This window comes from Callospermophilus lateralis, chromosome 18 (genome assembly GCF_048772815.1).
Source record: "Callospermophilus lateralis isolate mCalLat2 chromosome 18, mCalLat2.hap1, whole genome shotgun sequence".
Taxonomy (NCBI): domain Eukaryota; kingdom Metazoa; phylum Chordata; class Mammalia; order Rodentia; family Sciuridae; genus Callospermophilus; species Callospermophilus lateralis.
The window spans coordinates 13,318,248-13,390,336 of NC_135322.1; the positions used below are offsets into that span (position 1 = coordinate 13,318,248).

A 72,089-nucleotide genomic window follows, 5' to 3' on the forward strand; every position below is an offset into this window, starting at 1 on the left:
CCTCAGGGCCGACAAACTTCAAACCTTTAGTCAACCATTTTTTCCAGTTTACCTGAGAAATTTCTAGAGATAGGCAGCTTGAAACAAAAACAAAATAAATCAAAAGAAGAACACATTGTTTTTTGAAATGGTCACCCATTCTCTCACCTTCCCTCAGGGGCGAGCAATTTCACTTACCCCCAAGCTTCAGGCGTTCCGCGTACAAGCCACCAGATGCCACAGTCTGGCTGGGCACAAATCACGAGCCACTCACAGCTTTGTAGATTCAAACAGCAATTCTTTATTCCCGATCTCACACCAGCCTTCTACAAACACGCTCTGGGGAAATCCACGTTCTCTGCCCAAATCCACACCTCCACTGGGCTTCTGTCTCCCAAAAATAGTCTGAATCCCGTGAGAACTCAAGAGGAATTCAGGCAGCAGGATACGCCCTATTCCCAGCAGGAATAACCTTCCTAAACCGGGAACGCCCTAAACCCGGATCCGCCCTGGTCCTAGAGCAAGGACACCTTTCATGCAATGTCACTGCAAAATGTCCTATTTCCACGAGTCCTTCCACTAAGCAACATAGGGTACGCTGGCAAGGAAATTGTCATACCTACTTGGCTAATGGCTCCCAGCAAGTGTTCTGTAGTTTTCATTGTAGAAGTCTTTCACCTCTTTTGTTAGATTGATTCCCAAGGGTTGTTTTTTTTTTTTTTTTTGAGACTGTTGTGAATGGCATAGTTTTCCTAATTTCTCTTACAGCTGATTCATCATTGGTGTACAGGAACACTATTTATTTATGGGTGTGAATTTTATATCCTGTTGCTTTTCTGAATTCTTCTATGAGGTCTAGAAGTTTTCTGTTGGTCATGCTCCTTTTGTTAATCTAACTCTGTATTATAATTTGAGATCATGGAATGTGATGCCTCCAGTGTCACTCTTCTTGCTCTTGTTTTTTTTTTTTTTTTGATATTCTCTATGCTCTATTCTTCTATATGCATTTTTTTTACTTCTGTGATTAATGACATTAATATGTTGATGGAAATGGCATTATATCTGTAGAACATTTTTGTTGATATGGCCATTTTAGTGATATTAATCCTGCCAATCTAAGAACATGGGAGGTCGTTCCATCTTCCAATGTGTTCTTTAATTTCTTTCTTCAGTGTTCTATGGTTTTCATTTTAAGGGCTTTCACATTCATAGATTTATTTCTGCACATTTTGGGGGGTTATTGTGAATAGGAGCATTTTCCTGATTTCTTGCTTATCAGATTCATTATTGGAGCATAGAAAAACTATTGATTATGTTGATTTTGTATCCTATTAATTTTCTGAATTTGTTCATCAATTCTAGAAGTTTTCTGGTGGAGTTTTTAAATTTTAAATTTATTTATTTATTCTAACTTGTTATATTTGATTAAAAAATGCATTTCAATTTGTATTACACATATAGAGCACAATTTTTATGTCTCTGGTTATTAAAAAAAAAAGTAAAGTCACACCATTCATGTCTTCATACATGTACTTAGGGTAATGATGTCCATCTCATTACACCATCTTTCCTACCTCCATGCCCACACCTTTCCCCTTCATCCCCTTTGCCCTATATAAATTTTCTCCATTCCTCTCATGATTTCTCACCCCACATTATGGATCAGTATCCATATATCAGAGAAAACATTCAGCCTTTGGCTTTGTGGGATTGGTTTTCTTCACTTAGCATGATACTCTCCAACTCCAACCATTTACTTGCAAATGCCATAATTTCACTTTTCTTTAAAGCTGAGTAATATTCCACTGAGCATATATACCACATTTTTTAATCCATTCATCCATTGAGGGACACCTAGGTTGGTTCCATAGTCTAGCTATTGTGAATTGAGATGCTAGGAACATTGATGTGACTGCATCACTATAGTATGCTTATTTTAAGTTCTTTGGGTATAGACTGAGGAGTAGGATGACTGGGTCAAATAGTGATTCCATTTCCAATTTTCTGAGGAGTCTCCATACTGCTTTCCATAGTGGTTGCACCAATTTGCAGTCCCACCAGCAATGTATGAGTATATTTTCCCCCCACATCCTTGTCAACATTTATTTTTGCCTATATTCTTGCTCCATTCTGACAGGAGCAAGATGAAATCTTAGAGTAGTTTTGATTTGCATTTCTCTAATTGCTAGAGATGTTGAACACTCTTTCATATATTTGTTGATCAATGGTATTTCTTTTTCTGTGAAGTGTCTGCTAAGGAGCCCATTTATTGATTGTTTTTTAAGGGTTTTTTTTTGGTGTTTTTTGACTTCTTTATATATCCTAGAGAGTAATGCTTAATTGGAGGTGCATGTGGTGAAGATTTTCTCCCAATCTGTAGGCTCTCTCCTCACATTATTAATTATTTCCTCTGCTGAGAAAAAAAGCTTTTCAATTTGAATCCACCCCATTTATTGATTCTTGATTTACTTGTTGCACTTTAGAAGTCTTGTTAAGGAAGTCAGATCCTAGGCTGACATGATGAAGATTTGGGCCTATTTTTTCCTTCTATTAGCTGCAGAGTCTCGGTCCTAGTTCCTAAGTCTTTGATCTACTTTGAGTTGATTTTTGTGCAGGGTGAGAGATAGAGGTTTAATTTCATTTTTCTACATAGGGATTTCCAGTTTTTCCAGCACCATTTGTTGAATAGGCTATCTTTTCTCCAGTGAATACTTTTGGAATCCTCATCTAGTATAAGATAACCGTATTTATGTGGGTTTATCTCTGTGTCCTCTATTCTGTACCATTGGTCTACAAGTCTATTTTGGTGCCAATACCATGCCATTTTTGTTACTATATAGCTCTGTATTATAGTTTAAGTTCTGGTATTGTGATGCCTCCTGCTTCACTTTTCTTGCTAAAGAGTGCTTTAGTTATTCTGGGTCTCTTATTTTTCCAATAAATTTCATTATTGCTTTTTCTATTTATATGAAGAATTTCATTGGAATTTTAATAGGAATTGCATTAAATCTGTATAACACTTTTGGTAGCATGGCCATTTTGACAATATTAATTCTGCCTATCCAGGAGCATGGGAGATCTTTCCATCTTATGAGGTTTTCTTCAATTTCCTTCTTTAGTGTTCTGTGGTTTTCATTGTATATATTTTGTTATATTGATTTCCAGGTATTTTGTTTTATTTTTGAGGCTATTGTGAATGCAATAATTTTCCTAATTTCTCTTTCAGTGGATTCATCACTGATGTATAGAAATGTGTTGGATTTATGGGTGTTGATTTTATATCCTGCTACTTTGCTGAATTCATTTATTAGTCTTAGAATTTTTCTGGTGGAATTTTTTGGATCTTCTAGATATAGAACCATGTCATCAGCAAATACTGATAGTTTGAGTTCTTCTTTACCTATTTGTATCCCTTTAATTTCTTTCTTTTGTCTAATTGCTCTGGCTAGAGTTTCAAAGATGATGTTGAATAGAAGTGGTGAAAGAGGACATCCCGTCTTGTTCCAGTTTTTAGTTGGAATGTTTTCAATTTTTCTCCATTTAGAATGATGCTGGCCTGGGGTTTAGCATATATAGCATTTACAATGTTGAGATATGTTCCTACTATCCCTATTTTTCTTTGAACATGAATGTGTGCTGTACTTTGTCAGATGTTTTTTCTGCATCTATTGATATGACCATAAGGTTCTTGTCTAAGTCTATTGATGTGATGAATTACATTTATTGATTTCCATGTTGAAACATCCCTGTATCCATGGGATGAACCCCACTTGATCATGGTGCACTATCTTTTAAATATGTTTTTGTATGCAATTTGCTAGAATTTTACTGAGAAGTTTTGCATTAATGTTCATCATGGATATTGGTCTGAACTTTTCTTTCTTTGCTGTGTCTTTCCCTGGTTTTGGTATCAGGGTGATATTGGCCTTGTAGAATAAGTTTGGAAGGGTCCCTTTACTTTCTATTTCATGGAATAGTTTGAGGAGTGTTGGTGTTATTTCTTCTTTGAATGTCTTGTAGAACTTGGCTGAGAATCCATCTGGTCCTGAGCTCTTCTTGTTTGGTAGGCTTTTGATGGTATTTTCTATTTCATTACTTGAAATTGATCTGTTTAAATAGTTTATGACCTCCTAATTCAGTTTAGGTAAGTCATGTGCCTCTATAAATTTGTTTATGCCTTCAATATTTTCTATTTTATTGAAGTATAAATTTTTAAAATAGTTTCTAATTCTCTTCTGTATTTCAGACATGTCCGTTATGATATTTCCTTCTTCATCTTGTATTTTAGTAATTTGAGTTTTCTCTATTTTTCTCTTCATTAGCATGACCAGGGTTTATCTATATTATTTATTTTTTTAGTGAACCAACCTTTTGTTTTGTCAATTTTTTTCAATTGTTTCTTTTGTTTTGATTTTATTGATTTCAGCTCTGATTTTAATTATTTCCTGCCTTCTCTGATTTTGGTGTTGATTTGCTCTTCTTTTTCTAGGACTTTGAGATGTAATGTTAGATCATTTATTTGTTGAGTTTTTATTCTTTTAATGAATGTGCTCAATGCAATAAACTTTCCTCTTAGTACTGCCTTCATAGTGATTTTTGATATGTTGTATCAGTGTTCTCATTTACGGCTAAGATTTTTTAAATTTCATCCTTGATTTCTTCTACTATCCATTCACCATTCAATAGTGTATTACTTAGTCTCCATTTGTTACAGTAGCTTCTATTTTTTATTTTATCATTGATTACTAATTTCAATCCATTGTGGTCTCACAGAATGCAGGGTTTTATCTATTTTTTTTATTTACTAAGAGTTGCTTTGTGGCATAATTTATGGTCTATTATAGAGAAGGAGCCATGTGCTGCTGAGAAGAAAGTATATTTGCTAATTAATGGATGAAATATTCTATGTATGTCTGTTAAGTCTAAATCATTGATTGTATTATTTAGTTCTATAGTTTCCTTATTTAGTTTTTTTTGGAAGATCTATCCAGTAGTGAGAGAGGTGTGTTAAAGTCACCCAGTATCATTGTATTTCAATCTATTTGACTCTTGAAATTGAGAAGGTTTTTTTCTGATATACATAGATGCTCCATTGTTTGGCATAAGTATTTATAATTGTTATGTTCTGTATATATATATATTTCCCTTAAGAAGTATGAAATGTTCTTTATCTCTTCTGATTAACTTTGGTTTGAAGTCTACTTTATCTAAGAATGAAAACCCCTGCTTATTTATTCAAACCATATGAGTGATAAGTTTTTTCCCTCCCTTTTACCTTCAGTCTGTGGATGTCTTTGCCCATGAGGTGAGTCTGTTGTTGGGTCTTGCTTTTTAATCCAATCTGTCAGTCTATGTCTTTTGATTGATGAGTTTAGGCTGTTAACATTCAAGTTATTGAGATATGATTTGTTTTTGATTTATTTCTGTTTTTTTATTTGTCTTAGTTTCTCATTTGGTTAGAATGTCCCTTTAGTGTAGATGCTCTCTTTGCTGGTTTTCACTTTTTTTTAAACTTCATTCTCATGGAATATTTTGTTGAGAATCTCTGTTGTGTAGGCTTTCTAGTTATGAATTCTTTAAATTTGTTTATCATGGAATGTTTTAATTTCATCTTCAAATCTGAAACTTAATTTTGCTGGATATAAAATTCTTGGTTGGCATTCATTTTCTTCCAGAGATCAAAATATATTATTTCAGGACTCTTAACTTTGAGGGTCTGGGTTGAGAAATCAGATAAGATCCAAACTGATTTCCCCCAATACATAATTTGATTTTTTTCTCTCACAGCCTTTAAGATTTTATCTTTATTTTCTGTGTTATTCATTCTAATTATAATGTGTCTTGGTGTGGGTCTGCTGTTATTTTGTACATTTGGGGTACGGTGAGCCTTTTGTATTTGATTTTCCATTCCATCCTTTGGGTTTGGGAAATTTTCTATTATAACATTAAAAAGATTGTGCATTCCTTTGGTTTGGATCTCTGCTCCTTCATGTATTTCAATAACTCTTAAATTTGTTCTTTTCATGTTATCCCATAATTCTTGGATGTTCTCTCCATGGTTTCTTACCATCTTCTCTGCATGTTCAACTTTACTTTCAAGATTATATATTTTGTCTTCAATGTCTAAGATTCTGTCTTTCAAGTGGTCTAGTCTGTTGGTGATGCTTTCTATTGAATTTATAATTTGGTTTACTGATTCCTTCATTTTGAGGATGTCGGCTTGTTTTTTTTAATAATCTCTAACTCTTCATTAAAGTGGTCTTTCACTTCCTGTATTTTTTATTTTATTTCACTCCTTATACTATCCTTTACTTCACATATCAATTTAACTATGTACAATCTGAACTCCTTCTTGGACATTTCTTCTACTGTGTTATCAGTGGCTTCTGTTGTTGAAGCATATTGGCTTGTTCAGGGCAATTTTATTCCCTTGTTTTTTCATGTTGTGTGTTTTCCCATCTAGAAGTATAAATCTAAGGCAGCATAAATTTCTACCCTGTATACTTATAGTGTCCCTGAAAGTTTCCAGTACTTCACCTTTAATGGTGAGACCAATACAACAGCACCCAGTGTACACAATGTATAGTCTTAAACCTAATTACTCCCGCTAAGGCATCTACTGCTTTCTTGCATTAAAGCAAAATGAATTCAATAACTATCTATAGTACAAGCAGAAAATTTGTTAAAATGGTTTAAAATTTCAGATGGTGGACAGAGAACAAAGGTAGTGTAATATGTGATATTCAAGAGGGGGGGAGTGTTGTGAGTGGCCACATAGGAACTGAGTGCCCCTTAGCCTTGAGCAATGAGAGTATGGAGATGAGGCAAGCCAGATATGAACTGTGTGTGTGTGACTATGAGCATTGAGCACACAGGGTGGACTGAACCCACGTTGCCCCTCTGTTTGGGTGGGCAACAGTGTCTTTTTGCTTGATCTGCCTATGATCCCCACACAACACATGAGATGGGTGTGGCCTTCCTAGATGTCAGTCAACCTGCTGACAGCAAGGATTCACGAAGCTAGACTCAACCCTCTGAAACCTTACCTCTTGGCTTATTTGAATGGCTTCTCCCCCAATAAAAGGGTTCAGCACATGCTCCTTGCTCTCTTTCTTGCCTGCCTTGCCCCCCTTGTGGGAACTGCAGCTGAAGAGCAGTCACTGAACCCAAAGAAAAGGTATTTTCTGTATTTGTGTCTTTATTTAGTCCCAAAATTCACTTGGAGTGACCCTGATTGGTTTAGTTGTATGATGTGACAATTGGTGCCCGAACAGGGACCTCCAGAGTAAATTTTAGAAATTTAATGGATTTGGAATTTTTCTCCAGAAGTTCAGCATGCTTAGGATTTCAGAGTATCAAGGGTGGATTTATAAGAAGGAGGAAAATTAAACAAAATAAAGTCAGTGACCTTAAACTTTTTTGCAATTCTGGGGACAAGAAATAGACATCAAAAAATGAGAAATTAGAAAATTGGAAGTACCACAGAAATTAAGATGATTGGTAAAGGATATATTGCTAATTTGGTCCTCCACAGGAAAAGTGTTTTTGTAGATTTTGGGGGTGGGGATGGTTTCTGTGAATTTTTATATTTTGAAATATTAGGTAAAGATTTTTTTGGGGGGGTTATATATTAGGAATCTTCACTTGGAGAGTGAGAAAAACAAAGGGCAAGATTTTTAATGTAAGATTGATATGGGGGATTCTTTTCCTATAAAGAAATAAATTTTGTTTTTCTATTATTTTTTAAATATTTTGAAAGTCTCTAAATATTAAAATAGGGTCTTACTTTGAGCCCCTGTCAACAGTTTATCACTTAAAAAATAATTCCAAAAATAGTTCTCCCTAAAATATTAGACATACAGCCATAATTAAATCAGCTCAATAGCCAATAGTTAATTTCAATTAAAAATCTAACATGATAGACTTTTTCTCAAGTTTAATAATATGAGACAATGCCCTACATACATTAATGTTTTTAAAATCGGTAAAGTCATAAATTATACATAATTATTAGAGCTAATTTTACTACATTAAATAAAATTATTAAAGATGCTCATACAACTGTTTCTTTATACACAAAGATTGTTTTGACATAAAATCCCTCAAAATGTCATTGCTAGCTCAATGTTATATAAAATCCTAAATTAGATCACTCTCTTAAACAATACTGTTGATTTGTTTTTACCCATTAATATTTGAGATACTCCCCCTACTTAGGTCATCACTAAATTTGATAACAATAATGACAGTTTTTTATGCATTTGTAGATAAAAGACTATTCATTTCTCTATTTCACTTTTTATTAATGGCAAAACCAAAATATCTTCTCTAGGCTTATTTAGCATATGTATAGATGTCTATATTTTGTATAGATGTCTATATTTTTCTCATGCCCCTAGTAAAGACTGCCACTCCTAATTTTAAAACTCTGTCTTTAACTTCATTCCAAATTAAGATAATTATTTAAGGTAATTGAGAGCTAATTTCAAAATACAAGTTTTTATATGCAACTTACTGTATTCTTTATTTTTTGAAATTCTGTTAAAGTAAAAAATCAAGTCTTACGTTTAGTAAAGGACAAATTTCTATTTACCATGGTCCCTTTAAATTACTTTCGTCAAATCTCACAACCAGCTAGAGATAACAAATCTTTTTTTATCATTTAAATACTTGTACTATTGTCTATAATTTACACTAATGATATTATGATTTATGCCAGCTTTTCATTCAATGTTAAAACATTAAAACAGGGGGAGGAACAAGACCCTACAGGCACATAATAGATCTTACAAAATATTTTAAATTTTTTTCTTAATTGTAATGTTGCGTCTTACTGCTAATGAACATGATCAATAAATTAAATCAAATTTCAAAAGAGAGAGTTTAAACCAGTCATCATTAAAATGACTGAAAATCCTGGCTCAGGAAGGTAAATTTCCACCTGCAGAGTTCATAGCCATGCAGCTTCACAGGCTTGTCAGCCAAGTAAAAATTATGAACAAACTTATATGGACCCATTTCTTAGGTCCACTTTTAACATACATTGCAATGTGTACTGGAAAGTCCACCCATGTAACTAGATTACTTGTACTGACTGTAATGGTCAGTTATACCTATATGTTGATCCTACGGTAAACAGGCTGTCTGGGAGTATTTTCTGAGCAAAAGACATCATATGAGAAACTTAAATAAGCTGATTATGCTGATCCTTAGTAATTAAGATTATATATCTGGACAATTGTCCAAATAGAAAGATTGTTGAAATATAACTTTCCTATAAAGGCCAGTTAGTTACATAAAATATCCACCAATGTATTATTGCCCTACTCATTCTACAATAGAAATTGGCACCTTTTCTAAGTGGATGGATATGGGGGAAAAGGTACACTCATACACTGCTGATGGGACTGCAAATTGGTGCAGCCAATTTGGAAATCAGTATGGAGATTCCTTGGAAATCTGGAAATGGAACCACCATTTGACCCAGCTATCCCTCTCCTCGGTCTATACCCTAAAGACTTAAAACCAGCATACTACAGGGACACAGCCACATCAATGTTTATAGCAGCCCAATTCACAATAGCTAAACTGTGGAGCCAAGCTCAATGCTCTTCAGTAGAAGAATGGATAAAAAATATGTGGCATATATACACAATGGAATATTTCTCAGCAATAAAAGAGAATAAAATCATGGCATTTGCAGGTAAATGGGTGGTGTTGGAGAAGATAATGCTAAGTGAAGTTAGCCAACCCTCTCCCCGAAAAAGAAAAAACAAATGCCAAATGTTTTTTCTGATATAAAGAGGCTGACTCATAGTGTGGAGTAGAAGGGGAAGTATGAGAGGAATAGATGAATTCTAGATAGGGCAGAAGGGTGGGAGGGAAAGGGATGGGGCAGGGGATTAGCAAGGATGGTGGAATGTGATGGACACCATTATCCAAGGTACATGTATGAAGACACAAATTGATGTCAACATACTTTATATACAACCAGAGATATGAAAAATTGTACTGTATATGTGTAATAAGAATTATAATGCATTCCACTGTCATTTATTTTTTTAAATCAATAAAAATGCTCTAGAAGCCACTGTAATGAATAATGCAAATGAGCTCCCTGCTCTATGGTTTGTGGAAAGGCTTAAATGCCATGCCAAATAAAAATGTCTGTGTTACTATGCCCAAATGCAATGCTTCACAATAAAATTGGGAAAAGATTAAGAATCTTCTGATGAGTGTTGGCAAAGTAATAACAATAAACTGGATCTTCCGAAGTTAATTATGTTATTGAAATGATATTTTCTATTAACTTCTTTTGTGTTTCAATAGTAGATCATGATAATCTCAGACCAAGAGTCTGGTGACTGAAAGATATAATTCCCTAATTGCCTTTTATTTATATTAAGAAAAGGGGAAGCTGCTACATAGGAACCAAGCACCTCTTAGTCTTGAGTGATGAGAATGTGAAGCTGTGGCAAGCCAGCCATGGGCTGTGTGTGTGAACTATGAGCATTGAGCACACAGGGTGGACTGAACCCATGTTGCCCCTCTCTTTGGGTGGGCAACAGTAAGAGTCTTTTAGCTTGCTCTGCCTATGATCCCCACACAGCACATGAGATGAGCGTGGCCTTCCTAGATGTCAGTCAACTTGCTGACAGCAAGGCTAGACTCAACCCCCTGAAACCAGATCCCTTGGCTTATTTGAATGGCTTCTCCCCAATAAAAGGGTTCATGCTCCTCATTCTATTTTTTTTTGCCTGCCTTGCCCCCCTTGTGGGAACTGTAGCTGAAAAGCAGTTACTGAACTCAAAGAAAAGTTACTTTCTGTGTCTGTGTCTTTATTTAGTCCCCAAATTCACTGATTGGTTTAGTCATGTGATACAACAGGGAAGAGAGAAGCTCCCAGTAAAAATTCACAGGAAGAGTGGAAGAGGAGCTGACAGAGATTGGATGTTGGTTGGAGGAAAGCAGGAAAGAAAATAGACAAGAGAGGGGGAAGAATATGAACAAAGAGAAAAAAGTTAAAGACATAAGAGTACAACAAAAATGCAAAACCCTATTCATATATCATTGTCCTCCACACACTGATGCATAAAAAAAATCCTGTTCCAAATATGGTAGAGAGATTTAAAATAAAATAAAATAAATCTTTCTGGAAAGTTGAACTGTCTCTGTCAGTTTTCAGCCCTGTCTCTGACATCTCTTGGGATCACCAAACCCAGATCAGCCATCATAAAACCCAGACTCTATCCCACCCATCTGGGCTTCCACAGGCTCAGCCACGCTGCAATCCCAAGATCTCAATGCTGCTTCTACTTGCAGAGAGACTACCAGGGATACACTCATGTAAAGGAGCAACCTCAAGATGCAGCAGCAAGACAAGCGCCACCAGCACTCTCAGCCGGAAGACCCCAGGCTCCTCCAAACCCACATGCACCCCCACACTGGACCTGCAGGTCCCAGCTGGAGGACCCAGACAGAAGCTCTTGTGGTAAACCTGCTGGCACCCGAACCCGGGCCCTGGCTGGTATCCCAAAATATGTGTAGCCACTTACAACCAAACCTGTAGTCTCCTCTGAAGCAGTCCTGCAGGCCGTGGAAGCAGAGGTACTAGCGGTGGTTGCTGTCAGCCGGCAGCGGATCAGCAGCAGCAGCTGCAGCAGTAACTGCCACTGCAGCTGTGGGGGCAGCATCACCAGGCCATCCCCAGGGGTCAGCAATGTGTCAGCTTCAGTTACATCCAGCAGCACCCAGAAAGAAGACCTCCAGGCGACCACAGGCTAACAGCAGCGGAATCAAAGGCAGTAGCCATGGCGGCTGTGGTGCAGGCGGCAGTTGATTGACGGGAGACTTCCGGTTCGCAGCGACCACTGTACAGAAGCTCCGGAAGTAGTTCCCAGGAAACTGAGGCCGTTTCCAGAGAAGAGACTTCTGGGCACAAATGCCATGACTGCGGCAGCGGACCCCCCCCCTCCTTTTTTTTTTATATGGCCTTTTGATGAATAATACCTGTTTCCTCTTTGGAGGAGGCAAAAAAAAAAAAAAAATAGGGCAGGCATTGACAGTCACAAGCATAACATTACATTTCCAGTAACAGACACCCACCTATGAACAAGGAGTCTGATTTTTTTTTCTTTTTGGATTTCCCACAGCTGGGCTACAACAGCAGAACAACGTTATTCTAAGGATGAAAACATTCACAGAGTTTTGTGTAAGTTTAGCAAACAAAGCAGTAACCATATTTTCCAGAGTGCTTCCCCATGAGCCAGAAGCGGTTGAGCTGAAACTGTTAATGATTTTGTATCTCCCCAAGTCACAGGAGGTCTAGTATCTTAGGGCCCTCTTGTAGTGTTTCTTCTCTTTTGAGAAAGGTGATCATCTTTTGGTTCAGTGGAATCCTCCTCATCCAAGGTCAAAATGGAACTTGGGGATTGGGTTGTGAAGTTCCTGAAGCCAACTCATAATTGACAGGTCTCATGCATGGAGCTGGAGTCTAAACAGGACCTGTTGGTGTAAGCATAGCAGTGTATCCTGTTCCCCATGTGATCAGAGGTGTAGGGTCTTCTCATTCTGGGTCTGGTGGAACCCTATATTTTACATAAATTTTTGGTAATGGCTGTTTGGGAATAAAATGTCTACCTAAGGCAGATGACCAATTGTGAGTATTGATTTTGTATTGCATGTTGAGTGCATTAATTATAAATAAAACAATATGTAAGGCATTATTAACATGAGAGTGGCTAGGTCCCCTTTTTGGTTTTTAAGAGTACAATGTGCTCGTTCAGTTTTCATTGATACTCACTCTGAGTTTATTTGGGCTAATGCTTATAGGTCTAAAAAAGCTATCTACTTGAATTTCTTATTTATTACTCTGCTTTGCCACTATGGACAAGCCTGCTCATTAAAAACAGATGATGCCCCTGCATATACATCTTGTGCTTTTACACAATTTTGTAACAAATGAAATTTATAATTTTAAATAATGAAATTCCTTATAATCCCCTCTCATCCAGTAAGTGCTGGGAGTTGAAATCCTCATGTGTGGAGAAGAACTCGGGGTCATTCAACAGGAAGCCCAGCATAAAGGTCTCATTAGTGCCATAGCAGGGAAAAGAAAGGGGGATTTGACATGATGAGTGGGTGATGAGACAGGGAGACAGGAAGGAGGTGGGGGGGGGGAGAAATTGAGACACAGAAAGCTTAAGACAGCCCAGAGGAAATATAAAAAGGAGCAACCATTGATAAGACTGTGGAGAGAAGACCAGACACTGTTTCCACAAACTTGAGGGACAAATGAGTAAAAAAGGAAAACTGGGGAAATTCAAGACACCATGTTTGCCTGCCCACATCCCCCCACTGTGTCCCCCTCACCATAGCCTTTGAAGAGGTGGTCAAAGGTGGCCTGCTGGCCTCTCCCACTGAACTCCTTAGCCTGATCCACCAGCACCTCCTTCACTGCATTATATCCATACAACACCACAACCCGGCAAGTCCCCAAGTGGATGGTGAACACAGGGCCATAGTGCCTGCTCATCTGTAGGGGGTGGATGGGAGTGGTTAGAGGGATGATTTCCTGTCCTGCTTTCTCATGTCAGGGTCCAGGATGCATTTCTTCCAGGCTCTGGTACTCAAGGAGCTAAAATCCCAAGATCTGGAATTTTCTGGCCAGGAACTGGCTGCTGAACCTGAAAAATCCCTGTGTTCTAAGAATCAGATGCATCCTGGTCAATCCTCTGCCACAATGCCACAGCGAGTCTGGGAAGCCCCCAAGCCCACCCAATTCCACCCACATCCTTGCCTGGTTTGACCTTCACAAGGCTGTTGTACATCTCATTCTTTTCCAGCTGCAGGTAGTTTCCAAGAAAGGGCAGTGGAGTGGGACGCAGCTTTCCCTGGAGACTCCTGTGCTTCCAGACTTCAACACCACTGCACTCAGGCAGTCCAGCAAGGCCACCAGAATCAACTCAAAGTCCAGCATGGTGCTAGTGTTACAGGTAGGTGATGATGGCTGGGTAGTTTGCACTTATATACTGTGGGATATAACTGTGGCCTTTGGTTCTGTTTATGCAGCTGTCTTCTTTCCTATTTGAGCAACTCCCTCCAACATGAACCTTGACTATTTTGGAGAGTGAATGAACTCCAGGTCAGCAGCTGATCCTGTGGTGTTGGACAAGCCTGGTAAACATTCCTTGCCAAAGCCAAGGATGTTATTAGCCTCGACTCTTGACTTTGATGCTAACAGTTATCAGATGTACTGGGACAATGGGAATCCTGTGTGTTAGCAATGATTTTCTTTAATCTCTTTATATGGAAAATGACATTGACTTGCCCTTTTCAATGTATACATTTATTTTTGGAGCATTTTTGCTTCATAGAGGAATGGAACAGAAGATAGAGTGCCAACATACCCCATTTCTCTATCCTCTTTTTGTTAACTTCTTGTCTTATTGTGATATACTTGTTACAATTGGTAAACCAATTTTGACATGTCATTATTAATCATAATCAATAGTGTTGAATATTGTACACACTTGATGACTCAGTTTTTAAAATGGCAAATTGTCATGCAGCTACCATTTCGGTATTATGAAGAATAGTTTCACTGACCTAAAAATCCCAGATGATCCACTTATTATCCTTTTCTTTCTCTTTTGAAACCCCTGTGGGACCCTTGATTCTGTGGGATCATCTTTAACAGACTCTCATTGGACACATCTGATGGTGGTTTATATGGTTGAATGAGTTCATGCAGAAGGGGTATTATGAGAGAAATGTGTCCCCTTAAAAAACATGTGTTCCAGTCCTAGTCCCTGGTACCTCAGTATTTGACCTTAACTGGTGTTATGGTTTCAATCTGAGGTGTCCCCAAAAGCTCTTATGTGAGACCATACCAGAACATTTAGAAGTGAAATGATTGGGTTTGGAGGACCTAATCAGTAATTCTTCCACTTGAATGGATTGACTGGGTGCTAACCATAGGCAGGTAGGGCGTGACTGGAGGAGGAGGGTCACTGAAGATGTGTCTTTGGAGATTATATTTTGTCCTTGTTGAGTGGGGTTTTCTTTCTGAAACCACAAGCACCAAATACACTTTTTCTTCCCTAAAATTTTCTTGTAAAGATCTTTGGTCACAATGGTAAAAAGGTGAATTAAAACACTTTAAAATTGGGTCGGGTCAGATGTCATTAAAATGAGGTCTTTCTATGGTTTTTCAAGGTGGCAGAATAGAGGAGGTTATTTTCCTGGCTGCTCTGTGGCGTAAAACCAATAAAGCAGACAGGCAGGTTGTCTACAAGGTGGGTGAATGAAAAACAGGGGTTAGGGACTGGAAAACTTTATTGGAATTTAAAACTGGACATTCAAAGTATACCAATCCTGAAGACATCGACAAATTTCTAGAGACATATGAACTACACAAACTGAATCAGGAAGACGCACACAATTTAAACAGATCAGTTTCAAGCAATGAAATAGAAGATGCCATCAAAAGCCTACCAATCAAAAAAGTCAAGGACCAGAGAGATTCTCAGCCAACTTCTACAAGACCTTCAAAGAATTAACACCAATGCTCCTCAAATTACTCCATGAAATAGAAGAGGAGGGACCCTTCCAAACTCATTCTACGAGGCTAGTATCACCCTGATATTAAAACCAAACAAACACACATCAAGAAAAGGAAACTTCAGACCAATATCCATGAGGAACATAGGTGCAAAAATTCTCAATAAAATTTGGCAAATTGGGCTGGGGTTGTAGCTCAGTGGTAGAGCGCTCACCTAGCATGTGCAGGCCCTGGGTTCCATCCTCAGCACCACATATAAATAAATAAATTAATTAAATAAAGGTATTGTGTCAACCACACTTAAAAAAATTGGTAAATTGCATAGAAAAATATTAAAAAGATAGTGCACCACACATGGGTTCATCCCAGGGATGCAAGGTTGGTTGAACATTCAGAAATCAATAAACATAATTCATTGCATCAATAGACTTAAAGACAAGAATCATATGATTATCTCAATGGATGCAGAAAAAGCATTTGACAAAATACAGCACCCCTTTATGTTCAAAACACTAGAAAAACTAGGGATAGTAGGAGCATACCTCAACATTGTAAAAAGCTATATATGCTAAACTCAAGGCCAACATTATTCTAAACAGAAAAATTGAAAGCATTCCCTCTAAAAACTGGAGCAAGACAAGATGGCTTCTTTCACCACTTGAGTGTTTTCTCTCTCTTTTTTTTTGTGGTGTTGGAGATTGAACTCAAGACCTTTAGCATGTGAGGCAAGCACTTTACCAACTGAGCTATATCCTCAGCCATCTCTCACCACTTGTATTCAACATTATCCTTGAAACTCTAGCCAGAGCAATTAGAAGAAAGTAAAAGGGATATGAATAAGAAAAGAGGACCTCAAACTATCCCTATGTGCTAATGACATGATTCTATATTTAGAAGACCCTAATAATTCAACCAGATCTTCTAGAACCCATAAATGAATTCAGCAAAGTATCAGTATATAAAATTAACCCCCATAAATCAAATGTACTCCTATAAACCAATGATGAATCCAATAAAACAGAAATTAGGAAAACTACCCCATCATAATAGCCTCAAAAAATATTTGGGAATCAATCTAAAAAAAAAAGAGGTGAAAGACTGCTACAATGAAAACTACAGCATGCTAAAGAAAGTAATTGAAAAAGACCTTAGAAGATGGAAAGCTCTCCTATGCTGCTGGATAGGTAGAATTAATATTGTCAAAATGGTATAATACCAAAATTGTTATACAGATTTAATGCAATTCCTATTAAAATCCCAATAGCACTCTTCATACAAATAGAAAAAAACAGTCATGAAATTCATTTGTACAATTAAGAGACCCAGAATAGCCAATGAAATCTTTAGCAAGGAGAGTGAAGCAGGTGGCATCACAGTATCAGAACTTAAATTATACTACAGAGTCATAGTAACAAAAATGGCATGGTATTGGCACCAAAACAGACATGTAGACCAATGGTACAGATTAGAAGACACAGAGACAAACCCACATAAATTCAGTTATCTCATGCTAGACAAAGGCACCAAAAACATTCATGGAGAAAAGATAGCCTCTTCAACAAATGGTGCTGGGATAACTGGAATTCCTTATGCAGCAAAATGAAATTAAATCCCTATCTCTCACCATGCATGAAATGCAACTCAAAGTGGATCAAAGGCTTATGTCTCTAGTGATTACAGAAATGCAAATGAAAACTACAGTGAGATTCCATCTCACTCCATTCAGAATGCAATCAAGAATGCAAGCAACAATAAGTTTTGGCGAGGATGTTGGGGAAAAGGTACACTCATAAATTGATGGTGGAACTGCAAATTGGTGCAACTACTCTGGAAGGTAGTATGGAGATTCCTCAGAAAACTTGGAATTTGACCCAACTATCCCACTCCCTGGTTTATACCCAAAGGTCTTAAAATCAGCATACTACACAGATGTAGCCACATCAATGTTCTTAGCAGCTCAATTCATAGTAGGTAAACTATGAAACTAACCTAAGTGCCTTTCAATAGATGAATGGATAAAGAAATTGTGATATATACACACAATGGAATGTTATTCAGCCATGAAGAAGAAAAATTATGGCATTTGTTGGTAAATAGATGGAGGTAGAGAATATAATTCTAAGAGAAATAAGCCAATCCCAAAGAACCAAAGTCTGAATTGTTTTCTCTGATATGTGGATGCTAATTCACAATGGGGGCGGGTGGCTAGGGAAGAATAGAAGTACTTTGGTTTAGACAGAAGGGAGTGAAGGGAGGGTGGGTGTAGGAATGATAGTAGAATGAATCAGACATTATTACCCTATGTGCATATATGATTATATGGCCTGTGTAACTCTACATCATGTAAATCCAGATGATATGTCAAAATGCTTTCTATGGTCCTACTGTCATGTATTACTAATTAGAACAACAAAAGGAAGCATATTGCCTATGGAAAAAATGCAGTCTTTCTGAAATAGAGTGTGCCTGAAATCCAGTATGACTGGAATCCTCCTCAGAAGGTGCCCATGTGAACATGGACACTTGGACAGTATGCTATGTGATGACAGAATGACAATAGGGGTTCATGTTTTCCCCCATCTCATTGATCACAAAACAGCAAATCGATGGAATCCAAGTTGCAAAGTATAGACAGTGGATATTGACAGGCATGACCATCATGGCTTGTTATGAATGTTGCAGGGTTGGGGGAACTTATTTCCCTTTCCTTGGTCTCATTGTATTTAAAATGGGCTTAGAGTTCTTTGTCTCTCTACGTGTGTGTGTGTGTGTGTGTGTGTGTGTGTGTGTGTGTGTGTTAGGGCATACATAGGTGTTTACCTAACCATACATAGAGTTCCCAGCTGTTCAGATTGTGCACTGGGCAACCATCCACTTCTAAAGGGATTGGCAGTGACTCCTTTGACAGCAGGCTGGAGATTCGGAAACACTGGGCTGAATCTTGCAGCTGAGCCCAGGACCACCAGATAGAGCCCCATTTCCAGAAACCATTATAGAATATGTGTTCCTGCATATCTTGAAGAAAGCATGCAGTCATACATTTGCACTCACATCTGTGCAAGAACACACACATACTCAGGGGTATGTGTGGATTCAAAGTTATCCTGGCCACATCTGAAAGCATTTTTCTTCCTTGAATGCATGGTGTAGAGTGCTGGGAGCCATCAGCCAAGTAGGTATGACAATTTCCTTGCCAGCGTACCCCCATGTTTCTTTAGTGGAAGGACTCATGGAAATAGGACATTTTGCAGGACATTGCATGTAAGGTGACCTTGCTCAAGGACCAGGGCGGATCCGTGTTTAGGGTGTTCCTGGTTTAGCATAATAGGAGATTAGGGTGTTCCCCCTTTAGAATAGGGCGGTTTAGCATAATAGGAGATTAGGGTGTTCCCCCTTTAGAATAGGGCGTATCCTGCTGCCTGGTTTCCTCTTGAGTTCTTAGGGTCAGACAGTATATTTTGGGAGAGAAGGCCAGGAGTAGGGGATTTGGGCAGAGTGTGGTTTGGGCAGAGAACATGGATTCCCCCAGAACGTGTTTGAAGACAGCCGGTGTGAGTTCGGGAATAAAGAATTGCTGTTTGAATCTACAAGCTGTGTGGTGACTCGTGATTTGTGCCCAGCCAGAGACTGCGGCATTTTGGTTGAAGGGCAGCCATGTAAACTAACATTTAAGCGATTTAAACAGAATCTAAACCTCGTTTAAAAGAGTGAAGCTGTAGGTGGTGAAAAAGTACATTTAAAAGTACAGTATAGATGATAATTAAAAGGCTTTAAAAGGTTAATTTGAAGGTGGTTAAGATGCCTTCATGACGGAGGATAGAAAATGCAAAAAGTTAAGACAACTATAAGATACAGATATTCAAGATAGAATTAAAACGTACTTATTAAAGGAAAAAGAGGGAATTGAAAAGGGGTATATACCCCCAAAGATAAATTTAAAATAACCCTTTTTACTCTAAACTTTTTAAATTTCGATTCATCAGGACTTAGTGCCGTGGAAAGGCATATGTACCCAAAAAATGTACACAAGCCTAAGGTACTTTGGAAAGATATTCTAACAGGACAATGGAAAGGTCCTGACCCAGTGATTGTCTGGAGTCAGGGTTCTGTTTTTGTTTTTCCACAGGGAGAACAGCAGCCGATTTGGATTCCAGAAAGACTAACTAAAGCAATTTCTACAGATCAAAAAGAAGATGATTTGACTCAAATCCATATCCAGAACTCCAGCTTGGCCATTCTTACATCTGTGACAGTGATTAACCAGGATGCTTTTTTCAATGTCTATTTTATTATTGCATTTTTCCACATCATAAGGTTCTATTTTATTTTTTGAGCTCATACAAACCTAGGTTAATGTTTTTCTGATCAGTTTTATTTTTTTGACTGTGGAGTTTTTAAACATTGCAATGGAGATTTCACCTAGGTAAAGCTACAAGGCCTTTATTATTATCTTATGTGTTGTATGTTTGTTTACATATTTGTGTTTTGTGTTGTATGTCTGTGTGTGCGTATGTCCATATTTCATACATGAGGAGCGCTCATGAGAAAATGGATCCAAATTATTTTTTTTATTCACGTGATTTAAATGGCTTAATTTAAATTAGGTAAACAACTGTTAAGGATTGTTTTTAAAGGTGGTTAACAGATCTGCTTGTTTACTAATTTAAATCAGGTAAACAGCTGTTAAGGATTGTTTTTTAAGGAGGTTAACAGATCTGTTTGTTTACTTTCACCTTTCCTTTTCATTATATTTAATAATTCTTTTCAGGATAATGTCTTTTTAGCATCATTGCCAGAATTCCTATCTTCATCCCAATGAATATAACTCAACAAGTATGCTCAATCAAGGAGCCAACTTACTTTGGGAGGCAACGGACTTTGGGAGGAGACGGACATATTGATAGATTCCTCCACTTTGAACCACTTGCAGAACTTGCCTGGACTATGTAACTACTTTTAGTGCAGCAAATTGTGGTAATGCTGGCATATCTTTGCTGAAGGTGTCACCAGTGATGCAATTTTTCCAAAGGAACTGTCAATTGGCTTGGTGTCGTGGCATTTCTGTATCCTCCTCCCTTCTGCTAGTGATGGTCTAAATTTGAGGGCCAATGGCTATATGCTGGACCGGTAGTCAATGATGGGTATGATCCAATTGCAGTGGTATCAACCTAAGACAGGAGGCTGACGCCTAAAGGTCAGTTGCCTAAAGGTCAGTTTTCCGATGACAGGTAAGAACCATATGTTGAATTGGACAACCTACCAGGCACGGTCCTTAAGCCACATTAACCTCACTCCCCCACTGGCACCAAGGCCAAATTTGGGGGCCAACAGAGGTGAGGCAAAGAACCTCACCCCCCCACTGGTGCATAGACCTATCCACAAGTATGGCTGTATGCTGGACCGGTAGTCAGTGACTGGTATGATCCAGTTGCAGTGGTATCAACCTAAGACAGGAGGCTGACGCCTAAAGGTCAGTTTTCCAATGACGGGTAACAACCATATGTTGAACTGGACAACCTACCAGGCACGGTCCTTAAGCCACATTACTTGTTGTTTAATTATCAGAAGGGGGGAAATGCTGGGAGCCATCAGCCAAGTAGGTATGACAATTTCCTTGCCAGCGTACCCCCATGTTTCTTTAGTGGAAGGACTCATGGAAATAGGACATTTTGCAGGACATTGCATGTAAGGTGACCTTGCTCAAGGACCAGGGCGGATCCGTGTTTAGGGTGTTCCTGGTTTAGCATAATAGGAGATTAGGGTGTTCCCCCTTTAGAATAGGGTGTATCCTGCTGCCTGGTTTCCTCTTGAGTTCTTAGGGTCAGACAGTATATTTTGGGAGAGAAGCCCAGGAGTAGGGGATTTGGGCAGAGTGTGGATTTGGGCAGAGAACGTGGATTCCCCCAGAACGTGTTTGTAGATGGCCGGTGTGAGTTCGGGAATAAAGAATTGCTGTTTGAATCTACAAGCTGTGTGGTGACTCGTGATTTGTGCCCAGCCAGAGACTGCGGCAGTAGAGGCCTGATTCTAATTCCTTACTAATAATAAGACAGAGTGCCTTACCCTGTGGGGCACAAGGGTTTAATGTGCAAGGTGTGCTCAGGAGGTGGCAGTGTGGGCAAGCGTGGGTGGAAACAGCTGAGCTTCCTACCGGTGTTCTAGATCAACCCCTGGCCAGAGCTCTTCTGTTGTGTGACAATGTACTACGCTTCCCTGTGGCTTTTTATTTGGGGAACAGTGGCTTTAAATTCATCAAGGACTTCAGGCATAAGACCTGTGTTCAAGTACCTGCTGGGAACTATATTCTGCCAGGCCTCAGGCAGTGATGCTGTCTCAGCCTCAGCTGTGTCACTTGTAAACTGGGAAAGAGCAGAGTCCCCTCTGCATGGTTTATGAGCCTTCACGAGGATATTGTGGAATGATTTTAGCACAGAGCTGACGTAGAATTCTTGCTTAATGAATCATAGCTGTTATTATTATTGGTATGGTTCCCATCACAGTGCAAGGTTTCTCTTCCTCTCATCCCAGCTTTTAAAGATGTATCTCTAGCGAGGGGAGTAGTCTGTTCTCTTCTTTCACCACCCATTGGTCCTCTTCTTTCCCCTTCCTGATCACCAGTTGTCTTAGCCCGCCCCTCCCATTGGCCCCACCCCTGGCTCCTCCCCTAACCTTCATCCTACCCTTCACCATGACCTGGCCTAGCCCTGGTTCAGCATGGCAGGAAGCTCATGGTGCAGTCTGGTAGGGTCCTCATAAGGCTCAGGGATTTTGGAGAGATGTCTATGTCCTGGGGCGACTGTGGGGACTTGAAGCGGAAGTTCTGCAAGATGGTGGTGAGGAAGAAAGAGCTCCATTCTAGCCAGGCCTTCTCCCAAGCAGTACCGCTTTCCTGAAGAGGAGAGGAGGGAGGGGCCGAGGTGAAGCCAGCTCTCTGCAGCCTCACCCCAGGACCAGATCCCTGCTTTCTGCCAGGGTGGAGAGACTGCAGTGCTGTGGTCTGGGAGGCCTTCAGAAAGGCTCTAATACTCTCTGAGCCTCAGTTTCCCTCATACGTTAAGTGGGGTGATCTTGCTGGTCTGTAGCAATGGGAGGTGGAGGTGCTCCTTCCCCACAAATGCATTCTCAGAGATGGCTGCTGTACTGTCATCTCCTTTCTAAGAGACTGGGGATTTTGTGGAGTGTTCTTAAATAGTAGTCTGATTTGCTCTCAGCCTTGATTTTCCAAATCTGAAAGGGGTCTGTCATCCCTTCCCTCTGGTCTTGGTGCAGAAACTTGGTGCTGGGGAGTTCTGGGGAGTACAACTGTCTGACTAGAGGGTAGTTTCTTCCCAGATGGAGGAAGATGCTAGGCTGCACTGGGAGAGGAGCTGGGATGAGGGGGCCTATGTGGGTGTGAGTCCCCCGTCTCTTACCCATGGAAAAGGGCATGTCAGCATCAGTCTTCTTCAGCTGTCCCTTGTCATCCAGGAAGTGCTGGGGGTTGAAGTCGTCAAGTGTGGAGAAGAACTTGGGGTCATTGAGCAGGGAGCCCAGCATAGGGAACACTTCAGTGTCCTTGGCAGGGGGAGGAAGGGGACTTTATCAGAGGGTTCAGGGATGAGAGCACTGAGAAACATAAGTAGGGGAATCAGAGTGCAGGGGTGAAGGGAAGTGAGGTGAGGGAGTTGGGGTTCTGTGGCAGGAGCTTTGGGGGACATGAGGTTGATGTCTCTGAGTCAGGACGTTCAGGGAAGGTGGAGCCTGTGTGTCCCCTGTCTCTTAAGGTAGGAGTTTGGGGGAAGTGGAGGTTCATGTACCTTGAGACAGGAACTTTGAGAACACGGGGTAGAGCACCCTAAGGCCCAAAGTCTGAAGGAGACGTGGGGGCAGGAGCATTTGGGTGGAAGGCCGAGGGATGTGGTGATTGGGGAATTCCTTGAGAAAGTGGGAGAGGAGTTGGAAAGCTCCTAATGGGGAAGGGTTCTTGGTTCCCAGGTAGAATTTTGGAGGTTTCCTGGGGGATGGGACAGAGCAGCACCTTTCGAATGAGGAAGTGTCGAAATATGGTGTCCATGGTCACCCTGTGAGCTACACCCATGGGGGTAACGTTTCCAGATCTTTGGATCTCATGAATGCCTCTACAAGATGCCTCTGTGTAGGGTATCTTGGTCCTGTCCCCAAACCTGGGCTGCCAGTTCTTGCCAATCACCTGGTCAATCTCCTCATGGATCTTGGCTTGGAAAGAAGGTGAAATTGTTTAGGTATCCACGGGCCTCAGAGCAGGGATGATAGTTAAAATATGTAAAACTGTATGCACGACATGCACCTATGTATGACATGCAAATACAGTGTGCAAAACAGATGTCAGCCATAGGTATTGTTGTCCAAAACCTTATTGTCTGTTCATGTCAGAATCAGAGGGGAATCAGAAGGCAGGGTCTTAAGGGGTGGCCCTGGGAGGTGTGCATTTGGCATTGTGTGACCTTAGTAAAGATGCCATTTACAAATCAGTTTAGATAATTCCAATATTGTCACAAGTAGTGAGATATCACCTGACTTAATGTCCCCTGTATCTGCTCAGTAGGACGTGTCTGAGGTTCCCAGGGACCTGGGAGAGGTGGTTACTGCAGCATATCAGAAGGGTTTGGAGGATCTATGACCTCACTTCATTTTTCACCCAGCCTTACTCTCCACCTCTGCGTGCTTCATGAGCACCAGGAAGCTGAAGTACAGAACCCTGCTGGTGGATTCCACAGCCCCAAAGAAGAGGCTCAACATGGTCATTACCAGATTCTCCATGTAGAACTCTGTGTGGGGGTTATTCTTTTCCTGCAGGGAGAAAGGGATTTGAGTCTGAATCTGTTTATCACCTCCTTGGGGAAAGTTCTGGATGTTTCCTTGGACTCACCTCCCCTAGGTCCAGAGCTAAGGTGGGATGAAGGGACCTGGATCTGCCAGGGACTCTGCAATTTCTAGACTTTTGTCCAGTGTCTGCTGCTGGCTCTCTCTGACACACTCTTCTATTCCTTGACTGGCTGACTCTCTGTGCTTTCATGATCAGATTAGTTATCCCTTCTTCAATGGTAGAGTGTTGAGAGAAAGAGAGGGATAGAGAGAGAGTGTGAGAAAGAGAGTTAGAGATACCCACCTGGAGTGAATGAGAGGGAGACACTTTTCCTGAGACAAAGAATTCTAGTGACAGAATCCCATTTCCTCCCTGAAACACCTTGAAGCTTCCTATAGAGGAATCCACTTCCTAGATCCTTTGCACTTCAGATTCTAAAAAGTCCCATCTCCTCACTTCACAGACGGGTGACAGACACGAACTTGGTATAGGCCCCTCCTCCCCCAATATCCCTTAGTAAATCCTGGTCTCCCAGGATATCTGATAACGGGGAAAGAAAAGTTAGGACAGGGGTAAAATTAGAAGCTTTAGGGTTAGGGGGACACAGTTTGGGCCAGGTCCACTGCTTGCCTGTTGTGTGACCACTTATATTCTCTGGGATGAACTTTCTCCATTGGTAAAATTGGGGTCATAATCAAACCTCGTTCAAGAGCTGTTGTGGGTGCTAAGTAGGTAAATACAGTAAAACACATGGTAGTACCTGAACGGAGTAGTTCTGTAGAGGTGGTTGCTATTATGGTTTGTTCACCTATGTCCTGCCTTGTAAGGGCTCAGTAGATGGGATGTGGATGTTTGTTCACACTGCGAACTGGGAAGATTTTTCTGATGGTCCAGTTTGCATGGGCTTCTGCTCCCCTTCTTATCCTGATTTCCGGCTGCCTGGCTTTGGACCTCCCCACCCTGGGTGCTGGCTGCACCTCCTTCATGCAGATGAGAAAGGAATCGATGAAGTCCCGCTGGGAGTTGGGGTCTAGAGTGCGCTGGTTCTGCTCCACCTTCTTGGCCACGAAGTCCTCAAGGCCCTGCAGCTCCTTAAAGACCTGTTGCTGAGGTCCTGCCAGGAGCTTCATCACTGAGTAGAACATGTCAAAGAGCTGGAGGGGGGAAGAGGGGATGCAAAGGAATGACAACTGTCCACAGGCGGGGTCCAGTGGGAGTGGGATCTATGTGAGGACAGGGAATGCCTGGGATCGAGGCCTCTGCTCACGGGTTTATGAATTTAGGTGGGACCAGATGGGCACATTTAGATAATTTTCTATGAGGGTTTAAGGGTGAGGTTCCAAGAATTCAGTTAGGATGTATTTGGGCACCCATGCAGGTATTCAGATATTCAATTTGTTTGGGACACCATGTTTTGGGCCTTTCAGGTGGGGCTGAACCTATCAAAGGTGTTACTGTGGGGGCACACATGATCAGGTGTTTCCCTGTTCAAGGGGGCTTCATAAGGTGCACCTCCTTAAGGTATGTGAGCGGGCTGGGTTGGAGCACACTTATTGAATGTTTGGGGAGCAACATGTCCACATGTTTATTTCTTTGCTTATCCTGGTTGGAGTGTCTCTGCAGCTGTTCATGTATTTGAGGGGTTGAGTGGGGAGCAGGTGCCTAGATGTTCTGGTAAGCTTGTTTGGGACAGGTGTGTTGTTAAGGTCTGTAAACAAGTCTGGATGGTGCCTGGCATTTTGCCAGAGGGAGTAGTTAATGTTAAGGTCTGTAAACAAGTCTGGATGGCGCCTGGCATTTTGCCAGAGGGAGTGGTTTGTGAAGTAATGCCAGTGAGCCATTAAGTGTGGAGATTCCTTATTGGTTGACTGCTTTATCTATTTTATGTTAATTAAGATAAGCTGTGTGGAATGTATATATACCCCTCCTGTCCTACAATAAACGGCTCCTACTCCTGCTGTATCAATGTACACAAGTTGCTCATCCCCCCCCTCCCCCCCCCCCGTTAGTTTGCTGCAGCTGGACTGCGGCAGATGGTGGCTCGTTATGGGGAGCCCCGGGACACTTGGGGGTAAGTGATGAAAAAAAAAAAGCTGCCCATCCATAGATAGGATGGGAGCAAATCTGCTAGTCCCTAGACAGATAGGGCGAGAGGAAAGATGGCCATTTTGAGAAAATGGACAAGATTGATACAGTATGTTTGTGTCTTGTTTTGTCTTGAAATGTTGCATTGTCTTTGTGACAAAAATATGGAAGGGGTGAGAAGTAAATTACTAAGGGAAAGAAACACCCCAGTGGAACCAAGAGCAGTTAGGGCATGTGTTGATGGAAGCCCGGGAACTCTAGTCAGAAAGAAGAAAGTTCAGAGGAGGAAAGATTATCAGGAAAAAAGTTGCAGCAAAAGGCTATTACTGAATACTTTTCGTTACTGGAGGGTGCGTGAATTGGTGCAGCGGCTGCCACCTACCCAAGCCGGTCATGGCGCAGCAAGGATTTTCCAAGCAGCAGTTGCCGGCTCTTCCCCGCCCCCCTGCACGGGGGAGCGGGATGCCACTGCGAGAGCCCAAATCTAGACCTGACCTGGAGGCACAGTCTCACAGGCTCTTGCTCCCTGTGTCCGGAAGCAGTTTGAGTCCAGGACACTCCCTGGGACTCTCCCCAGGAGTTCGGGACACTCCTTGGACTCTCTCCTCTCTCCGGGGGCTATCTGAGGCTGCCCAGGATGCTGCAGGAAGTTTGATCATTTCCAAGGCCAGAAACTACAATGGTTCTCTCACACCTGAAAGCTAATGAGTAATGAGCACCATTAAGGCCTATTTCAAATGTAAAAAACCTTGAGATAATGTACTAAATTGTTCAGAAAGTTGTTTTCTTAGTGGAATACTACAGGATTTTCTTTAGCCATCCGGAGTTCCTGCCTTCATCCCAGTGCCAGTGAAGACAAAGGTGGAAGAATTTCCAGTGTTGCTGAGAACCAGACGAAACTTCGGCTGAGAAACAGACAAGACTTCCGAGCTGTTGCTGTTTCTGCTGCTACAGCTTAGGCTAGCTGCCTGCAGAACTTACCTGGACTGTGATTTAAGCTAGCTGCCTGCAGAACTTACCTGGACTGTGATTTTCCTGGACTGTGAGTTAATCTATTGAGACACTGCTTTACCTGGATTGAGACAACAAACTGTAATCTACAACAAATTGTAACTCAATATCTTTACAAATGGTGTCATTGCTGGTATAATTTTTCCAAGGGCTTCTTGCATGGAGCCATCAATTGGCTTGGTATTGTGGCATTTTGTATCCTCCCCTTCTGCTTGTAGCAGATTATTTATGGTGTTTGTGTAAAAACCACTATGGTTGTAATTTAAATTAAACAAAAGGGGGAAATGTTAAGGTCTGTAAACAAGTCTGGATGGCGCCTGGCATTTTGCCAGAGGGAGTAGTTAATGTTAAGGTCTGTAAACAAGTCTGGATGGCACCTGGCATTTTGCCAGAGGGAGTGGTTTGTGAAGTAACGCCAGTGAGCCATTAAGTGTGGAGATTGCGTATTGGTTGACTGCTGTATCTATTTTATGTTAATTAAGATAAGCTGTGTAGAATGTATATAGACCGCTCCTGTCCTACAATACACGGCTCCTACTCCTGCTGTATCAATGTACACAAGTTGCTCGTCACCCGCCCCCGCCCGCCCCGTTAGTTTGCAGAGGTCAGATGATGATGTTGTCCTGAATTTTGCAGCACCAGGTGTTCATGTGTTTAGGAGGAGCCTGAGGTGGTCCCTTGTTCAGGTTAAAGATGTTCAGAAAGACTAGAGAGTAGCATCCATTAGAGATTAAGATAGGTTGATGTGGGAACACCGGGCCGGGAGAGAGCTGAGTGGAGGGCATTTATCTTGGTGCAAGTTCTGTTTTGGGTGCATGTGTTGAAATATTCAGGTATTCAGGTGTCCTTGGAGACTGGGGAGTAGACACTTGTCCTGAGTTCTGGTGCAAGTGTTCGGTTGTCCAGTAGTGGTAGCTGGTTTTGAGGGAAGCTTTTTGGGAGAGGGTCTGATTCTGGGGTACTAGTCACCATGTGGGGGTGCAGTTAAGAGGTCTTGGTAGGGTTCTTGTAGGGCAAAACTGGAATAGGTCACCTGTCCCTTGGAGGAGGCTGAAAAATCGAAGATTCACCTCATCTTCTGCAGGATTGACAGGAATTGTTTGTCCCAAAGATAACAGAGCTAATGATGTTGGCAGCTGTTTTGTTCATGTAGAATGTAGGGTCAATGAAGGTGCCTGTGACATGGGGTGGGGTAGAAGAGAGAGTGGGATTGTATAATGCCTGTCTGATAATTTACGCAGGGTATTTCAGTGATGCACCAAACTCCAAGCATCAGGCCCCAGAGCTGGAAGCACAGGCGCCTTTGCCCAAATTTTCCCCAGTTCAGCAGCACAACAACAAGGTCCTGAGCCTCTGGTGTTCTCCTTCCCCTTCCTGAGCACTCTGGCATTCCCCTCTCACCATGTGTGTCCCTCAGGGCTTTGATGAGGAAGCCTGCGTCCTCCTGAATGCGCTCCTCAATTCTGTGCCCGTTCACACCAAAGTCCTGCAACATGACAATGCAAAGGCACCTGAGTGGCTTGGCAGGCTCCCAGTTGCTGAATGCCACACCTGGGGAAGGGAACACAGGGGAGGACAGAGGTCAGAGAGAGGCTGGGGCAGGCCACAACCCACCCCGGAGGAGCTCCTGAGAAGAAGGCAGTGGGACAAAGATGGATGCAGAGCAAAAGTGAGAGCATATAAGACTTTCCAACTCTGAGTCTGTGTCAGACACAACCAGGAGAGGAGAGCAGCTTGAAGTCAGACAGGAGAGAACTCGAAGGGGCCAGACAGGTGCATGTACAGAGATACAGAGAAACACTAATGAAGGGAAGGAGGGAGGTTGGAAATCAGAGAGGGCAGAGAAATGGGGAGATGATCATGGAGACCTGGAGGTGGATACAAATAAACATGTGTTCTAGACTGGCTTTGAGCACAGAGGAAAGTAGGGAAAGAGCAGGGAGAGCATTGGGTGAGAGGAAATCTATAGCCTGGAGTCTTTCAGAGAGACATTGTCTAAGATTCTTACAAAGGATAAAGAAAGGGAGGAAGAGGAAGAAAGACTCATGGTGAAACCAAGAAGCTCAAGATGAAAATATATATGAAAGATCAGATAAAGTTTGAGGAACAGAATTCAAATGAGGTCTCATGTGGTGCTAAGAGATGGATTTATGGAAAGAGGAAACATCTAATGAGGAAGAACAGCGAGACAGAGGGAGGGAGAGATTGGGACACAGAGGGTTAAGACAGCCCAGAGGTCAGCACAGGGAGGGGCAGCAATGGACAGTGATGTGGAGAGATCCGACAAAGGACTCCCACAGGCTTAAAGTGCAAGTGAGGGGTGGCAGGGACATCTCAGGCCACCATGCATACCTCACAAGTTTCCCCCATGTGCTGTCCTCTTACCATAGCCTCTGAAGAGGTGGTCAAAGGTGGCCTGCTGGCCTCGCCCACTGAACTCCTCAGCCTGATCCACCAGCGCCTCCTTTACTGCATTGTATCCACACAACACCACGACCTGGTGAGTCCCCAAGTGGATGGTGAACACGGGGCCATAGTGCTTGCTCATCTGATGAGCATGGGTGGCAATGGTTAGAAGAGTCAGGACCTGAATTGGTCTGGTTCCCTCATATCAGAGGTAGGGATCCATTTTCCCAAGCTCTGACGTCAGATGGCTGAAATCTCAAGGTCTAGTCTTTCCTGACTAGGACTGGCATCTGTACCTTAAATGTCCCCTGGTCTAAGATTCTGACTCATCATGGTCAATCCTGTGCCACAGAGACCAAGTAAAAATGGGATGCCCCCATGCCCACCCCTTTCCCCCCATCTCCCTGGCTGGTGGCACCTTCATGAGGCTGTCATACATCTGGTTTGTGTCCAGCTGCAGTAATTCCCGATGAAGGGCAGTTGGGTGAGTTCTGGAGGCATCTTTCTCCAGAGGCTCCTCTGCTGCCAGGCAGACTTCAACATCACTGTACTCTGTAAGGCCAGTAAAGCCACCAGAAGTAACCCTGATTCCAGCATGGTGGCAGTTGGGGGAACCAGGAGGTGCTGATGGCTGGGGTGCTTTGGCTTTACTCCTGGGGCTGGAAGGATGAACTTTGGTCTTGTTTGTATAATTGTTCACCTCACCTCCCAACCACATCCTCGAACATGTACCTTGCCAAGATTTCAACACCCATAGACGGGGGGAGGAGGAAGAGGAGGGGGAGGAGGAGGAGGAGAGAGAGAGAGAGAAGGAGGAGGAGGAGGAGGAGGAGGAGGAGGAGGAGGAGGAGGACCTCTGATAAGGGTCATATGTACTGCAATTCCATGCTTAATTCATAGCAATTAAAGTGGAGGTACCTGAGATGTGTGGCTATATGGGACAAGAACTTAACTCCTGATTTGTGAATATCTGCATGCCCAAGAACCTGAGGTTGTGTGGAATCCCAGACAGAAAAGGAGACTCACCAATATGGATGTGGGATCTATGGTGGAATCCCAAGACCTAGATTTTATTGGAATGAGACAGGATATGTGGCTGTGGATTGGGGGGTCATTCGGCATCGAGGGACTTAGATTTAAATGATTCAGGAGCAGGGATTCCAAGATTATGCATTTGAGGGTCTTGGTGTGAGAAGGACCCAGAGCTTTGGATGTGGAACTCCTGGGAGGAGAATTGTATGAAAATCCCAGCAGGATCCTGGAGCCCAGAGTCATCATGATCACCTCAAAGTGAGGCCAGGATGGGCGCCATGAAATATAGACCATCAACTGCATATGTGTGACCAAGAAATTGTTAGAAGGTGAGTCATACTTCAGGGGATTGTTCTAGGTTAGAACAATTGGCAGATCGGTTGTTCACAGGAACTGGTCAGAGGTTGGGAAAAAGTAATAACCACCAGCAAATATCGTAGATAAATCCACCTGCCCCAGGTGTTCTACATAGAGCCCCCCTGGCTTCCTGCCCACCTCCTTTGGGAAGCTCGGTAGGTTCATTGGCTCATTACCCTTGTTTGTGTTAGTACTCATGTTTCTATGGACAAATGAGTGTACTGAGGACTGAACACAGAGAGTGGGCAGGGAGAACAGGCATGAGAAACCCTTAGGCCAAAGGTCCTAAACTCACTTCTGTCCTCTTCTGCATTCTATGTCCCCTTTCTGGGCTTTGAAGTCCTCTCCAGGGGACAGGGAGTATTTGGGAAGTCTGAGACCTTTAGGGATGATTCGGTTTTGTCAGGGGCTGTATTAGGAGGCAGAGTGGACTGTAGCCAGAGAGATTGGGTGCACTCCAGAGGTGAAACCTGGGGTATCACAGGTGGCAGCAGAGACAGGATGAGTGGCACTACTGTCCTTCACTCATTAAATTATTCTGTAGTAATGAGAAGAGTTCCTATTTGGTGAGCTTGTTGTGGTCCAGGAAGATGGAGTCTGTGTGCATGATCTTTCAAATCTTGATTACATTGGTGCTTGTTTGTCATCAACTTCTCTGAGGTCATAATGTGGTAAGAGAGGGAGTTTGGATTTAAATTCTAGCTCCTTCTTCCTTCATTATCTGCCCCAGCCCATTCTGGGGGCCAGGTGAGGACCAAGCATAGCATCATTGCATGTACTAGCAGCCTATGTGACACTGAGTACCTTTCCTATTGCCAATTTCATTGAGAAAGAAATGCTCCAAGTTTCTTCCTCCTTCCAATTAAAATAGGAGAAGTATGCAGTAGAATGGGAAAGAAGTAGGCACTGAATTTATACTCAAAATATTGTCAGCTGCATCTCTGTTGCCAAGAAGGCTCTGAAAGTGGTCCTAAGTAGCCATTGAGGTTGCCTTCCAGCTGGTTTAAGAGCAGCCCCATGTGGTCTCTGAAGATGGTCCCAGTGGGTTCTGACATGAGTATTACGCAGGTACTGATATTGACTTCAGCTTGACCTTGGAAGGGCCCCACGTGGACACTGGGCAGGCCCTGAAGGTTGAACCATCCAGTGTTGTACTTGGCCTCAGGGTCCCTGACCTTTCACCCAGGCAGTGGATGAGCTTTACACTCGATAATTGGAATCTTGCTCAACTTGACTATTTTACTCTGCTGGACTCTAAGTCATGTGGGGACAGAACAAAGTACAGAAGGAAGCATAGAGATGAAATTGGTTGGTTTTGGAGAGGGACGAGGTGAGGAGGAGGACTAGTACATGGTTGGCAGTTCTCAGTAACTCTGCCAATCACCAGCTGGCTCCAGCTCTGGGCTCCTTTTCTTCCCATTTCCTTCTTGAATTGGAAGGAGGTGGAAATTTGGAGCATTTCTTCTCAGTGAAGCTGACAAAACAAAGTGTCCTGAGATTTCATACATGCTTCCAGGAGCCATCCAGGAGAGGTGATGAAAGAGGAGAAGTAGCCGGAAGAGAAGTCAAGTGTGTTTGTCCTTCCTGATTTACCTGGGACGTGGTGTGAGGGACCAGTGCCTAAAGTAGCAAAGAGGGACTCCTACCAATCAGCAGGGACAGATTTCTAATGTGAACTTGGGCCAAGCCTGGAAAAATCGCTTCCCCTTCATGGGCCTCCATTTTCTCTTTCTATATGGATGGGTCCCTATCCAGATGGATTAGTAATAGCAGTGTCAGGGCACGCATAGGTTCCTCATTGTTGTATGACCTTCAGTGGACTTATTGTCTGAGCCTTTTGGGGTCAAGTACAGCATCTACCTCCTTGGCTGTTTTGGTGAAGAGACTGAGTTAATGCATGTTTATCACACATAGCAGAAAATATTCAATAAATATTAACCATGTTTTTAACTTATTAGATCTTAATAACGAAGAGGATAAAGGAGATGAATGGGAGATTCTCTAAGCACCATACTTGCTTGTTTCCTCTTTGTAAATTCCATTTTATTATAGTTACACAAACAGTTGGGTTCCTCTTGACAAAATCATTCACGCATGCAAGTTAGTTTACCCCATTTCAGTCCCTGGTCTACCTTCTTCTCTTTGTTCTTCCTTCCCAGTATTCTCCTGCTCTACTTTTCTCCATGTATTTATTTATTTTTGATTAGTGCTTTGTTGATATACCCAAAGGTGGAATTCAGTCTGGTATATTTATATGCATAGATTATGTAATTTTGTCAAATTCATTCTGCCTTTCCTCCCATCACTTCTCCCTTTAATCTCTTTCTTCTATGCACATTGTTTTAGTCAGCTTTTTCTCTGTGGTGACTAAAGGACCTGATCAGATCATTTGTAGAGGAGGAAAAATTTACTGAAGGACTCACAGTTTCAGAGGTCTTAGTCCATAGAAGGCTGGTTCCATCCCTTAGGTTCAAAGTGAGGCAGAACATCATGGTGGAAGAATGTGGCAGAGGGAATCTGCTCACATGTTGATCAGAAGGAGAGAGAAATTTCACTCTACAGATACAAAATAAATACCCTCAAGCCATGCCCCCAGTGCCCCACTTCCTCTAGCCCCACTCCACCTGCCTTCCCTTACCACTCAGTTAATCCTATCAGGGATTAATTCACTGATTAGTTTATGGCTGAACCTAATCATACCCCTCTGAACCCTCTTACATTGTTTCACCCGTGATGTTTTGGAGGACACCACATCTAAACCATCACACACAGGTTGTCCGTGTATCTTTATGATTGCTTATCCCCTCTTTTGCCCTTATATGGTTCTAGCTTCCATATATGAGAAAAAATATTCAACCAGTTCTTTGCTGAGTCTGGTGTATTTCACATAGCATGATGTTCTCTATTTCTGTCCATAGATCAGAATATGCCATAATTTTTATCTTTTTTTATGGCTGAGTAAAACTCCATTGGGTATATATGCCACATTTTCTCAATCCATTCTTCTATCCATGGCCATCTGTGTTGGCTACATAACTTGGCTATTGGAAATTAAGTTGCTATAAACATTGATTTGCCTGTACCACCACAGTATACTGATTTTGTGTTTTTGGATAAATATTGAGGAGTGAGATGGCTGGTCCATAGGGTGTTTCCATTCCTAGTGCTTGAGAAATGTCTATTAATACTGCTTTCCAGATTAGTTGCGCTATTTTGCAGTTTCACCAACAATGCACATCCTGATCATAATTTATTATTATTTCCCCCACATCCTGACCAGCATTTATTATTATTTGTATTATTGATAATTGCCATTGTGACTGGAGTGAGGCAAAATTTTAATGTAGTTTTGATTTGCGTTTCCCTGATTGCTAGAGATGTTGAACATTTTTTCATACACTCTTTGGTCATTTGTGATTCCTTTTTGAGAAATGTCTGTTTAGTCCTTTTGTCCATTTATTGATTGTTATTTATTTTTTGATGAAAAGCTTTTTGAGTTCTTTATGTATTCTAGATATCAATCCCCTGTCAAAAGAGCAGATGGCAAAGAATTTCTCCTACTGTGCACTGTGTTCTTAATTTCCTACTTTGCCTTGCAGGCGCTTTTTAATCTGAGGGCATTGCACTTACTGATTTTTGTTTTATATATTGAGTTTTAGAGGTTCTCATTAAGGAAGTCAGTGCCTGAACCAATATGTTGAAATATTGAGTATATGTTTTCTTTTAGATGTTCCAATGCTTCTGGTCTAATTCTTAGGTCTTTGATCCATTTTTATTTGAATTTTGTGCAGTTTGATATATAGGAGTCTAGTTTCATTCTTCTGTGTATTACTATTCAGTTTTCCCAGCACCATTTGTTTTAAAAAGGCTATCTTTTCTCCAGTATATATTTTGGCATTTTTTGTATCAGAATATGGGTTTGGTCTGTATCTTTTATCTCATTCATCTTCATGTCTATTTTCATGGCAATACCTTGCTGTTTTTTTAATAGATGCATTATAGTTGTCCATAGAGATGGGATCTATTTGTACATATTCATAGATGCACACAATATAACAATATAATTTTGCCAATATCACTCCACAGCCTTTCCCCCTTCCTCTCTGCCTCCCACCTCTTGGTCCCTTTCCTCTCTACTGATCTCCTTTTAATTGTTAGGAGACACACCCACAACTTTGTTTTTCTTTTTTCCCTATAGTGTCTGCATATGAGAGAAAACATACAACCCTAACTGAGTTTGACTTATTTTATTTAACATGATGGTCTCCAGGTCCATCCATGTTCCTGCAAATGCCATAATTTTATTTTTCTTTATGGCTGAAGAAAAACTTAACTGTGTATATATGCCATATTTTCTTTATCAATTCACCTGTTGAAGGGTAAAGAATAATTGGTCAATGAATAATAGCTGTTATTATTTGTTGGTCACAGCAGTGTGGGCTTTCCCTTCCCCTATCCCAGCATTAAAGGATCTGTCTCTAGCAAGATGAGTAGTCTGTTCTGTTTCTTCTCCCACCCATCTGTTCCCTTCTTTCCTGCTCCTTGTCACCAGTTCCCTTAGTGCCCCCCCACTGGTGACAACACCCCTGCCTCCTTCCCACCCCTCACCAGGTCTCCTCATACTGCACTGGCCTGGCCCTGTTTCAGCGTGGCAGGAAGCCCATGGTGAAGTTTGGTGTGACCCTTGTAAAACCCTGGGGTTTTGAGGACATCTTTATATCCTGGGTTTCCAGAGGACACTTGAAGTGGAAATTCTGCATGATGGTGGTGAATAAGAGAAAGAGCTCCATTGTAGCCAGGCCTTTTCCCAGGCAGCTCCGCTTTCCTGAAGAGGAGGGGAGGGAGGGGCCGAGGTGAAGCCAACTGTACCGCAGCCTTGTCCCCAGGACCATATTCCTGCCATCTTTTCCCAGGGAGGAGAGGCTGCAATACTGTGACCTGAGAGAATCTCTCTCTCTCTCTGAGCCTCAGTTTCCCTTGTACATGAGACAAGGGGGTCCATGAAGGGCTGCAGCAATGGGAAGCTTTAGGGCCACACACCTTCCCCCCAATACATTCTCACATACGGCCTCTGTGCTGTCTTCTCCTTTCTCAGGGTCTGATGGTTGTGTGTGTGTGTGTGTGTGTGTGTGTGTGTGTGTGTTTCCTTGGAGGGAACTCTTACGTACTTTGAGCCTTGATTTCCTCCATGGGGAAAAGGGGATTTTTATTTCCCCTTGGCCTGGCTACAGAAAACTTTGTGCTCAGGAGTCATGGGGATTGCAAGTAGTTGCTCAAGTGTTCATGGCAACAGCTGGAGAAGGACTCCAGGCTGCACTGAAAAAGGAGATCTGGGATGAGGGAGGCCCATGTGGGTGTGAGCCCCCTGGTCTCTTACCCATGGAAAAGGGCACATAAGCATCAATCCTCTTCAGCTGTCCCTGGTCATCCAGAAAGTGCTGGGGGTTGAAATCTTCAGGTGCAGAGAAGAACTTGGGGTCATTCAGCAGGGAGCCCAGCATACAGATCACATCAGTGCCCTAGCAGGGAAGAGGAAGGGGGATTTGACATGATGGATCCGGGGTGTATGTACTGAAGGCAGTGAGTCTTGGGGTTGGAGGGAATTTTGTGCTTGAGGTAAAGAGAAATGGGAAGTGAGGTATTTGGGGTCCTCTCTGGGAGAGCTTCATGGGACATGGGACTCCTTTCACTCTGTCAGGAAGTTCAGAGAAGACGGGGTGTGTGTCCTGGGGCAGGAGGTTGGGGCATATACTGCTCATGCCTCAATGAAGGAAGTTGGGAGCACTTGGAGGTTTGTGGGCCCCAAAACAAAAGATTTGGGGACTGGGGTGAATCTCCAAGGTATTCAGTGTGGGGGAGACATGGGAAGCAGGAAACTCTGGGCGGGAGGCCTGGAGAGACATGGTAGTTGAGGAATTTTTGATTCCCCAGCCTGCAAAGCCTCTAATTGAAAGGGAGTGTTGGGGACCCAGGAAGTGAGTTGGAGTCCTGCTAGGTGGGGCAGGGCAGCACCTTGGGTAGGAAGAAGTCCCGAAACATGGTGTCCTTGGTGACCCTGTGAGTTAGGCCCATAGGGCCTATGTTTGAGTATCTTTGTATTTCACGGATCACTGCCTCTGTGTACGGCATCTTGGTTCGGTCCTCAAACTTGGGCTGCCGGTGCCTGCCAATCACTCGGTCAATCTCCTCATGGACCTTGGCTGTAGTAAAGGCAAAATGTGTTTAGGTATCCAGGGAACTCACAACAGGGATTATAGTTCATCTCCACACTGTAACATGAATGCATGGCCACCATCTATGCGTCACATGCACGTGCACCTTTCAAAACAAAAGTCAGTAATACATTTTTTTGGCCAGTGTCTCATTAACCTCTTCATGCTATAATCATAGGGGAGGTACATTGGAGAAATCTTAGTTGATGACCCCAGGATATGGGAATTTGGCATTCATTGGCTCAGCAGAGAAGTGATATGCCAATTTCTAAGGAAATGTTCAGAATTTTTGGACTTGCCATCTTCTTCTGTCCTTGCATACCAGGGCAGGTCTGAGGGTCCAGGGACTTGGCAGACACAGGGTCATTGTGTTAAGCTCAGAGGAACTGTAGGATCTATCAATCCTCACTTCCATGTCCCCAGCAGTCTTACCTTCCACATCAGGGTGCCTTATGATCTGCAGAAATCCAAAGCACAGGGTCAGACTGATGGTCTTTGAACCCGAAAAGAAGAGGTCCAGAGTGGTCATCACTAGGTTCTTCATGTAGAACTCTGTGTTGGGGTTATTCTTCTCCTGCAGGGGTAGTGGTCTTCAGTCAGAGTTGTGTTACTGCTTCCCAGGATGACCCAGGTGTTTTCCTTGGACCTATCTCTCCTAGGGTCAGACCTAGGGTGGTGAAAGAACCCGGGTCTGCCACATTCTCTATAGTTTTTAGGCCTTTGTCCAGGCTGCTGGCTCTGCCCAAGATACTCTTCTCACTTTCTTTGCCTTGCTGAGTGTCTGTCATTTAATAATCAGCTTATTTGCCACTTTTTCTAGGGTAGGGATATTTTGAAGGAGGAATAGAGAGAGATTGTGAGAAAGAGAGGCAGAGATGTGAAGATGGAGTGAGTCAGAGGGAGAGAGAGGTTTGGAAATTTCCACAGAGAATTTTAAGTGACATATCCTCTCCCTTCTGCAGAAGTCTCAAAGCTTCCTATAGCGAAATAGTCTCCCTTGATTTTTTGAACATCTGACTCTATAAAGTCCCATTGCTTTCTGCATTCATAGGAGTCTGACATCCAAATGGGGGTGGAGGCCCTCCAGTGTGACGCAGTAAAGTCAGGTCCTAGCCACACAGGTGTTTTTGATGACTGGGGTAGAAAAAGGTAGAGATGGAGTGACTACCAGCACTGACCTTAGAGTCACAGAGATACCAGTTTGAGCTTGGGTCCACTGCTGCCTGCCATGCAACACTGGGCTGCACTTTCCACATTTTTAATATCAGGGTCAAAATACAGCATGGTTAAGAGGCCCTGAGTGCAAACTAGGTGACTACAATCAAGAACTTCTGGTATTCCATGGCACACACAGGTGGGTACGAGCATTTTCTATTTGCTCATGTCTTGCCTGGAGTAAGGAAGGGGTCGGTAGCTGGAAGAGTGATGTTTGATTTTGGTTTGGACTGAGAGGATTTTTATAATGGCCCAGTTTGAATGGTCTTGGATTCCCCCTCCTCCCCATCCTGATTCCCCTGCACTGGTTTGGACCTCCCCACTCTGGCTGCTGGCTGCACCTCCTGCATCCGGATGAGAAAGTAGTGAATGAAGTTCTGCGGGGAGCTGGGGTCCAGAGTGCGCTGGTTCTGCTCCACCTTCTTGGCTATGAAATGCTCCAGCCCCTGCATGTTCTTAAAGGCCTGTTGCTGAGGTCCTGGCAGGTACTTCATCACTGAGTGGAATATTTCAAAGAGCTGCGGGTTGTGCCGAGAGGAAGCAAAGCAAAGAGAATTGTGAGAGGAGAGCACCCAGTGGTTTCTGTTCCATGGCGAGAATGGTACTGGATTCAGGGCACCTCTCTGGTGGCTGAGGTGTTTCATGGGAATGAATGGCAAGTCTTCTTATTGATGAATTATGAGGGCCATTGTCTAAAGTGAGATGGATGGGATACATGTGCAGGCTTCACACCTGCAGGTAAGATGGATTGGTCATTCATGTGTTCAAGTGATTTGGGAATGGGTAAATTCCAGGCTTTGAGGTAGTCAAAGGAGGCTGTAACAGAGGATCCCACATTGAGGAGACTAGGTATTTAGGTGGGCTCTCTTGTAGTCAGTTGTTTAGATAGTTATTGGATTTCATGTGGTGGTTGCCTTACAGGCATTCAGTCATTAATGTGGGGCTACCATTCCGGTGTTAAAGTGCAGTATGAATTTAGGTTCAGGTATCTAGGTATTCAAGGGGACGGCATAGGGTGCACACCTCTGTCATTTGTTGAGTAGACTGGATTGGAGGACACTTACTGGTTGTTGTTTTTTTTTTTTTTTGAATGACATGTCCATATATTTACCTGAAGTATCTTGGTTAGGGCACCAGACTAGGTATTAATGTATTTAACTCACTTGAGTAGGGGATACTGGTATAGATAATACAGTGGGGTTGTTTGTATTAATTAATGTATTTAGGCCACTTGAGTAGGGAATACTGGTATAGATAATCCAATTGTGCAGAGGTCAAATGATTTTACTGTCCTGAGTTTTGCCACACGGGGTATTAGGTATTGGAAGGTGGATGAGGCAGTCCTTTCTCCATGTGCAAAGACATTTAGAAGCACTAGATAGAGAGCATTGATAATTATTTAGGTACTTCTTTCAGGCTGGGTTAGAGGGAAATTGCCTGGAGAAGTATGGGAGTCTGGGGAACCTATTGAGTAGTGGGGGTACATTTTTGGGGTTGTGGTAGTGGTCAGGTAGGGGAAAAAACTGGAATAGGAATACCTGCCCTGTGGGAGAAGATGCAAAATTCATGATCTCCCCAATCATCCGCAGTGCTGATGAAAACTCTTTGTCCTCATAGTCGAAGCGGTCGCCAAAGAGAATTGAACTGATGATGTTGCTGACTGTTTTGTTCAGATAGATGGTAGGATCGATGAAGGCACCTGTGAGGTGTAGCAGGGGAAGAGAGGGAAGGGAATTGGGAGAGAGTCAAGTGGATGTGGAATTCAAGGAGGGTTCTGCAGTGACGCACCCAATTCCCAGCATCAGACCTGAGAGCTGGGAGCACAGGTGCCTTTCCCCAGCTTTGTCACAAATCCAGGCCACAACCCACAGGTCACTAGGATTGGGTGTGTTCTTCTCTTTCCAGAGCATCCTAGGGTTTCCCACTCACCGTGTGTACTCCGCAGGGCCCCGATGAGGAAGCTCGCCTCCTCCTGGATGCGCTCCTCAATGCTCGGCTTCCCCACTGCAAATTCCCGCAGTGTGGAGAGGCAGAAATGCTTGAGTTGCTTGGTGCACTCCCCATTGCTGAAAGCTACACCTGGGGAGGTGAGAATATGGGAGGCAGATGTCACAGACAGGCTCGTGACCCTTCATCCACCTGGAGGAGCCTCCTGAGATGAAGGCAGGGGGACAGAGATGGATCCAGAATGAGTGTGAGAGAAACCCATGATTACAACCTCAGAGTCCATGTGAGACACACCAAGAAAGAGGAGAGCGCCTAGGAAGAGATGATCAGAAGAGAGACATGGGCAAAACAGATAGGTGGGGAGAAAAAGAGATCCAGAGACATTCCAGGCAGGGAAGGAAGGAAAAGGGGAAGGAGAAAGGGTTCAATGAAATGAAGGGTGATTGTAAGAACTGGAAGAAGATCCAAAAACTGTGAAGGATTATAGGGCAGGCCCGAAATAGCTGTAGTTAGGCTCCTTCACTAAGACTTCTGCTGGGTGGGTTTTCAGTTTGTATGTAGTCAAGGTCATAAACACTTTGATTCAGTGTATATACTGAAGGTCATAAACATCTGCTTGAGAACATGTGACCACTGAAGCAACCTGTTGACATGGTGCCTTCTTGTCTGGCCTGCATATAAATTAAAAAGTCTATGGAAATGGCTTGGGGTGCTGACTAGGGGGCTGGCTGGGGCTGAAGATTGAGGCAGGGACTGGCTAAATATTGCTGCTGCCTCGGTATAAAGTATGTCTATCATCCCAACTGTGTCTTGCATCTTCTCCCCTCTGCAGGGATCCCAAATCTATTTTCTGAGATCGGTGCCCCTCTCTGACATGGATATAAACTGAGCTGGGGAAGATGGAAAATTCAGGAGAGAGAAACTAAGGTTCTGGGAGAGGAGATGGTGGCACAAGAAGATAGAGAAAGTAGACATGTGAGATCCTGACAGAGCCAAAAGAAAGGAATAGAGGAAATTAGAGAAAGAGTCACCGGGAGTCACAGAAGGTGAGGAAGACAAAAAGATAAAAGCTGCATATAATGTTTAAGGGGCGGGATGCCAATAGGCAAAGGTTGACAGGTTCTAGGAAATTGGTCAGTCAAAGAGCTGAAGAGACATCTCATGAGAGGAACAGGGAGATGGGAACAGAGAGGGCAGGAGAAATGGGACACAAAAAGCTTAAGACAGTCTAGAGGAAACACAGAAAGGAGCAACCATTGATAAGACTGTGGAGAGAAGACCAGACACCGTGCCCACAACCTCGAGGGACAGGTGAGTAAAAGGGAAAAGCCGGGGAAATTCAAGACACCATGTTTGCCTGCCCACATCCCCCCACTGTGTCCCCCTCACCATAGCCTTTGAAGAGGTGGTCAAAGGTGGCCTGCTGGCCTCTCCCACTGAACTCCTTAGCCTGATCCACCAGCGCCTCCTTCACCGCATTATATCCATACAACACTACAACCCGGCGAGTCCCCAAGTGGATGGTGAACACAGGGCCATAGTGCCTGCTCATCTGTAGGGGGTGGATGGGAGTGGTTAGAGGGATGATTTCCTGTCCATATTCCTCATGTCAGGGTCCAGGATGCATTTCTCCCAGGCTCTGGTAGTCAAGGAGCTAAAATCCCAAGATCTGGAATTTTCTGGCCAGGAACTGGCTGCTGAACCTGAAAAATCCCTGTGTCCTAAGAATCAGATGCATCCTGGTCAATCCTCTGCCACAAAGCCACAGTGAGTCTGGGAAGCCCCCAAGCCCACCCAATTCCACCCACTTCCCTGCCTGGTTTGACCTTCACAAGGCTGTTGTACATCTCATTCTTTTCCAGCTGCAGGTAGTTTCCAAGAAAGGGCAGTGGAGTGGGACCTGGAGGCAGCTTTCCCTGGAGACTCCTGTGCTTCCAGACAGACTTCAACACCACTGCACTCAGGCAGGCCAGCAAGGCCACCAGAATCAGCTCAAAGTCCAGCATGGTGCTAGTGTTACAGGTAGGTGGTGATGGCTGGGTAGTTTGCACTTATATACTGTGGGATATAACTGTGGCCTTTGGTTCTGTTTATGCAGTTGCTTCTTTCCTATCTGAACCACTCCATCCAACATGAACCTTGACTATTTTGGAGAGTGAATGAACTCCAGGTCAGCAGCTGATCCTGTGGTGTTGGCCAAGCCTGGTAAATATTCCTTACCAAAGTCAAGGATGTTATTAGCCTCGACTCGTGACTTTGGCGCTAACAATTATCAGATGTACTGGGACAATGGGAATCCTGCATGCAGCAGAATGTTCCTAGTACTGCAGAAGTAGGATAGCTGCAAAAAATGTTTCTAGCTCTGTAACTTTTTGGGAACAAAGGAATCTCTTGGTTACTCAAAAGCTGTGAACAATTTGCAAAGCTTCTGTAGTTAAACTTCCTGACTATGAGACCCTGTATAATAAACTTGCAGAGCTAGTTGTGGGTCATCAGAGTGTATTGTTCCACCTGGCCCCAGCTTTGCTTGATAATGCCTCTGTGTTTTTCTCCATCTCCTGTCACCCCTACTTGAGAATCCTTTGCTGATGCTGTGTGGATCTTGGTAGACTAGGTTACAAAAGTTGCAGCCAAGAAAAAAATTAACATGTAGTGGAGCTCCAGGAAGAATTCACATCACTAGAATAGGAGGTATCTCAGGATGTGCTATATGGAGGTAGGAAACCAAGGCAGAACAGAGGACATTAGGGTATTTGCATGTCTGATTACCCAAGCTTTGGATTTGTGGTACCAGATTGAGAAGAGATCTCACTGGTGTGCATTTTGCAGTCTATGATAGAATTCAAGTCCCATATTTTATAGAGATTATAAAGGATGTGAGACTGGATATGGGGGTCTTTCATTGACTTATCGTAAGGGACTCAGGAAGGGAGAATTCTGGGTGATGGACTGGAGGGTCTTAGGATCAGAAGCTTTTCATACTGAGGATGTGAAGTGTCTGAAAGGGGAAGTGTGTGGAAAGGCCAGTAGGATCCTGTAGTGAGCACGGGAGGCCAGGTGTGTACCCCCTTGGCTTTGGCCCTGTGGTGTCTCTTGATGTCCAGACTCTTCACGGGAGCCTCAGGATGAGGCCAGGTGAGCTTAGCAGAGTCGCAGTCCTGCAGTAGTCATGTGCGGCTGGGACAGGCATAGAAGACCAGAGTCAATATCAGTGGAACTTTGTACAGAGTTGCTCTGAATGACCACGCCTTCCAGTCCTGAAGCACAGAACTCTGACCAATCACTGCATTTCACAGTGACTTGGGCATTGTCCCAGCTCGGATATCAAGGTGTGACTTCAGGTGCAGGCGTACCCACTGGGGTTGAGTCACACTCACCTGCTCCCTTGTAATCCTACCCCCTTCTGCCATTTTATGGATAGAGCTTTCTAAGAACAGGGTCCCCCCAAATAAAAGCTCACTTTTAAATGTGCTTCCCTCTTTCTTTCATCAGCCTCTCATGGCTTTTTCTTTGCTCTCCCTTCCATCCTGAAGCTTGTGTAAAGGTAAATTGTGTTTGTGTTTTATTTTGCATCACCCCAAATTCACATGAGCGACCTTAGTTCAGCTGCCTGTGCTGGATGGGGGTGGCAGGTGGTGCCCGGAACTGGGATGCTCAGTGTAAATTTGGCAGTTTGGCTTGAGTTGAGTGTTAAGGTCTGTAAACAAGTCAGATTGGCACCTGTTATTTTGCCAGAGAAATGTTAAAGTCTGTAAACAAGTCTGGATGGCGCCTGGCCAAATGCCAGAGGGAGTGGTTTGTGAAGTAACAAAAGCAAGCCATTAAGTATGGAGATTCCTTATTGGTTGACTGCTGTATCTATTTTATGCTAATTAGATAAGCTGTGTAAAATGTATAAATATCGCTCAGATCCTACAATAAATGGCTCCTATTCCTGCTGCATCAACGTACACAAGTTATTCGTCACCCCCTGGTTATTTTGCCCAGCCAGCCGGGCTGCGGCAGTTGAGTGCACTTTAGAATTGCAGAGAATGTGTGTTTGAATTGTGAAAGAAAGCAGACAGCTGACCGGGAAAGCAAGGGATGTTAAAAATAATAATAATAACATGGAAAATTCCACATCTTCAAAAAATATATTTTCTAATGAACCTGGAGAATTTTTTTTTTATAGGTCGAGATTTTTTTTTTCATTTTTAAAAAATGCTTTCATTTTTATTATTGGTTGTTCAAAACATTACATAGTTCTTGACATATCATATTTCATACATTTGATTCAAGTGGGTTATGAACTCCCATTTTTACCCCGTATACAAATTGCAGAATCACATCGGTTACACATCCACTGTTTTTCATACTGCCATACTAGTGTATGTTGTATTCTGCTGCCTTTCCTATCCTCTACTATCCCCCTCCCCTCCCCTCCCCTCCCATCTTCTCTCTCTACCCCATCTACTGTAATTCATTTCTCCCCCTTGTTTTTTTCCCTTTCCCCTCACTTCCTCTTGTATGTAATTTTGTATAACAATGAGGGTCTCCTTCCATTTCCATGCAATTTCCCTTCTCTCTCCCTTTCCCTCCCACCTCTCGTCCCTGTTTAATGTTAATCTTCTTCTCATGCTCTTCCTCCCTACTCTGTTCTTAGTTGCTCTCTTTATATCAAAGAAGACATTTGGCATTTGTTTTTTAGGGATTGGCTAGCTTCACTTAGCTTAATCTGCTCTAATGCTACCTATTTCCCTGCAAATTCCATGATTTTGTCATTTTTTAGTGAAGAGTAATACTCCATTGTGTATAAATGCTACATTTTTTTTATCCATTCATCTATTGAAGGGCATCTAGGTTGGTTCCACAGTCTAGCTATTGTGAATTGTGCTGCTAGCAACATCGATGTAGCAGTATCCCTGTAGTATGCTCTTTTTAGGTCTTTAGGGAATAGACCAAGAAGGGGAATAGCTGGATCAAATGGTGGTTCCATTCCCAGCTTTCCAAGAAATCTCCATACTGCTTTCCAAATTGGCTGCACCAATTTGCAGTCCCACCAGCAATGTACAAGTGTATCCTTTTCCCCACATCCTTGCCAGCACTTGTTGTTGTTTGACTTCATAATGGCTGCCAATCTTATTGGAGTGAGATGGTATCTTAGGGTGGTTTTGATTTGCATTTCTCTGACTGCTAGAGATGGTGAGCATTTTTTCATGTACTTGTTGATTGATTGTATGTCCTCCTCTGAGAAGTGTCTGTTCAGGTCTTTGGCCCATTTGTTGATTGGGTTATTTGTTTTCTTATTGTTTAATTTTTTGAGTTCTTTGTATATTCTGGATATTAGGGCTCTATCTGAAGTGTGAGGAGTAAAAATTTGTTCCCAGGATGTAGGCTCCCTATTTACCTCTCTTATTGTTTCTCTTGCTGAGAAAAAACTTTTTAGTTTGAGTAAGTCCCATTTGTTGATTCTAGTTATTAACTCTTGTGCTATGGGTATCCTATTAAGGAATTTGGAGCCCGACCCCATAATATGTAGATCAGAGCCAACTTTTTCTTCTATCAAATGCAGAGTCTCTGATTTGATATCAAGCTCTTTGATTCATTTTGAATTAACTTTTGTGCATGGCGAGAGAAAGAGATTCAGTTTCATTTTGTAGCATATGGATTTCCAGTTTTCCCAGTACCATTTGTTGAAGATGCTATCCTTCCTCCATTGAATGCTTTTAGCCCCTTTATCAAATGTAAGATAGTTGTAATTTTGTGGATTGGTCTCTGTCCTCTATTCTGTACCATTGGTCCACCCGCCTGTTTTGGTACCAGTACCACGCTGTTTTTGTTACTATTGCTCTGTAGTACAGTTTGAAATCTATACCGCCTGATTCACACTTCCTGCTTAGAATTGTTTTTACTATTCTGGGTCTTTTATTTTTCCATATGAATTTCATGATTGCTTTATCTATTTCTACAAGAAATGCCGTTGGGATTTTGATTGGCATTGCATTAAACCTATAGAGAACTTTTGGTCAATATCGCCATTTTGATGATGTTAGTTTTGCCTATCGATGAACAGGGTATATTTTTTCCATCTTTTAAGATCTTCTTCTATTTCTCTCTTTAGGGTTCTGTAGTTTTCATTGTATAAGTCTTTCACCTCTTTTGTTAGGTTGATTCCCAAGTATTTTATTTTTTTTTGAGGATATTGTGAATGGGGTAGATGTCCTCATTTCCAGTTCAGAAGATTTGTCGCTGATATACAGGAATGCCTTTGATTTATGCGTGTTGATTTTATATCCTGCCACTTTGCTGAATTCATTTATTAGCTCTAGTAGTTTCTTTGTAGACCCTTTTGGGTCTGCTAGGTATAGAATCATATCATCCGCAAATAGTGATAATTTGAGTTCTTCTTTTCCTATTTTTATGCCTTTAATTTCTTTCATCTGTCTAATTGCTCTGGCCAGTGTTTCGAGAACTATGTTAAACATAAGTGGTGAGAGAGGGCATCCTGTCTTGTTCCAGATTTTAGAGGGAATGCCTTCAGTTTTTCTCCATTCAGAATGATGCTAGCCTGAGGCTTAGCATAGATAGCTTTTACAATATTGAGCTATGTTCCTGTTATCCCTAGTTTTTCTAGAGTTTTGAACATAAAGGGGAACCTGGAGAATTAATTAATCACAGCAGAAAACAGGTCAAAAGAGCCCAGCTGGCTCAATTTCTGAAAACAGTTAATAATGTCTGCCTGTGGTTTTGTGAGCAAGATTCATGTACTTGGGAGATTTTGTGTACTTGGGGGAGGCTAGGTAGGAGGCTGTTTGAAGGCTGCCTCTCTACTAAGCTATATACAATAAAAAATATTCAAAAAGTCTGGACTGCCTTAGAATTGTGTCTTTTTGATATGCAAGACAAGGACCCCTGGTCTCCAGATTTGTTAGGGACTACAATAGACCATTAGAAGCCTGGAGCAAGAAACACAGTCAGTGGGGTCCCCAGGCCGTTTTCTCTACCTGTAGCCAGACTAAGGGCAGAGTCAATTCATGCCCAGTCTGTACCTCCTAAACCTCAGACAGAGAGCCTTGGGGCAAGGCCAAAACCCAAAAGTTCAGTCTCAGCTGATGGAGACAGAGACAGTGATTCAACAGTGGGCCAGCAAAACTCGTCCTCAGGGGCTGTGCTAGAGAGGAAATCAGCCCTGATTGAGTTACAGTGAGGGAAATCTAAGATGGATGGGAGGAGAATGTTCAGGAAGATCCTGAGGAGACTGAGCTGCCAGAGTCTAAGGAATCCCAGTCAGGGGGTGAGAATGAGTTGGAGGAAGGCTTTGGTAGCTTACATCTGGGTGGCTCTGTATCCGCCATTCAAACCTGGCCTGTCTCCTCTGGGAGAACAAGGTTCAATAATTACCCTGAATAGGCTGTGGCCACGCTTTCACCACTCAAATGCCACCTCAGGACTGTGCTGGAGGCAGGGGAGGACATTACAGGCTTTGAGCTTTTCTCAGTTTTTGAGCAGGTTAATGAGAAAAATCAATGTTTGGTCTCAGAGACTTGCATGCTGTGGTTCCTTTTAAAACTCAGAAGAAGCTGAAAAATGCTCATTGTACTTATGGTCCAAATTCACCATTTGTTCAAACTCTGCTTGAGTCTCTATGTATTGAGCCTCTACCTCCACATGATTTGGGTACGTTGACTAAAGCATGCCTTTCAGGAGGCGATTTTTTCTTATGAATGTCAAGCTGGACAAGCTAAGAGAAACTGAAGGCAAGTTTTTGAATCTCCTCTAGAGATGCTAACTGGAACTGGACCATTCACTGATTTAGAACAGCAACTAAATTATGATTTTCCAATTTATGATCAGATTACTATGTGTGCCAAAAAGGCTTAGAAGGAACTACCAAATAAAGGTGAAAAAATTTGGGACTGTAGCCATATTTGCCAGGGACCAGAGGAAAGATTCTCAGAGTTTTGTGGCACATCTTTACCAGGCAACAAATTGAACCATTGGGGATTCGATTGCCTCAGAGAATTTGGTCAAACAATTAGCTTTTGAAAATGCCAATTGTCAGGAGGTCATCTGACCTCATCAGATAAAAGGAACTTTTCTGAATTTATTAAGCTTTGCTTAAATGTGGGTCCCATACAAATACAAGGTTTAACACTTGCTGCTTCTTTAAAGAAAGTGTTACCATCTAGGAGATGCCATTCTCAGAGGCACTGTTTTAACTGTCATAAAACTGGGCATATGGCTCAGGACTAGGGTTGATGTGTAATCAGGCAGATGTGTGATCACCCCGTTTGCAACACTGCCACCATTGAAGAGATGACCATGTGGCCTGGGGGAGCCCCAGCAGGCATAGCAGAAGTAGTCGTCTGCCATTTACAATTTTACCTCTGCCTTCTTCGCTGCTGGGAACCAGGGAGCAGGACCTGCCCTGGCCCCGCCAAACAGTAGGGGCGTTGCAGTTTATTCCAGAAAAGGAGTCCCAGGCTTAGATGTCACTAGGCCCAGCCCTGCTGACTCATCATTATTACAGGTCAGGAAGGCTTTCTGCTCTACTTGGGACCTCTACCAGCCTTGGGAATAACTTTAACTCCTGAAATGGGCCCACAACAGATCCCTGCTGGGGTTCAAGGGCTGCTACTAAATACCATAGGCCTAGTTTTGAGACAAAACAATTTAACACAAAGGGAACTAAATTCAGGTGCTGCCAGGAGTGATTGATCCAAATTTTAAAGGAGAAATTAAAATTACAGTTCAAATAGATCACGTTATTCAACTCTCTTCAAGAGAATTATTAGTGCACTTAATATTTTTGCCTTGTCACTCTGTGAGCAGCCTGGGTAAAAGCTCAACTTCATGGTTCCTGGACCAAGAATATTGGGCTCAATTAGTTAGGCAGGAGCACCCCCTACTGGATCAATCATAAAAATTTCCAAGGTGTGATGGAAACCAGGGTCAATAGATCTGTCCTATCTAGCAGGTACTGGCCCAGGGACTGGCCTTTACACATTATACCTGCCCACTTAGAGGGGATTGGTCATATTTCTCAACCTGCACAAAGCTCTCAATATCTTCACTGGGAAGATAAAGATGGTAACTCTGGAATTTTTAAGTCTTATGTCCTAGACACCTTGCCAGTGAATTAGTGGGGCCGAGATTGTCTAAGCAGCCTAGGTCTATTATTAATAACTCCAAACTCCAATATATCATCTCAGGGACATAATCAAAAATTTATTTCTCCTAGAGAAATTGAAGGAAATTTACAAGAAGGGTATTTATCTATAAGCCAGTCTTCCCAGCAAAGACTAGTTAAATCACCCAGCCAAAACTTTTGGCAGGGGGCCCTGACATTATCCCTGGCCCAGAAAACAGCAGAAAAAATTAACTGGCTCACAGAAGAACCAATATGGGTTTGTCAGTGGCCCTTAATGGGGGATAAACTTAAATAGCCCATATACTCGTTTGCAAACAGCTTCAGGCTAGACATTTAGAACCTACTCTTAGTCCTTGGAATATGCCCATTTTTGTAATTAAGAAAAAGTGCGGTAAATGGAGATTGTTACAAGATCTCAGGGCAATTAATCATGTTATGGAGCCCAGAGGAGTTTTACAACCAGAGCTTCCTTCTTCTATAGCCATTCCTTTGGATTATCATCTAATGGTGATAGATTTAAAGGATTGTTTTTTTACTATACCTTTGCATCCAGATGACTCTAAAAAATTGCCTCCAATGTCCCAGCAATAAATTTAAAAGAACCAGTAAGGAGATATTGCTGGAAGGTGTTGCCTGAGGGAACATGTAATAGCCCAATTCTTTGTCAAATTTTGTGGCACAGGTTATCACACCTGTGAGGGAGAAATTCCCTGATGCATATATTGTTCATTTTATGGATGATATACTTTTAACTCATGTTAACCCAAATGTATTTTTGAAAGTCTTTGCTTGATTAGAAAATTCACTTACTGCAATGGGTTTGTGCATCACACCTGAAAATGTGCAAAAGACATCCCCTTTTTGATATCTAGGTCATATAATAGAAGGGTGCAAAATCCATCCTCAAAACTTCCAAATAAGAGTCAGGAGACTACGCACTCTTAATGATTTTCAAAAATTACTAGGTGATAATAATTAGCTGAGGCAATCTTTAAAACCAACTACTGCAGATTTGAGTCCTTGTTTCAGATCTTACGGGGAGCTCCTTCTCTAACTTCTTCTCATCAGCTCACAGCAGAAGTCAGAACAGCCTTAAGGAAGGTTGAACTTGCTACTATTAAAAATGCTCAACTTACTAGAATTAACCCACAAGATCCTATGTGTGTATTGATATCCCCAATTGCTCATGCTCCTATAGGAGCAATATGGCAATCATTGGGATTGAATGGTATCATTTAGCTCACTCTTCTCAAAAGTCATTACCTCCTTTTCATGATTTTGTTACTAAGTTGGTTATGAAGGGCAGAACATGACTTTTACAGCTGATTGGATCAGAATCTAATATTATAATCATCCCATTTTCTGCTCAACAGAATGATTGGCTTTCCCAAATTTCTAATACTTGGCAAGTGGCTCTTGCTAATTTTCCTGGTCAGATGGAAAGTCATTATCCTCATGATAAAATTATTCAATTTGCCTTTAGTAACTGCATTTATTTTCCAAAAATTGTACATGCACAACCAATAGAAGGACATTACCAGTATTCACTGATGGCACAAGCTCAGGTGAAGCAGGTTTTTATAGTCATACTCATACAGAGGTAATACAAAACTCATATACTTCTGCGCAATGAGCAGAACTTCAAGCTCTCATTTGTCCTTTAAATCATTTTGTATATGAGCCCATTAATACTTATTCTGACAGCTTATATGCAGTTGGAGTTTCAAAAAATATTGAAACTTCAACCATTAGGTATATACCATTACAAGAGGTATTCAATTTGTTTCATACTTTGCAAAAGACAATACAAATGCCTCAGCATCCATATTTTATAGACCATATATGGGCCCACACTAATCTCCCAGGGCCTTTTACATCAGGTAATGATAAGATTGATCAATTGGTTGCTATTTGTCAGCTGAGGCATTTGGAGTTTGTATGACTGTGCACAAGCTTCAAATTCTTTACATCATCAAAATTCTTCTAGTTTACATTAAAAAATTAATGTTACTAGAGAACAAGCTCATCAAATTGTATGTCACTGCCCCCAGTGTGTTATGCATCCATCTTTACCATCACGGGCAAATCCCCATGGGTTATGATCAAATCAATTAGGGCAGATGGATGTAACTCACATTCCTCAGTTTGGTAAACAATATTATGTACATATAATTGTAGATTCTTATTCTGGATTTATCTTTGCCTCATCTCATGCAAAAGTAAATACTCAATATGTTATTTCTCATTGCCTAGCTGCTTTCACAGTATTAGGATTCTTTGCAGATTAAAACTGATAAGGCACCAGCTTATGCTAGCTCTTCTTTTAAACAATTTTGCCAAGAGTTTTGTATTGACCATAAAACAGGTATGCCTTACAAGCTACTGTAGAATGAGCTCACTTATCTATTAAGCAACAGTTGAAAAAACACTAAGGGAGAGGTAGGACTAGGACCCCTCAAATAACCTTGATCATTCCATGTTCATTTTAAATTTTCTAAACCATAACTCAGAAAGTCACACTGCAGCTGAGCAACACATGTCTTCCACAGCAACAGGCCCTTTAGGCTGAGTTTTGGTGAAAGATTTACAAACTAGTCAATGGAAGAGGGCCAGATCTAGTGATTATGTGGGGCAGAGGTCACGCTTGTATTTTCCCAGAAGGTGCATTTCATCCTCTTTGGGTACCTGAATGCACCATCAGGCATGGAGATATATAACCAAGATTCAAATGACTGATGATAGATCCAGAGATGTCAGACCTGACTCCCACTGGAAAGAGGAACTTTTGAAGGAAGAGGGAAAAGAAAATGGCCCAGAGAGACCCAATGTTGAAGCTACCCTCATGGAAGTGGCTGAAGAAAGTGATGCTGCAGGCTGATCAAAAGACTCAGCAACAGGAGAAGCTAAATCTCCAACTATGATGCTTGTGGCAATGCTAGCTGTATTGAGCTGTAATACAAATGGAACACAGGGGGAAACTTATTGGACATGTTTTACAGATCCACCTTTAGAACACCCAGTGGTGTGGACTGGAAAATCCATCCAAGTATTTACTAATGACTCATATAATGGGAGGATTTACAGTCTCCCGTATTACTCCCATCCATGTGACTGGATTTAATTATTCTGGCTATAGTGCTCAATAACCTATGTGTTGGTCCTGCAATAAACATGTTGGCTGCCTAAAAGTGTCCCTTGAGCAAAAACAGCAGGTCTTGGGAGTCCTGCAGTGTGACCTTCTGAGTTATGGTTTAGAAAATTTAAAATGAACCTGGCATGATCAAGGTTATTTGAGGGGTCCTAGTCCTACCTCCCCCTTAGTGTTTTTTGAGTCCCTACTGTCCCCAGGGACTCAAAGCCTTATAGTGGAACAGTTTTTAAAATGGGACTTTCTCAAAACAAGCCAGTCATTTCAGCAGAACATCCACTAATACCTCACTGTCTTAACCATTTTGCAATAGAAATTGGCACCTTTTATAAGGGTATGGATTATTTAAATACTTTCCAAGTACAGAATAAGATGTCTAGGAATAGTGGGTACATTTTAGACTTGTCTCCTAGAATTGAAAAAAAGTAATTATGCAAGGGTGCTGCCATGACCCCTGGAGGATTTGTTAGTAACATCTTGACCTTCAGCAAAGGTGGCATGCAGAAAGATTGCTGCCTCATAATTTTTACATTTTACTGACAAGCATTTACCTAACTTTGTAGGCAGAAACTGTAAGGAAAGTTCCTGTTATGGCCTGTGGGCCTGTGTTCAATCTCCTTCATTTTAATTACTGGAGATGTGAAAGATAATAGATATCTTGTAGCATGTAATAAATATAATTTAACTAATTGTATCACCAGATATAATGCAGGGAAAGGAAAACTAATTCTTCATCAGCCTTCTCACTCATACATTGCCATGGGGACTGCAAATTGGTGCAGCCAATCTGGAAAGCAGTATGCATATTTCTTAGAAAACCTGGAATGGAACTACCCTTTGACCCAGCTATTCCACTCTTTATACTTGAAGGACTTAAAAACAGCATATTACAGGGACACAGCCACATCAATGTTTATAGCAGTATAATTCACAATAGCTAAATTGTGAAACCAACCTAGATGCCCTTCAATAGATGAATGGATTAAAAAAAAACTGTGGTATATATATACAATGGTATATTACTCAGCATTAAAAGAATATAAAAGCATGGCATTTGCAGGTAAATGGATGGAGTTGGAGAATATCATGCTAAGTGAAGTAATCCAATCCCCCAAATCCAAAGGATGAATGTTTTCTTAATATGCTGGGAGCCATTAGCCAAGTAGGTATGACAATTTCCTTGCCAGCATACCCCCATGTTGCTTAGTGGAAGATGACCTTGCTCAAGGACCAGGGCGGATCCATGTTTAGGGTGTTCCTGGTTTAGGATAATCCGAGTTTAGGGCGTTCCCGGTTTAGGAAGATTATTCCTGCCGGGAATAGGGCGTATCCTGCTGCCTGAGTTCCCCTTGAGTTCTCACGGGATTCAGAGTATATTTGGGAGACAGAAGCCCAGTGGAGGTGTGGATTTGGGCAGAGAATGTGGATTTCCCCAGAATGTGTTTGGAGAGGGCCGATGTGAGATCGGGAATAAAGAATTGCTGTTTGAATCTACAAAGCTGTGAGTGGCTCGTGATTTGTGCCCAGCCAGACTGCAGCATTGATATGTGGATGCTGATACATAATGGGGGTGAGGGAGCATGGGAGGAATGGAGAAACTTTAGATGGGGCAAAAGGGAGGGAGGTGAGGGGAGGGACATAAGGTAGGAAAGACAGTGGAATGAGATGGACATCATTACCCTAGGTATATGTATGAAGATACGAATGGTGTGACTCTACTTCATGGATAACCAGAGAAATGAAAAATTGTGTTCTATATGTGTACTCTGAATTTGAAATGCATTTCTCTGCCATGTATAACAAATTAGAATAAATAAATTTTTAAAAAAATCTGCATCCGATCTTATACTTGATATTAACAGAATAAATGCTTTCAATTAAGATAAGGAAAAAAGCAAGTGTGTCTATTCTCAAAAATTTTGTTCAATAAAGCCCTAGAAATTTTAGCCAGTACTTAATCAAGAACAAGATACGAAAGTCATTTGTAGTAGTAGGAAATTACATAAACTGTCCTGACTTTGAGATTACATGATATTCTATGTAAAAAATATCAATAATCTTCCCCATTAAATACCACACAAGTAATGTGAGATTGTTAAGAATATGAAACACACAATTTTTATTTTCACATAATAGCAAAGAAAAACCATTTTGAAAGAGTACCATTAACCACCAAATTCAAATATATATCAGTTCAAATCTAACAACACTTGCAGAAAGTGAGTATGCTGAACCTCTAAAATAATGGTGAAATTCATTTGTTAGTTAGTGGAGAGAAATGCCACATTCATGAATCTGAAATTTCAATGGAATAAAGATGCCACTTCACCCAAACTGATCTATGGGTTTAACATAGTTGAACTCAATAGGTACGTGTTGTGGATTTAGACACAACTTGAAAATTTACATACCAAGGCAAAAGGACTGCAAGAGATAAAACAATCTTGAAAAAGGATCAAGTGAAATATGCATTCTGATTTTTTCCCCAGGGATTCAGGAAAAGCTTACAGATTGATTTGTAGCCTTCCATTTTCATATGAGAAAACAGAAAGATCTGAAAATTCACACCCTGGCTATCCATCCAGCTTTAGAAGATATAAGAACAACAACACAGAAAATCTAAAGGTAGTTTAAGGAACAGAAAAAAACTAAAAGTGAGTGAGATGAAATCTTAGAATAGTTTTGATTTGCATTTCTCTAATTGCTAGAGATGTTGAACATTTTTTCATATATTTGATGACCAATTGTATTTCTTCTTCTGTGAAGTGCCTGTTCAGTTCCTTTGACCATTTGTTGATTGGCTTATTTGGGTTTTGTATTAAGTTTTTTGAGTTGTTTGTATATCCTGGAGACTAATGATCTATCTGAGGTGCAGGTCACGAAGATTCTGTCCCATTCTGTAGGCTCTCTCTTCACATTCTTGATTGTTTCCTTTGTTGTGAAGAACCCTTTAGTTTGCTGCCATCCCATTAATTGATTCTTGATTTTATTTTTTGCACTTTTGGAGTATTGTTAAGGCAGTCAGTTCTTAAACTGACATGATGTAGAGTTGGGCCTACATTTTCTACTAGTAGGTGCAGGATCTCGGTTCTAGTGCCGAGGTCTTTGATCCACTATGAGTTGAGTTTTGTGCAGGGTGAGAGATAGGGATTTAATTTCATTTTGCTACATATGGATTTCCAGTATTCCCAGAACCATTTGTTGAAGAGGCTGTCTTTTATCCAATGTATGTTTATGGTGTTTTTGTTAATATGATATAACTGTATTCATGTGGGTTTTTCTCTGTGTCTTCTATTCTGTACCATTGGCCTTTATGTCTGTTTTGGTGCCAATACCGTGGCGTTTTTGTTACTCTAGCTCTGTAGTATAATTTAAGGTCTGGTATTGTGATGCCTCCTGCTTCACTTTTCTTGCTACAGGTTGCTTTGGCTATTCTGGGCCACTTAATTTTCCAAACAAATTTCACGACTGCTTTTTTTATTCTATAAAGAGCATTATTGGAATTTTAATAGGAATTGCATTAAATCTGTATAGCATTTTTGGATTTGTGGCCATTTTGACAATATTTATTCAGCCTCTCCAAGAACATATGAGATCCTTCCATTTTCTAAAGTCTTCTTCAATTTCTTTCCTTAGTGTTCTGTAGCTTTCATTGTAGAGGTCTTTCACCTCTTCTGTTAAATTGATTCCCAAGTAATTTGTATAAGGCTATTGTGAATGGCATAGTTTTCCTAATTTCTCTTTCAGCTGATTCATCATTGGTGTATAGAAACACAATTGATTTTGGGTGTTGATTTTATATCCTGCTACTTGGCTAAATTCTTTTATGAGTTCTAGAAGTTTTCTGTTGGCTATGCTCCTTTTGTTACTCTAGCTCTGTAGTATAATTTGAGGTCAGGTAATGTGATACCTCCAGTGTCATTCTTGCTTTCAATTGTTTTTGATGTTTCCTATGCTTTATTCTTCCATATGAATTTTAGGACATTTTTAAAATTTCTGTGATGAATGTCATTGATATTTTGATGGAATGGCATTAAATCTATAGAGTGTTTCAATATGGCTATTTTGACAATATGAATTTTGCCAATCTAAGAACATGGAAGATCATTCCATTTTCCAAGGTATTCTTAAATTACTTTCTTCAGTGTTCTATGATCTTCATTTTAGAGGGCTTTCTCATTCATTCTAGATTTATTCCTTTATATTTTCCGAGGTTATTATGAATGGTAACAAAACTTTTCCAATTTCTTGCTCAGTAGATTAATTCTTGGAGAATTGCAAAGGTATTGGTTATGTTGATTTTATATCCTATTAATTTTCTTAATTTGTTCACCAGTTCTAGAAGTCTTCTGGTGGATTCTTGGTGGGGTACTGGACACATAGGATCCTGTTATCAGCAATCAGAGATAGTTTGACTTCTTTTCCTATTTGTGTCCCTTTAATTTTCTTCTCTAGTCTGATTGCTCTAGCTATAGTTTTGAGAACTATATTGAACAAAAGTGTTGAGAAGGGACATTCTTGTCTTGTTCATGATTTTAGAAGAAATGTGTTCAGTTTTTCTCCATTCAGTATGATGGTGGCTTTTGGTTTGTCACATAGCCTGTATGATGTTAAGTACGTTCCTTCTATGCCTTCTTTCTCTAGCATTGTTAACAGGAATGGGGGGTGTATTTTGTCAAAGGCATTTCCTATAAATATTGACATGATCATGTCATTCTTGTCCTTAATTCTGTTTGTCTGGTGTACTGCATTTATTGGTTTGCATATATTGAACCATTCCTGGGATGAAACCCACTTGATAGTGGTATATTATCTTCTTAAAGTGTTTTTGAATATGGTTTGCCCCCTGATATATTTTCACTAAGGATTTTTGCATGTATATTCCTGGGGGACAATGGTCTGAAATTTTCTTTCCTTAATGTTTCTTTGTCTAGTTTGATATCATAGTTATCCTGGCATTATAGAATGAAAAAATTGGGGAGAGTTCCATCCACTTTTATTTCATAGAATAGTTTGAGGAAGAGCAGCATTAGTTCTTGGCTGAGAATCTGGTAGATCTTGGCTGAGAATCCATTTGGTCCTAGCTTCTCTTTGTTGGAAGGCTTTTAATTGCTGCTTGAATCTCATTTTTTGATACTGCCAATTTAAGTTTACTGTATCCTCTTGGTTTAATTTGAGTAGGTCATATCTGTTCCGTCTAGAAATTTGTCAGTGTCTTCTAGATTTTTCAATTTATTGAAGTAAAAATTTTCACCGTAGTGTCTAATGATCCTCTGAATTTCAGCCCTTCTTGTGGTGATGAGTTTTTTTCATGTCTGATATTATTTATTTATGTCTTCTCTTTCTTGATTTGGGTTAATTTAGCTAAGGGGTTATCAATCTTATTTATATTTTCCAAGCCCAAACTTGTTGTTACATCCATCCTTTGAGGGTTTTTTTAAAAAATCGATTTCACCTCTGATATTATTTTCTTTCTTCTACTGATTTTGACATTCATTTTGTTCTTTTTCTTGGGCCTTGGTGTGTAATATTAGATAATTTATTTGGTATCTTTCTATTTTTTTAATGTAGAAATGTAATGCTAAATGTAATGCTAGTTCCTCTTAGAACTGCCTGACCACTGTTTCAGAGGTTTTGACATGTTGAATATTTTTCCTCATTTGTTTCCAAGATGTGTTGAGTGGATGAGCCTCAGTTATCAGTTGATCCTGTGGTGTAGGCAAAAGCCAAGTCTAGGAAACATTCCTTTCCAAAAGGCCAGGATGTAAACATCCTGTTGTTGTTGTTATTGTTTGTTCGATTGCAAGTTTTGTGAGTTGTTTGTATATCCTGCCGATTAATGCTCTATCAGAAGTGCAGCCTTGATCCACAGCTCTGATGCTAATAGTTATCACATGTTTCAGTCAAATGGATTATCTGGGTACAGCAAGACAATCACAGGATGTTCCTAACCCTGTAACAGCAGGAGAGTTACAAAAATGTTTCTAGCTCTGTAACTTTTTGTGCACAAAGAAGCCTCTTGATAATTCACAAGCCTTGAACAATTTTCAAAGCTTCTGTAGTTTAATTTTCTGATTATGAGACCGTAGAGCTAATTTAGGGTCTTAGTTTCTCCATCAGAGGGCAGTGTCACACCTGGCCCCAGCTTTTCTTAAAAAGTCTCTATTTTTCTTAATCTCCCATTGTACCTACTTGAGAAATTTTTTTGTTGATGCTACATGAATCACAGCACTAAGAATTTATTTTTTTTCTCCCCAGGTGTTAAAATGATTTCTGTATTTTATGTTGTTGATTTCTAATTTTATTCTATTGTGTTGTGGTAAGATGCAAGAAATCATCTCTGTTGTTTTTTATTTGCTAAGACTTGCTTTGTGCATGAAAAATATGGTTTATTTTAGAGAAAGTTCCATTTGTATCTGAAATTTCAGTGTGGTTTTAATTTGCATTTCTCTATTGCTAGGGATGCTGAACATTTTTTCATATATTTGTTGATGGATCATATTTATTCTTCTGTGAAGTGTTTGCTAAATTCTTTGACCATTTAGTGATTGGGCATTGGGGTTTTTGTTTTTGTTGTTGTTTGTTCGATTGGATTTGTTTGTTTGTTTGTTTGTTTTGGCATTAAGTTTTGTGAGGTTTGTATATCCTGGAGATTAATGCTCTAATTAGAAGTGCAGGTCACAAAGAGTTTGTCCCACTCTGTAGGCTCTCTCTTCACATTATTCATTGTTTCCCTTTCTGTAAAGAAGCTTTTTAGTTGGATTCCATCCCATTTGTTGATTCTTGCTTTTACTTCTTGTGCTTCAGTGGATTTTTTAAGTAAGTTGGTTCCTAAGCTGACATGATGAAGAGTTGAGCCTACATTTTCTTCTAGTAGGTGCAGGATCTCTGTTCTAATGCCTAAGTCTTTGATCCACTTTGTGTTGAGTTTCATGCAGGGTGAGAGAGAAGGATTTAACTTCATTTTGCTATGTATGAATTTCCAGTTTTCCTAGCACCACTTGTTGAAAAAGTTATCTTTTCTCTAATGTAGGTTTATGGTACCCTTGTCTAATATGAGATAACAATGTTTATGTGGGTTTGCTATGTGTCTTTTATTCTGTTCCATTGGGTTTCATGTCTGTTTTTTTGTGTCAATACTATGCCATTTTTGTTACTATAGCTCTGTAATATAATTTAAGTTCTAGTATTGTGATGCCTCCTGTTTCACTTTTCTTGCTAAGGATTGCATTGGCTATTTTGGGTCTCTTACTTTTCCAAATGAATTTCATGACTGCTTTTTCTAAGTCTGTGAATGACATCATTGGGATTTTAATAGGAACTGCATTACATGTATAATGCTCTTGGCAGTATTGCCATTTTGACAATGTTAATTCTGCCTATCCAAGAACAGGGGAGATCTTTCCATCTCCTAAGGTCTTCTTCAATTACTTTCTTCAGTGTTCTGTAGTTTTCATTGTGGAGGTCTTCCACCTCTTTCATCAGATTAATTCCCAAGTATTTTTTTGAGGCTATTATAAATGGGGTAGGTTTTCTAGTTTCTCTTTCAGAGGATTTTTTTTACTGATGTACAGAAATGCCATTGATTTATGTGTTGGTTTTATATCCTGCTACTTTGCTGAATTCATTTATTAGTTCTAGAAGTTTTCTGGTGGAATTTTTTGGATCCTCTAAACTTAGAATTATGTCATTGGCAAATAGTGATAGTTTAAGTTCTTCTTTTCCCTTTCATATCCATTTAATTTCTTTTGTCTATCTAACTGCTCTGACTAGATTTTCAAGAATTATGTTAAACAGAAGTGGTGAAAGAGGGCATCTTGTCTTATTCCAGTTTTTAGAGGGAATTCTTTCAATTTTTCTCCATTTAGAATAATATTGGCCTTGGATTTAGCATATACAGCTTTTACAATGTTGAGGTACGTTCCTACTATCTCTAGATTTTCTAGTGTTTGAACATGAAGGGGTCTGTATTTTGTCAAATGCTTTTTCTGCATCTATTGAGATGATCATGATTCTTTTCTTTAAGACTATTATTATGATGAATTACATTTATTGATTTCTGTACATTGAATGAACCTTGCATGACTGGGATGAACCCCACTTGATTGTGGTGCACTATCTTTTGAATATATTTTTCCATGCGATTTTCTGGAATTTTACTGAGAATTTTTTCATCTATGTTCATCATGGATGTCTGAAGTTTTCTTTTCTTGATGTGTCTTTGTCTGATTTTGGTATCAGGGTGATACTAGCTTCATAGAATGAGTTTGAATGGTTCCCTCCTTTTCTCTTTCATGGAATAAATTGAAAAGGATTGGTTAATTCTTCTTTGAAGGTCTCGTAGAACTTGGCCAAGCAACCATCTGATCTTAGGCTTTTCTTAATTGTTATGTTTTTATGGTATCTTCTATTTCATTGCATGAAATTGGTCTGTTTAAATCGTGCATTTCTTCCTTATTCATTTTGGGTAGATTATATGTCTCTAGAAATTTGTCAATGTCCTCAAGATTTTCTATTTTATTGGGCTATAAATTTTCAAAATAGTTTCTGATTATCTTCTGTATTTCAGTAGTGTCCATCATGATATTTCCTTTTTCATCACAAATTTTAGGAATTTGAATTCTTTCTCTCTTTCTGTTTATTAGTGAGTTGAAGGCTTTATCAACTTTATTTTTTCAAAGAACCAACTTTCTGTTTTGTCAATTTTTTAATTGTTCATTTTGTTTTAATTTCATTGATTTCAGCCTGATTTTAGTTATTTCCTATATTATACTGCTCTTGATGTTGACTTCATCTTTTCTTCCTAGGGCTTTCAGATGTAATGTTAAGACATTTATTCATTGACTTTCTATCCTTTTAATGAATGAGCTCGATGCAATGAACTTTCCTCTTAGCAGTGCCTTTATAGTGTTCCAGAGATTTTGATATGCTGTACTGGTGTTCTCATTTATCTCTAAGTATTTTTCTATTTCATCCTTGATTTCTTCTGCTATCCATTTATCACTCAATAGCATATTTTAATCTCTAGGTGTTACAGTAGCTTCTATTTTTATTTTATCATTGATTTCTAATTTTATTTTATTATGATCTAATTGAATGCATGGTATTCTCATATTTGCTAAGAATTGCTTTGTGGCCATTTTAGAGAAGAATCCATGTGCTGCTGAGAAGAAAGTGTATTCATTTCTCAATAGATGAAACATTTCACATATGTCTGTTAAGTCTAAATTATTGACTGTGTTATTTAGTTCTACAGTTTCTTTGTTTATTTTTTGTTTGGAGGATCTATCCAGTAGTGAAAGGGGTGTGTTAAAGTCACCCAGTATTATTGCATTGTGGTCTATTTGATTCTTGAAATTGAGAAGGGTTTTATTTGATGTATGTAGATGCTCTGTTGTTTGGGAGATAGATATTTATGATTGTTATGTCTTCCTGAAATATAATTCCTTTAAGCCATATGAAACATCATTCTTTGTCCCTTCTGACTATCTTTGGCTTGAAGTTCAATAATCTGACATGAGGATAGAAACCCCTGCTTGTTTATGCAATCATTGTGAGTAATGTTTTTTTTCCATCCTTTCACCTTCAGGGTATGAATATCTTTAACTATGAGGTGAATGTGGGGAGCCACCTCTGAGCTATTTGAACATCTTCACTTGACCTTGAGCCAAGGAGATTTTGGTTTAGCATTGCAAGCTATTTTGTGGCTCCTCCCACTTAATGGATTGTACAATGCACTGACATCTGTCTTCACATGGCTAAGGAGACCAATCTGGCAGCTCCAGAATTGGGCATATCCCACTGGGACTGGACAGCCCACCTCCTACCTTATTTGGCAGAAGAACATTCTATGGAAAACCTTTGAAGTTTTCCCCATATAATAAAGCAAACATGGGGTCTTGCTCTCTCTCTCTCTTTCCAGTATGGAAGCTTGACCCCTAAGGTAGAGGGCTGTCCTGTCCTCACTTTCTAAAATTACTTTCTGTGTTATGGATTTTTTTCACCATTTTCTTTTCTCAGATTTATTTAGCAGCTAGCCCGAATCATGCAGAAGAAACCCAAATTCCACTGCCCACATGGGACATGGGTGAGAGGTGAGTCTCTTGGTTTATGTTCATATTGTTGGGTCTTGTTGTTTAATCCAATCTGTCAGACTATGTTTTTGATTGAAGAGCTTAGGCCATTTACATTCAGTGTTATTATTGAGATATTATTTGTATTCCCAGTCATTTTTGTTTATTTCTGGTTTTAAATTTGAATTAATTTCTCCTTTGGTTGACTGTTTCTTTAGTGTAGCTCCTCCCTTTGCTGGTTTTCACTTTTATTTTTCATTTCTTCCTTGTGAAATGTTTTGCCAAGAATGTTCTCTAGTGCAGGCTTTCTAGCTGTGAATTCTTTTAACTTTTGTTTATCATGGAAGGTTTTTATTTCATCTTCAATTCTGAAGCTTAACTTTTCTGGGTACAGTATTCTTGGCTGGCATCCATTTTCTTTCAGAGCTTGGTACATATTATTCCAAGACCTTTTAGCTTTGAGGTTCTGAAAGAACTGAGAAATCAGCTCTAAACATAATGTGTCATTTTTCCTCTGGTAGCCTTTAAAGTTCTATCCTAATTTTGTATGGAGGCATTTTTATAATGATGTGCATTGGTGTTGGGCTGTTGCAGTTTTGTATATTTGGGGCCCTATATGCTTTCTGTATTTAATTTTCCATTTCACTCTTTAGGCTGTGATGAGACAGAAGTCTTGACTATAGTGACTCCATTTTGTTTAGTAACTCCATTGTGTGAAACAGCCATGCCAACTAAAAAGGTCATGACTGGGGCAAGTTGTTTTACGTTTTGTTGTGGAAACCCTCAAGAACACGGAACTATCTGACCGCAATCTCCTGTTTCTGTAACTGGGGTAACTGGGCTTATTTTGATTGGCTAAGCCTCCTGCCACCTGGCTGCACTCTCCTGCTTCTGTAACTTGGCTTGCTTGCATTGGCTAAACCCCCAAATGTCCCTTTTGTGTTTTTTTGGCTTAAATATGTGGCCAAACTGAAGGGGGTGTGTCACTTTGACTGTCTTGCTTTTAGAGAGCAGAGTGTCTGCTGCTGGACAGCAACAAAGGATTAATTGGAATGGCAATGTGTGGTCTGAGAGTTATTCGAGAGTCTTGGTTTTGGTATCACAAGGTTTGAGAAATTTTCTGATATTAATTCATTGAAAACATTGTGCATTCCTGTGGTTGGTATCTCTGTGCCTTCATCAATACCAATAAATCTTAAATTTGGTCTTTTTCATGTTATCCCATATTTCTTGCAAGTTCTGTTCATGGTCTCTTAACCTCTTTATTCCATGGTCAAATTTATTTTCAAGATTATACATTTTTCTTCATTGCCTGAAACTCTGCCTTCCAAGTGATCTAGTCTGTTGTTCATGCTTTCCACTGAATTTTTAATTTGGTTTGTTGATGACTGCATTTCGGATTTCTGCTAGATTTCTTTTCAGAATCTATTTCTCTTTATTGAAATGATCTTTAACCTCCTATATTTTCTCTTATTTTACTCCATACATCATTCTTTACTTAATCAGTTTAACTATGTGTATTCTAAACTCCTTCTTTGATATTTCTTCCATGGTGATGTCAATGGATTCTATTATTGGAGCACCTTGATTTGTTCAAGGTGATTTGTTCCCATGGTTTTTTCATGTTGTTTGTGTGCCTACCCATCTAGCAGAATAGATCTGAAGCAGTACAGCTTGTACCTGTAGACTTATAACACCCCTGAGGGTTTACAGCACCTTGCACTTAAGAGGGAGACAAATAATAACAGCAACAATGCAAACAATATACAGTCTTAAACCAAATAGCTCCTGATAAGACATCTAGAGGGTTTGGTTTTTTGTTTTTGTTTTTTTTGCAACAAACAGAAGTGATATGTTCAGTTATTGCCTACAATAAAAACCAGTAAGATTGTAAAAGGGTTTACAATTTTAAATGGTGGAAAAAGAGAGACAAGAAGTGGTATAAATGTGATGATTATGAGGAAGGATGAGAGAAAACGGAAGTAAAAATCAAAGGAAGAAAAGAGAGAAATAGAATCAAGGGAAATGGAGAAGTGAGGTGTGTGTGGGGGTGTGTGTTTAAACTTAAAAAATTTAAACTAGAAAGAAAAAAAGTAAAAAATTAAAGGAAACTAAATAAAATGGAAATATTCTAATTAGACGTTCTAGTCCTCAATAAGTGATGCATGGAAAATAATTGATTTCAAAAATTGTAGAAATGTGAGAGAAAAAAAAGATAAGAAAAAGATGTTCTCTATGAAAATTATTTTGTGTTATTATAAAAACAAGGTTACTATAAATTAAAAGTCCCAACATGTATGATTCTACATACAAGGAGTAAAGAGGTTTCAACTCCATTTCAATTAAAGTACTGTAAATAACAAAATATTTCATCTCATTAAAATGGATTAATTTATCTAAATTCAGAAATTTATAAGAGTGATTTCAAGGTATAAATAGAGAAAAAAGATCAGTGGATTAAAAATTATTAAAAGGTTCTAAATATAAAAATATATTTAGCAAAAATATGTTTCCAGGTTAAAAAGTCTTTATATGGTAAAGTATAATTACAATACATCTAAGTAAACAACAAAAGGGTCTAATTAAGTAATATAAAGGTCTATAAATAAAAGATAAATATTAAAAGGTTTATATGTAACTACATTGGAGATATATATATATATATATATATATATATATATATATATATATATATATATATCTCACAAATAGTTAAAACTATTAAAGTTCATTCCCTAAGGAAAAATATTAATGTACTGATATATTTATATGTTAAAATGACAAAAACTTCTAAATATTAATTACATTATGTCTGTTAAGTTTTATTCTCTAGAGCAACTAATCTTTGAGAAATTAAGGTTTGTACATCTGTGGTTAAACAGCAAATGTTATTTTATAAGTATTGTCCTACATTACAGAATCTATATTTTTCTTTAAAAGCTAACCTTGGTTAATATAAAAACATCAATAAAAGTGTGGCACATTACTCTTCTTTACAGATTAAATGTGTTCATCAGGTATACAAGTCTTTAAGATAAAAGGTTTAAAGAAACATTTTATCAAACTGGTGTTCTCCAAACTAAAGTTGTGTGTAATGGTAATTATAAACTTATAAGGATAATGGATTTTATTGGGGATTTATTTATATTATTTGATGTTTTGTAACCAAACCTTATATTACCATTTACATTGAGATATAAAAATTTAAAGGTATTTGTTGGAGGCTTTGACCAAGTCAAGATGGCGCCTGGCAGTTTGCCAGGAGGAGTGGCTTGTGAGGCAACGCCACTGAGCCATCAAGATGGTGGGGACTCCTTATTGGCTGATTACTGTATCTGTAGGGGAGCAATGCTATGATTGGATGATGCTGATTGAGTCATGCTTTATGTAAATCAGTTAGATATATCTACCTCTGCAATAAAGCAGTTCCTGCTTCAACCTTCATAGTTGCTTGTCACCTCTCAGTTACTTTGCCCAGCTGGACTGTGGCAATTGGTGGCCCATACAGGGAACTCTGGGATGCTCAGGGGTAAGTGACAAGGTAAGCTGCCTGTCCCTAGAAATAGATAAGATGGAGGAAATCTGCTCGCCCCTGAGGAGCAGATAGGGCGAGAGGACGGATGGCCATTTCAAGAAAATAGAAAAATTGATGCAGTGTGTTTTTGTTTTGTTTTCTTTCGTTTTTGTTTCGTTTTATCTTAGTGTGTTGTGTTGTCTTTGTTATGGAAATTTGGGATCAATAGTTAGTAAAAATCAAACCGAAAGGATGTTAAGTAGATTGCTAAAGGAAGGAGGCACCCCAGTAAAACCAAGAACAGTTAGGGCATACGTTGATACAATACAAAAATGTAGCCCATGGTTCTTAGAGGAGGGGTTGTTAAATATACCACAATGGGACCATCATGGTGAAGATTTTAAAAAGATAGAAAAGAAAAGCCCAGGAACTCTGCCAGTTGGCACATTACCATTATGGATGTTGTACAATCTTGTTTGCTTAGTCCAAAGCCTTCAGTTCAGACTATAATAGAGGAAGGAGAAGATATCTTAGATCAAGTAAAAGAGGAAGTCTCTCAAGCTAGTCAGAAAGGGGAAGAAAGTTCAGAAGAGGAAGGACTATCAGGGGAGGAATTACAACAAAAGGCTGCTACTAACCCCTTTCTATCATCAGAGGGCATAAGTATTCAACCAACAGCTCCACCTATGTATATGGGGACAACTTATGCTGGGTGGCCCCCACCCCCCATAGTTGATAGATGGGATCCTGAGACAGGACCTTGAAGATTAGCATGCCCTGTACTTGAGGATGTGGGAGGGCAGTGATATGACCAGGCTTTGGATTTTAAAACTGTAAAGCAGTTAAAAGAAGCTATAGCAGCCTATGGTCCTCAAGTCCCTTTTACTGTAAGCATGGTTGAATCCATTGCAAGTTTAAACTTGACACCAAAGAATTGGGCTAGCATGTGCAAAGCTGTGATAAATGGAGGACAATATCTGTTAAGGAAAGTTACTAATCAGGAATTGTGTGTGGAGACTGCCAAGAGAAATGCAGCAGCCAGGTATCAACAGAGAAATTTAGACATGTTACTAGGAGAAGGATCTTATGAGGGCCAACAACAACAAGCTGGATATGATCCTGCTATATATTTACAGATTGCTTCAGCTGCAGTTAAGGCATGGAAAACCCTACAAGGACAAGGGGATTTACAATGTCAGCTATCTAAGGTGATACAAGGAGCCAATGAGCCTTATGCTGAGTTTGTGGATAGGCTTATGCAAACAGCAAACAGAGTCTTTGGGGATGTAGAACAAGTGATGCCATTAATAAAACAACTAGCTTATGAACAAGCCAATAGATGGTGTAGGGAGGCTATTCAAACTTGGAAACATAAAGACTTAAATGCATACATTAAATTGTGTAGAGATATTAATGAATCAGTGGTACAGGGGCAAGTCTTGGCAGCTGCAGTAACGCAAGGAGTACAACAGGCTTTAGGTGCCAGGCCAAAAACGTTATAATTGTGGTCAAGCAGGACATTTTAAAAGGAGGATGCTGAGAGCCATAGCCAAGTAGGAATGACGCATGGCATTTTTGGTTGAAAGGTGACCCCACAAGCCATTGAGATGATAATGATTAGGTTAAGATGTGCATTCAATTGGAGATTAGACCCCTGCCGTCTGCCTAGGCCTGCTACTTTGGAGCTCTTACGGGACTACCGGAGAGTTCCCATTGGTTGGGGAAGTGCGGTAGGAGGGAATTCCAGAGGAGGGATTGCCTGTTGGAGTAGTGTGTCCCGGGAGGAGCCGCGTGGCGTGGCGTTTGGCATTTTTCCTGGGAGCGTGTGTGGAGTGTGCTGGTGGAGTTAGGAAATAAAGTTTGTTCCTGCTTCAGTGGCTCATGATTTGTGCCCAGCCAGACTGTGGCATTTGGCGGCCCATGCGGGGAACACCTAAATCTCAGAGGTAAGTGAAATTGCTCGCCCCTGAGGGAAGGCGAGAGAATGGGTGACCATTTCAAAAAACAATGTGTTCTGGTTTTGATTTATTTCGTTTTTGTTTCAAGCTGCCTATCCCTAGAACTTTCTCAGGCAAACTGGGAAAAATGGTTGGCTCAAGGTTTGAAGTTGTTCGGCCCTGAGGAAGAGAAAATTGATACAACGATTTTTTTGTTCCGTTTTTGTTCCATTCTGTTTTGGTTTTGTTTTGTGTTATTGGGTTGCGTTATCTTTATAGTAGATTAAAAATTAGTAAAAAAACAAACCGAAAAAGTGTTAAGTAAATTGTTAGAGGTTCAGATCATGTAGAAAGACATTTTAGATCAAGCAAAAGAGAAGGTCTCTCGAGCTAGTCAGACAGAGGAAGAAAATTTAAAGGAAAAGGGGCTATTAGGGAAAAAGCTACAACAGAAAGCTGCTACTAACACCATTCTATCAACAGAGGACATAATTCAACCAACAGCTTTATCTATAGAGACAGCTGAGTGGCCCTCAACCCCCGTAGTTGATAGATGAAATCCTGAGACAGGACCTCAAAGATTAGCATGCCCTGTATTTGAGCAGGCAGGAGGACAGCGAATTCACCATGCTCTAGATTTCAAAACAGTGAAGCAGTTAAAGGAGGCTGTAACAACCTATGGCCCTCAAGCACCCTTCACTGTAAGCATGGTCGAATCCATTACCAACTTGGACATGATGCCAGCAGACTGGGCTAGCATGTGTAAAGCTGTGCTAAATGGAGGGCAATATTTGTTATGGAAGGTTGCCAATGAGGAATTTTGCACGGAGACGGCCAGGCGAAATGCAGCAGCCGATTACCTCCAAAGAAATCTAGATATGTTGTTAGGAAAGGGACCTTATGAGGGTCAATGGCAACAAATTGAATATGATCCTGCTATATATGCACAAATTGCTGCAGACGCAGTTAGGGTATGGAAGACTTTACAAGAACATGGAGATTTACAAGGTCAATTATCTAAGGTAATTCAGAGAGCTAATGAACCTTATGCTGAATTTGTAGATAGGCTTATTCAAACAGCTGCCAGAGTTTTGGGGGATACAGAACAAGCCATGCCATTAATAAAACAACTGGCTTATGAGCAAGCAAATTGTTGCTGCAGAGAGGTCATTAGACCATGGAGACATGAAGATTTAAACACATTTATTAAATTATGTAGAGACATTAACAAACAAGGGCAAGTCTTGGCAGCTGCAGTACAACAGGCTTTAGATGCCAGGCCAAAAACATGCTACAATTGTGAACAAACAGGACATTTTAAAAGGAATTGCCCCATAGGAGGAGGGTTTAACAAAACTAGGTATCAAAGGAATAGAATACCGGGTATTTGCCCATGATGCCGTAGAGGGAGACATTGGGCTAATGAATACCGTTCTCAAACCACCATAGAGGGTACTCCATTATCAAAAAACCGTCAAGTACCAGGTGTTTACCCATGATATCATGGAGAAAAGCATCGGGCTCCATTGCCAAAAAAAGGACTGGGGGGCCCAATGCTCTGGGGACCACAAGCACAAATATATGGGGCAATGGAGGAACCCAGCAACACCATCAGGGTAGTGCCCAGGACACATTATCCATTAAATCCCTCATCAGACAAACCAGAGGGAGCGCAGGGTTGGACATCTGTGCCTCCGCCAGAGCAGTACTAACTCCAGAGATGGGAGTTCAAATCATTCCCACAGGAATAAAAGGACCTCTTCCCCAAGGAACAGTAGGCTTATTATTGGGACGCAGTTCTTTTACACTAAAAGGACTTATGATAAGTCCTGGGGTAATTGATCCCGATTATGTAGGTGAAATAAAAATTATAGCTAGTTGTCCAAGAGGTATATCAGTAATTTCACCTGGAGATAGAATAGCACAGTTATTAATAATACCCAGCCTGCATGATAAATTTTCCAGTTGTACTGTAGAAAGAGGTTCCATGGGATTAGGCTCCACAGGTGTAGATTGGGCTATGCTCTGTAAATTTAGATTCTCACCCAATGCTAAAACTAAATATTCAAGGACATGAATTTAATGGGCTACTGGACACAGGTGCAGACCTTAGTATCATATCTCGTCAAGAATGGCTAAAACATTGGCCATTATAACAAGCCACTCAAACGCTTCGAGGCCTAGGAGTGGCGACTAATCCCCATAGAAGTGCAATGGTATTAGATTGGAAGGATCCTGAAGGATCTATACAGCCATATGTATTGGATCATCTTCCTATAAATTTATGGAGACAAGATGTCCTAGATCAATTAGGTTTGACATTAACAAATAACATCAATCCTAATGTGCCCACTACTAGGGCTAAACAAGGTTTTAGGAAAGAAAAAAGCTTAGGAGAACAAGAACAAGGTATGGCAGCACCAATTCAAATATATCAAGGAATAAATAGACATGGATTGGGTTTTCAGAAGGGGCCACTGAGACAATAAAAATTACTTGGAAATCAGAAAGCCAGTGTGGGTTCCTCAGTGGCCCCTGACTAAAGAAAAGATACAAGTAGCCCATGACCTGGTCAAACAACAATTAGCGGAGGAACATATACAACCTTCCGTTTCTCCCATAATACACCCATTTTTGTCATCAAAAAGAAATCTTGTAAATGGAGATTATTGCAAGATTTAAGAGCCATTAATAATGAGATGGTTATTATGGGACCTGCTCAATCAGGGATTCCCCAATTGTCTGCTTTGCCAAAAACCTGGTATGTTTTAGCTGTAGATATTAAAGATTGTTTTTTTTTTTTTCAATTCCAATTCATCCTGAGGATAGTCCACGTTTTGCATTTACTATCCCTGCACTGAATCATGAAGGTCCTGATCAGAGATATGAATGGTAAGTACTCCCTCAAGGGATGGCTAACAGCCCAAATATGTGTCATATTTATGTTAACAAAGCAATCCAGCCACTTAGAAATCAAATTCCTGAACTACAAATATTTCACTATATGGATGATGTATTATTAGCACACAAAGATAAAACACATTGCTGGAATGTGCCACACTTATGCCACACTTACAAACTTATTAAAAAATTATAATCTAGAGATAGCAATAGATAAAGTACAATTAAATTTTCTAATTAATTATTTAGGAGTTCTAATATCCTCAACCATGGTCCATCCACCAAAAATTCAAATACGAGTAGATCAACTCAAATCACTTAACGACTTTCAAAAGTTATTAGGAGACATAAATTGGATAAGGCCTTATCTAGGCATACAAATAGGAGAGTTGGGAGCTTTATTTGATATCCTAAAAGGTCCATCAGATCCAAATTCACCCCGCATGTTAACGCCTGAAGCAAGAAAGGCATTAAAAATTATTGAAACATATATGGAAAATATGCATTTGGGTAGAATTGATATAAGTTTGCCTTTATTATTTATTGTTCTGCCAACAAAAAATATTCCTACAGGAGTATTTTGGCAAGAAGGTCCATTATGGATACATTTATCTTATTCTCCTAACATTATTCTTACTAGGTATCCTGAGGCTGTAGGACAATTAATATTCAAAGGAATAAAAGCAGTAAAGGGAGTGTTTGGAATTTCTCCCAATAAAATTACTCCATATACTATGGATCAAATTGATGAGTTAG

The 72,089-nt window shown here is 40.7% G+C and overlaps 1 protein-coding gene and 1 pseudogene across 1 annotated transcript; both read right to left on the bottom strand.

Moving 5' to 3' along the window:
• Window positions 1–22,250: 22,250 nt before the first annotated feature.
• Window positions 22,251–30,464, bottom strand: LOC143383167 (cytochrome P450 2A13-like; annotated as a pseudogene).
• Window positions 30,465–35,899: 5,435 nt separating this feature from the next.
• Window positions 35,900–42,636, bottom strand: LOC143383567 (cytochrome P450 2A13-like). The gene is made up of 9 exons (XM_076838266.2): window positions 42,457–42,636; window positions 42,020–42,182; window positions 40,613–40,762; window positions 40,222–40,382; window positions 39,025–39,201; window positions 37,901–38,042; window positions 37,269–37,456; window positions 36,634–36,775; window positions 35,900–36,081 (listed from the first exon to the last, which is right to left on the bottom strand). Exons 1-9 carry the CDS (start codon window positions 42,634–42,636, stop codon window positions 35,900–35,902), a joined length of 1,485 nt encoding a protein of 494 aa, XP_076694381.2.
• Between the last annotated feature and the right edge of the window lie 29,453 nt (window positions 42,637–72,089).

Excerpts from the sequence above, each read along its gene's own strand:
- LOC143383567 (XM_076838266.2), bottom strand. The coding sequence starts at position 42,636 with ATGCTGGACTTTGAGCTGATTCTGGTGGCCTTGCTGGCCTGCCTGAGT. Across the intron at positions 40,383-40,612 it reads GGCCCTGCGGAGTACACACG|GTGCCTTCATCGATCCTACC; the intron begins GTGAGTGGGAAA and ends TACACCTCACAG. Across the intron at positions 36,776-37,268 it reads GGGACTTCTTCCTACCCAAG|GGCACTGATGTGATCTGTAT; the intron begins GTGCTGCCCTGC and ends CTTCCCTGCTAG.